This window comes from Grus americana, unplaced genomic scaffold (assembly GCF_028858705.1).
Source record: "Grus americana isolate bGruAme1 unplaced genomic scaffold, bGruAme1.mat scaffold_75, whole genome shotgun sequence".
In the NCBI taxonomy this organism is placed as follows: Eukaryota; Metazoa; Chordata; class Aves; order Gruiformes; family Gruidae; genus Grus; species Grus americana.
Window position 1 is genome coordinate 95,689 of NW_026561960.1, and position 69,769 is coordinate 165,457.

Consider the following 69,769-nt stretch of genomic DNA (forward strand, 5'->3'; position numbering starts at 1 on the left):
GGGACCTGGCAGGGCTGTTGGACGAAATTCAAGAAGCAAGAGCTACACCGTGCACTGGGAAACAGCCCAAAAGAACCAAACCCATAATTTAAAATAAAACTTCAAACACTGCGCTGGCATATGCTGCCCGTCGTACTAATGATGATGCATTAATCACAAAGACTTACTTAAAAAAAAAAAAAAAAACAAACCCAAAGCCAGAGAATAAATAACTTGTTACGATTTAAGATGCAAACACTAACGTGAAATCTGCTTTTTATCCCCCAAATTTCTGCTTCGACTGAACAGCATCACCTGCCACCGCGCGGCAGCGATGCTCGGGAAAGGCACCGGTTAATTTAACGACCAAGAGGAAGAAACGCTCCTGTCTGGAAACGAGTTTGCTGGTCCCCGAGTATTAATTTCAGAGCCGACCTGTTGCTAACTCCCCGCCAGCTCCCGGGACTCGCCCACGTAACCCGGCAGCCGGATTATCACGCGCCCGTGGCTTTCCTGTCCTCTCTCCGATGACGGCCTCCACCACCCTCCGTCCCCTCTTAGCAAAAATGCATCCTGCTCCCCTTTGGTTTTGCCAAAAAAAAAAAAAAAAAATCCCCAAAAAAACCAACCCCAAGAAACTCCAAACCCCAAGCCGGGAAAAGGTATGGGATGAAAGGGCTTAATAAAATCGCTTTAAATTGCAATTTAAAAAAAAAATCGCTGTTTAAAGAAAAAAATCGCGGTTTCAAAAAAAAAATCGCAGTTTTAAAAAAAAAAAATCGCGATTTAAACGAAATCACAAGCTCGAGCGCATTAGGTGGGTGTTGGAGTGGGAATACATGGGGCGGTTTGGGAGTCAAACACCCCGCGGGTGACACAGGAAAGTCTCCGTCTCTCTTAGAAACCGTTTTGCCCCCGTACTCCGACCAACGACGCTGAACCTGCCGCCGGGAGCCCTCCCCGGCACAAAGCATCTCCCCCCTCCGCATCCCTCTGCGCTCCGGGGAAATGCCGACGGGATTTCGGGGAGAGGTTTCCAACCGTTTGGGGCGGGGTGGGGGGGGCATCGGGGACGTTGGGCCCCTCGGCAGAGCCCCTACCTGTAACTCTTCCAGCAGCGTCATTTTGTAACCCTCGTCCTGGCTCATCCTGACGTCGGTCAGCGGTTTTGGGGTTTTGGGGATCAATCAAGGGGGGTTAGACCCCCCCCAGGACACCGCAGTAACCCTCACCGAGAGGAGCTCAGTGTCGCCCGCTGTGTACCAACTCCAGGTACACAAAAAGTGACCGTTTCTTGGAATCGGAATCTTGGGCATGGGCGGTTATTTAAAGCCACGCAACCCCAAAACTCATCCTGCTTGGAAAACTTAGTGGATGGGGAGAAACCAGCTCTGTTTTGAACCAAACCTACCCGGAGGAGAGAAATGGGGTGTAAACGCCGGGGCGAAAGGCATAAGCGGCGTTTTGGTGTGTTTCACAGCACAAGCTGCCAACATACGAGTGAGGCGCAAACCCTTGGGAAAATACCCGTTACGGGGCGGCTCAGATCCCCCGCTGCTTTTATATTATTAAGTTTTAAAGCTTCAGGAGGAAACGTAGGAGGAAACGGGACAAGTGGGGACCTCCGGGTCCATGGCGAGATGCTCCGAGCATCTCATCGCCCTTCCCCGGCCACCACAGCATCCCCAAAATCGCAGCGAGCCTCACACGGAGATGCCACCAAAGAATTTAAACCAGAGCACTGAAAGTGCGTGGTGATAGGCAAACAAAAGCCAAAGTTTCAGCAAATGAGGGGGGGGGTGGGGGGTGGCATTTTACTCCCCCTGAAGTGCTAAGGCATCCAGCAAAGATAAAAAATGTACAACTCTAATTAATCTTTGAGTCTGCCGCTTCTTCCTCCTCACGGGGAGGACTCCTCTCATCGTTCCCCTGCTCCTACATGGAGCCTCTCCCACGGGCTACAGTCCTTCACGAACTGCTCCAGCGTGGTCTCTCCCACGGGGTGCAGACCTTCAGGAGCAAACTGCTCCAGCGTGGGTCCCCCACAGGGTCACAAGTCCTGCCAGCAAACCTGCTCCGGCGTGGGCTCCTCTCTCCATGGGTCCACAGGTCCTGCCAGCAACTTGATCCAGTGTGGGCTTCCCACGGGCCACGGCCTCCTTCAGGTCCCTCCACCTGCTCTGGCGTGGGGTCCTCCACGGGCTGCAGGGGGAATCTCTGCACCCCCTCATCCTTCCTCCACGGGCTGCAGGTGGAATCTCTGCACCCCCTCATCCTTCCTCCATGGGCTGCAGGGGGAATCTCTGCACCCCCTCATCCTTCCTCCATGGGCTGCAGGGGGAATCTCTACACCCCCTCATCCTTCCTCCATGGGCTGCAGGGGGACAGCCTGCTTCACCATGGCCTTCACCACGGGCTGCAGGGGGATCTCTGCTCCGGTGCCTGGAGCACCTCCTGCCCCTCCTTCTGCACTGACCTGGGTGTCTGCAGAGTTTCTTACAGCTTCTCACTCCTCTCTCCCGCTGCAAAAGCTCTCTCTAACTGGTTTTTTTTTCCTTCTTAAATATGTTCTCACAGAGGCGCTGATTGGCTCGGCCTTGGCCAGGGGCGGGTCCATCTTGGAGCCGGCTGCCATTGGCTCTGTCAGACACAGGGGAAGCTTCTGGCAGCTTCTCACAGAAGCCACCCCTGTAGCCCCCCCGCTACCAAAACCTTGCCACACAAACCCAACACATTTGGGCTGGGTGCTGAGCCCCGCTCCATGCCGGCAGCTGTGTGGGAGGAAAATCCTTTGGGGATCTTCTGCCGGGGGGAATTTGTGGAAGGGGGGGACCCCAATGTCAGCTCTCTGTCCTGGAGCTGGAGGAGGTTGATCTAAACCTCGGGGCGGCACCACGCTCCCTCCCTCCCTCCCTCCCTCCCTCCCTCCCAGGCATGAACCCACCACAGCCGAGCAAGGAGTAGGGCAAATAATATGGGATAGGATAGTGCGTATATATGATGTCGGGGACAACCCTGGCCTGGCTTGGCAGACCCTCCCGAGGCTGCAAATTATTTTTCTTTATTATTAGAGCTTTTCTGGAGGATGCTGCACACAGTAAAGTACTTTACAGGACACACCCCCCACTCTGGGCACCTCCCGCAGGGACAATGCAGGATGCCACCATGTGCATTAAACCACATTTTCTTCCCCCATCCTTCTCTCCCGAGCAGATGGCAGTCGTACGAATCCCAAAGCGCCCAAAGCTTCGCCTCCAACATCAAGCGACACTCGGAAGGCACCTTCACCAGCGACTTCACCCGCTACCTGGACAAGATGAAGGCCAAGGACTTTGTGCACTGGCTCATCAACACCAAGCGGTACAGGTAAAAAGAGGAGAGGGGAAGGGGACCACGCTGGGAAATAACCTCCCACCACGCCACGATCCCAGTCGATAACGCAGTTTTAGAAGTTTTCTCTCCACCTGTTTTCTTATATTCGGCAGCTCCGCAAAGAGGTCCCCGAAGGAGGAGCCCCGTGGCGTCCCCTTCCCGGCCGCGTTCCCACCGCTCACGTAAGTCAGCCCAAACAGCAGACGTGGCCCATTAAAAACAAATAAAGGAATCATTTCAAAACGTAGCCACAAATCAGCGGGTGTGGTGCAAAGTCAGAGTCTGGCTTCCTACGCCTGACGCTGCTTCTCATTTTTGCTGGCTCACGGGGCTTCTCTGGTGTTTACTCGTAATAAAATAAAACAAGGAAAATTAAGCTGCTTTGGGGGAGAGTTGATAATTTACGATGGGAAGAGGCTGTTTTGTTCTTGCCGTGCTCCGTGCTGACGTTTTGCATTTCATTTCAGTCTCAACGCGGCGGGATCGTTTGCATTTACAGGGGATATTACCACGTTGCGGTCTCGTCGAAGCAAAGCATTTGCTCCTTTGCGAACGAGAAAATCCGCTGTTCCCAAGCTCCTAAACTGATGTTAGGGGGAGTTTCTAGTCCGTGAAACTGTTTGGTGGTTGTTTGCTTTTTATTTTGAAGGTACAATTAAACGGCAACATCAGCTTTCCAGCAGCATCAGCCTGGGGATAGTTGCACCCGTCCATCACTGCCAGCGATGGGATGCTCCACGGGAAGGATTTATCCATCACACGCAGCCGCATCAATCAATCCCTTCGGTGTTTCCCAGTCACCTCCTCCGAAAATTTGCACCCGCGGATCAGCCTTCCCTTCAAACCTGCATTTCTCCGGCTTCATTTTCTCTCTAACAGCTCCGAGGGCGCTGTAGATCCTGCGGCTTTCCCTAAACCGTAATAAAACCTTTGTTAAATCCGGCAGCCGGTTGGTGACGTCTCCAATGCTTCCGAGCATCCCATCGGGATCCCGCGCGCCGCTGGTCCCGGGGGATTTTGAGGCACCGGGCTCCGATCCCCGGCTTGGCTCAAGTGCCCCATTTTTCTCTCAATTCCTCGAGTTTTAGGTAAAAGGGTGATCGGGATGAACCTGCCTGACCCCACAGACCTGTGCCAGAAGGGATTTGGAAAGAAATTTAAAAAAAAAAAAAAAAAAAAAAGGAAGATAACTAGAACCTTTGGATTGAATGGTAATTAATTGTGTTGCAAATGGTCCAAAAAAAAGCCAAAATAGGCAGGGGGGAGGATCTGCTCACTCTGGATGGGGCGACTTCTCTCCTGTACCAACACCTTCACCCCCCCAAGTCCCATTTCTGAACTCCCCGCACACCCCCGGTCTGGCAGAGGTGACGTGGGTGATGCTGCTGTCGCCTCCCTCCTGCAACACAGAGCTCATTGCCATCACTTGCATAGAGAAATTAAAAGAATTTTTTTTTTTAAATTACATAAATCAATAAAACCCCAAACCCACTGATTTCAACTCTTTCCCCAATCGGTTGGTTCCTGACCCAACATCCCAGGGAGATGGATTTCCCCCAAATCAGCGCTGCCCACTCCAAACCCCCCCTTAAAAAGCTCCAAAGATGCCTCCAACTCCTCTCCTCCCTTTAAAAGACTCGGGAGCGGCACAGCAAGACACACGAGACTTTTATTATATTCTTTTCCCATTACGTTCAATGGGTGACAAGAGAAAAATCAGACAGACACGGCTCAGGCGGGTGGACCCGTCAGCCAACATCAACCCTTCACGGACGGGACCCACGAGACGGCGACACAGATTTATATTATTTGAGTTTTACAGAAGGAACCCAAAATCAATCAAAGAATAATTAAAACAAAACAAAAAAAAACAAAACACACAAAGAATCAAAGTGATAAATAACACAGATTTGCTTGATGGATTCCAACCCCCTCCCCCGCTCAGTTTTATTTACAACACGGAGCATTTCCAAACTAGAGCATCTCTTACCATAAAATAAATATATTTCAGCATCTCCAAAATGAAAAAATAGTGTCTGTATTTCTAAATGTAGCACATGGGGGGAAAAAATGAAATAAAATTTAAAAAAAGAAAAAGTGCCAGCACCTTATTTATTACCTTTTTACATCTTTTTTCCCCCCTTAGGGATTTCCATGCACCTACATTTTAGGAAACTTCTTTCGAAGGGGCTCCCAGGAGATCTGGGGAGCTCTTCGTTCAACCCGGCCCCGTTTTCCTTCCCGGGTGGGTTTCTGTCTTTTCTTTCTTTCCGAGCCGAAGAGACGCCAGGCACGCGCAGGGAACAATCCCAGCCTCCGGCCCCTGCCAGGAGGGAGCCGAGTCCAGCCCTGCGCTCTCCTCTTACGGAAAAGAACAAGGACAAAAGAAAAACTGGCCGCTACGAGAAGCCAAATAATTTCATTTAGGGACAGGGCAGCAAGGGGACTGGTACCACAACCGCCCAGCTCCACGCCCATGCCCGTCACCGGCTTAACGCTTCTACCTCCACGGGAATTCAAGTTTATTTTCCAACTGGTGGAGAGCTCAGGGCTCTCCCCCACTGCGACCTTTTCTCCCTGGGGAGGGAGGGACGGCACGGGGGAGCAGCACAGGAAGGCAGCGTGGACGGGAGGTGCACGGAGGAAGAGCAGCGAGAAAACCCAGGCTTTGCACCTTTCCCTTCCTCCAAGCACCCCACCCCCTTTGCTTTTTTTTTTTTTTTTTTTGGCCTCCCCTCCTTTTTGAAGAGCTAAACCAGTTTCCTCCCCCTCCACCGGTCACCCCGCCGTGCCGGCAACCGTCAAACTACGGTTTGCAAAGCCCCATCCCGTAAAAGCGTCCGATTTTGGCCCTGCTCGGTGATGTGCCGCTCTCACCCTTACAGAGCCATTTCACATTTTCTTTTCCCCACCCGCACGTCACTTTGGGTCGGTTTGATGCACAAAACGGTTCCCGCGGCGGATGGGAGAAGCCGATGGCAGGAGGGTTCGTGCGCCCGTCCCAGCTGGGCGCGGGGCAGCGGCCGCAGCCGCCAAGAGCCTGGAGCAGGTGCTGAGCCCCCAGCAAGGTGCAGGGCTGCAAGGGGACCTTTTCTTCTGGGTTGTCCTCTCCTCCCAGGCTCCAGGGCCACCCGACTCGACCGCATGTGCCTGGGGTGACGCCGCAGCCCAAGGACCCCCCCAAAACGTGAAGGGGGCACGAGAACCGTCTCTGCTGAACAGCTTGTTCCTGCAAAGCGGCAGGGAGAGGGAGGAGGAGAAGGCAGCTTCCCGCTTTCCTCCCAGCTCGTCCCACCCTGCGAGAGAAAAGACTTTGCAAGGACAGGGCTGAAAAAAGAAAAAACAAAACAACCAACCCCTAGAGTCCCAGGGAGGTAAAAGGAAGGAAAGCGGAGGAACAACGGGGGGGCAGCCCAGGGACGCAGAGCCCCAGGTCTCACCTGGCCTTTCCCAAAACCATACGCTGTATTCAAAGTATTCGATTTTAAGTGGTCCCTTATATTCGGTTTACGGCCAGGGGACAAGAAAGGGGCATTTCTGCATTTTGCAGCTTCCAGGCTGATGGCAGAGCCAAAGGAAAAGAAAATAAATACAATAAAAATAAAATTAAAATAAAATAAAAATAAAAAAAAATTAAAATAAAAGAAAAATAAAAGTCAAAAAGAAAATAAAAAGAAAATAAAAATGAAAATTAAAATAAAGTAAAATGCTGTAAAACTGGAGGGCAGGGAGCAAACGCTTTTCCTTCGCCTTAGCCCAACTGCTCGGACGCTCCTTAGGCTGCCCCGCCAGGGAGGACATCCCTCTCCTACCTGTAAGGGACGTGGGAGTGAACGAAAGCCTGGACCCCAAACCAGACCAAAAACCCGGCCGTGATAAAGAAGAAAACGGAGAAGGCGTCAAGTATAACAGAAAACTATTTGGAACATAAACATGAGTTTATATTTGGAAAAAAAAAAGAGAAAGGAGAGGAGGAATTAGATATTAAAAAAATAGCACTGAATGATAAAGCGCTAGCAGTCCCTCTACCACTACGCAACTGCAACAAACACACGCACGTACGCCCGGAGGCTCAACAACACCGAACTCCCATTGACCGTGATGTGCACCTCAGTTTGCTGGTCTAGAGATACTGAATGCCTGAAGCACACCAAGGATAACTGAAGACGTCTGCATGGCTTTCATGGGAATCCTCCAACTGGAAAAAAAAAAAGCAGTTTCTCCCCGTGTCCGCGTTGGCACATCCCTGAGTCACGTTCTCGCTCCTCTCCTTCAAAGTCAAGATTCCTAAACATGAAAACTGGGGAGGGGGAAGAATGAAAAAAAAAAAAAAGGGAGAGCATCATCAGTGGATGATGGGGTTTGAGCCCCGTTCGTGGGACCACCGCGGCAGAGAGGAGCTGGCTGGCGTGCCACCGTCCTCGCCGCTGCTCGTTTGCTCAGCATTGCCGGCCGAAGCACGGGAAAACCGTACGCGCGCGTCTCGTCACGCTCGCATGCGGTCCTTTACCTTTTTCCTCCCCAAATTCAGACTGTTTCTGTGTTCATAGGGAGAGTCTTCCACACGGTCGTTTTCGACATTTCATCCCAGATATTAATCTCGGAAGGATCGGTCCTGCAATAAATATTTTACATCGCAATCCGTGATTACGGGAACTGCTGCCGCCAAGTGCGTTAGCACCAGCAAGAGGACCAGGGGGGCCCGGGGAACCAAAGCTCAGCGTAAGCACCGGAGGTTTTGCTGGATGAGGAGTTTCGGGAGGCAAGCCTGTAGAACAACAGCTCCAGGCAAAGGCTCTTGCTGGCGTTTAGCCCTGGAGCGGGCTCCTAAGCCACTGCTGCTACAGGTCGTGCCTACACCACCTCTTTCTTAAATATGAGGATCTCCTGCTACCCTAAAGTCACTGATGATGCAAGTTTTGGGGGTTAAATGGGAGTTGTGCAGCCGCTCTGCGCAGGGGCAGAGCCCCGCCATCGCCTCCGGCAGCCCTGCCCAGAAATTTGATTTTCCCGCCGAGCGGACCGCTTTACCGAGGGACGCTCGATAAAGACGGTGCCAAACACCTTCAAACGAATCTTGCCGGGGGTCCTGGCGCTTGGTGGCACTTTACCTGTCGCTGCTTTGCTGTGGGATATCCAAGTCGCTGGTCTTCCCCACTTTCAGTTGAACCCAATTTGCAGCAGCAGCTTCCATCACCTTCTGGGACTCCTGACGGAAAAGGGACAAATCAAGTTCTCGGTCTTTAATCAAAGCGGAGATAAACTCAGCACCCAGTAAAGACGTTGCACGCTGTCCTCTCCTCCTGACCTGCGGCAGCTTTAGCTATCAGTGCAGCAGGGTATAATAATAATAATAATAATCTTTATTATAGGACTCATTTTTAAAATTATACCTCTAGTCAAGTGTTAAGCTCACTGCTAATTTAGGACAAAAGGTTACGATGTGTGATCCAGGCTATTAGGATCCGTTTCTGTTTAGTTCTGATCTTGCCCCGACATTTAAAGACGAGCTGTGGCAGAAAGAGGCAATCTCACAGCCCGAGGGAGACGCCCGGCCCCGAGCACCCAGCAAGCTTCACCTCTTCTTCTTTGGCTTCATTTTTGGCATCGTCCAACTTCTTCTGCTTGCTTTCTGGCATAAGGTCATCCAGAAAGCTGAGCTCTCGCTTCGAGAAGCAGAAATCCATCACTTTCCGGACAAAAACGAGAGCCAAAACCTTCACGAATAAGAGGGAAGATGCAGCGAGGTCAGAGATGATGCCACAGCTCGCTCCGACGCTACAAACACCCCGACGCCAAGCAGCACCGGCTCTTACCATCATGGGGAAGATGATGGCGGCACGCGACACCTTGATGGCCCAGAGCAGGACGAGGCAGATCAGCTGGATCATGGTGAAGCAATGCACCTTTCGCAAGGGGACGTGCCGCAGGTAGATGAAATCCGGCTGGTGTTTCGCCGGCATCCCAAACAGCTTCAAGCGATCGAAGAACTGTAAAATAACAGTGAGAAGTTTCTGGCCCCGGGGAGACGCGGAGGGAGTGTTCAGGATCTCACTTGCAATGAGAAATCCTGGATCCCACCGCGTTCCTCTGCGAGCAGCACCCAATTTTCCCTCCGCTCCATCTATAAACCGGCTTGCCCGCGAGAGCTGCCCACCGAACTGCAATTATTCCCCGTTATTCTGTTCTCAGCGTTTCTCAGCACGCTGAATCCCCCAGCAAGGATTTCCACCAGCCACAGAAATCGCCTTCCCTTCGCGCTGAATTCCCCCATTTTCCCGTAACCTGCCCTGAACTTGCCCGGTCCTCCCGGCCCTATACACCTCCTGTGCCTCCTCCAATCTTTTTCTTACACAAAATATTTTGATCGCTTGCTTTCGGAGAGGGGTTTTTCCCCCCATGCCACTGCTTTTTTTACCTGCTTCTATAGAGATGAAATACCAGGGACCCAACACGCTGTAAAAGAGGCCGTACCTGAATTCCTCTGAGCGACGACACACCCATGTAGAGAAAGACGCCATAAAGCACAGGCATTGGTATAAACTCCAAAAATAAATACAGAAATTAGTGCATTCTTGTTTTCAAATTGCATTTTCAGTATTACCGCTCTCTTCTACAGTCCCTGCCTAAAATTGCCTAAAGCCTTCCAGCTTCCACAGGGTTAGAGAGGTGTCGCATTTTAACCATCAGAGATTTTGTGCGTGCGAATGATTTAATGCTCTGCTTTAGGCTGAGCTTTTGAGTTACACTTCATCAGAATAATCCTGTTTTCCAGAAAGGTTGGAGGAAAATAGGTGATTTCGCCCATGCTACCATATGCCGCGTTCTGCGACGGTAGAAAAACATTTGTACGTGTTCTTGTGGCAACACGCAAGGAAGCCCACGGGGACGATTTCAGCGCGTTTAGCTACTGGGAACGGCTGTTCCGAGGCATCTGGGGGAACAAATTGCAACCGGTAACGTGCTGCCTGGTTGAAAGAGCAGAGGTACTGCTCTAAATACGCTTCATCGTAACCCATAAACACGGGTGGGCCTGAAAGACATCTGAAAATCCAAGCAGTTGGCTTGCTCGCTTGGCTCGAGCGTGCCAAACTGGGGTCTGAAGGGCTGGAAAGTGCAACCGAGGGTGGTTCCCACCACGGATCGAGCCCCAAGGTTTGGGATCACCTCCTCCTCTGCTCCACAGCTACTCAGGCCTGGAGAAAGGGGACTAGTTTTGCATAACCTCCAAAAAGCTCGCGGTTGTTGGGTGGTTTCCATTTTCCTCTTACCTTTAACACCGAAGTGAAGAAGACTGAGCAGCCCATGAGCACAAAGATCATCAAGCCAGTGACTCTCTGCTCTCGTATCCCCAGAAACTTGGGCTGTTCTCCTGGAGCTGAGCAGCCAGACTCTACTTTGAGGCTATTCACGTGGGTGATGGACAGGACGGTCGCAGCCACAAACCACGGCAGCCCCATCACGGAGCACACCCCCAGCATCACGGCCACCATGAAGAGGTCCAGGTGGTACCCGCATCCTTTCTGCGCGGAGCGAAACAAGAAACAGAGCATCTCACGGGACAAGAGCAAGGACAACGTCGCAAGTCAGACCCAAACAACCCTGTAGGAGCTCAAGTCGACGTCTTGAAAATTTAAAACACGAACTGGAAACAAATAAGGATGTATCCAGTCTTTGCACAAGCACCTTGCATGACAATCCGGCAGCAGTTCAGACAAAGTGGATTTGGGGAGTTTGTATCTACTTCTCAACCAAAAAACCACCTTACTATTTTTCATTCATAAAGACATTTCTACCACTTGCGAGTAAGATATGACTCTCAGTTATCCCTGGCAGCACATCAAAATGATTCGTTCCCCAGCTGCTGCTGACATTTTAAAACAAAAGCGTGCTTCTACAACGCTCTAAGCTTAATATGCTCCTCCGAAAGATTGCTCATCTGAACTCCCCTGTTGTCGTTTGCTCCCTGTGTCATCATTAAGCCAGGAGACCATCTTGCCACGCTGCCTGACGTTGTTCCAAACCAATGCCTTCACAAGGCATTTGGAATTGGAGCTTCTCCCCGTACCTGCAGCCCAGAGCGGGTTGCGGATGGGGTTGTCTCCTGCAGCCCCTTACCTTCAGCCTGTGCTCCTTCCTGTTCACGATAAGAGCAGTGATCTGCTGGTCCATGAATATCAAGATGGTGCAAAGCAGAGCTGGGATGAGCGCAGCCACCACCGTCCACCAAGGGTTGGGTCCTATGGGGTTGATGAACCACCCGCGGTCGTCTCTGGTAGGCTGCAACAAAGCACACACATCAGCCTCGTCTCCCAGCCCAGCTACTTCACCGGCTTGGATTTTCCCCTCCATCCCCGTGTCACAGCATCTCCCAGCCCTGGTTTCACGTCACCCCGGGGCTCAGCAGTGCCAGCATCCTCTTTGCAAGCACCTGTAGTTATTTCTCCTGCAGGTACCTAGTTTTGGGGCTGTCTTCTCATTTCCAGGAGGAAACGATGCACTTGGAGGTGGAGGAGGAGATGGTCACACCACCAGCATCTCCTCCAGACTCAGCCCTGTCCTGCCCCGGTGAAACCCGCTCCGTGCCACAACACCCCCCCTACCTTGAACATATGGGGGATGTGGAGCTTCGGTGACGGGATCCCAGTCATGAAGTCAATGAGCACCATGATGACGATGGTGAGGAAAACAGCAAAGTCACTTATTGTGGACCGCACCTGGGGCAAGAAACCAGAGCTGAAAGGGGCATCGCAAAGGGGGCCGCAACATGAGATGGAAAAATGAGAGACATCAACAACATTAAGGCTGGTTAACAAAATCCCACCACTCTGAGGACATGCAGCCAAATCCCTTGGTTAGCTACTGTTGCTGTGCTTGTCTCTGTGAGAGATGGTGTCAGACAATAAAAAAAAAAAGAGTTTAATTAGGTGGAAGAGGGTTGTTTGAATTCAAACCTTAAGTAAAAAAAATATTAAAAAATAAGGAAGCAGATGGCTGCCACTGCAGCCACGCTCACAGCTAAAATGGGAATAAGGCGCACTGAGGCATCGTATGTTCCTCAAAAGGAAGAAAAAGTGTCTTTTCCTATGGCAGCTCCTCATTTGAACCAACTTTCCCCTTGAGCATAATGCACAGAAGGTAAAAAAAAAAAAAAAAAAGGCAAATAACCCCGCACAACTTTGGAAGACCTCATTTCCCACTGCCTGAGCAAAATATCGCTCGGGGGCAGGTCGCGAGGCAGGTGGGAAACGCCACGGTCGTTTAGCACTCATGGAAACGAGGGAGGGACATCCAAGCTGCTGGAGAGTTTGGCCTTCAAGGTCAATGTTTCCCAGCTTGACCAAGCGGTGGCAAATACTGCTTAGCGCTCCGGGAAAGCCATTTTGGGAAATGAGTGTGGAGACTGCTGCCGGCCACCATCTTCTACCTACTCTGGTTGGGAAGTAACGGCTGCTTTTAAACTTCTTCAATAAGCTCGACAGGACAAAGGTGGAGAAGAAGAGGATGCAGCACCAGAAGAGGACATTAGGCGCGTAGGGGCCATTGCGTCCACAGGCAGGTCCGTGAAACTCTCCATGCAAATACCGACATTCCTGGAGAAACAGAGCGTCAGGACACAAAGGTAGTGCACGTGCGGCAAGGAAACCTGGGATAACTCGGGGCTTTTGAGGATCTTGGTCCAAGATCCATGACCTTGTAACTGCTGCTGCTGCTGCTGCTGCTGCTGACGGAGATTTATATTGAATGAGCAGCAGCTGAACAAGTGACACATCGAACCGCACAGAGGAGAGCGGAGAGGCGAGATGTGATGGGACACCATATCACAGACCCATGGCACATCCTCCGCTCGAATGGCAGGCAACCGTGGCTGAAGAAGACGCCAAGAGGGGAAGGAAACACTGGAAGTTCTTGGGGATAGAGAAAGAGGGAGCAGGGAAGGAGGGCTAAGACAACCGCGGAAGGAAAGGAGAAGAGACGAATCGTCCCTTCCCAGCGAAGGGCTCCCAGGACACGGCCAAGAGGGGATGAAGATGTCCTGAAGAGCCTCCCATCCTATGCCTGGGCTTTGCTTCCAGCAACAGCAGCCCGAGAGGCTGCTCAGACGTGCAAATTTATGCATGGACCTACAGACAGTGCTGAGTAAGCAAGCAAGGACTGGAGTTCTTAGGAACCAAGTAAGGAAGCTAAGGACTACCTTCAAGCAGGAACTTAAGTCCTCCAACTTCTACAAGAATCAAACCACCCACTTAACCTTGCTCCTGGTCAGAAAAATTGTCCTGCGACAGGGTCAAGGAGGACAGTTATTACCCACGATGTTGGGGGGACAAGGTGGACTCTCCTTCCCAGGACCAAGCGGGTTAAAACCACACGTTAGATTTAAAGAATGACTTTGCAGAGCAGCACTAGCACAGTCTGAAGCCCCTCATCACCCGAAGGGCTCTGACTTTTGCAAAATGTGAACGCCCCTGGACCCCGCGGCCGCGGAAGTAGTGGCTTGGGGCACTTACAGTCACCGTGAGGTTTTCCCAGGCGATGCCAGACACGTCGATCTCGTTGCTCTCCCAGAAACGCAGGGTTGCCTTGCTGGGATGGCTTGGTGCCTCACACTTACAGCTGGGAGGAGAAAAGCCAAGACGAGGGTGAGGGAAAGGCAATGGAGGTGCAGCCCTGAGCTCCTGCCAAGGGGCAGCAGCCTTTTAGGAGGAAAAAAAAAACTCACTAGTAGACGGTGAGGAAGTCGAGCTTGCTGTGCATGTGCACAGGGTAGGTCTCTCGCAGGTGACTCAGCTTCTCCAGAGCCTCGTAGATGAAGATGATGCAGATGAGGGAGGCGAAGGCTTCTTCGGTGAAGCGGGTGATGTAGCACACCAAACAGCTGGCGTCGGTGGCCACCAGCACTATGCAGAAGAAGGCAGTCCACAGCCCGATGCAGGCCCGCAGAGAGAGATAGGAGAGCGCGTACTCCCTGGGAAACCAAAATCAAACAAAGGCTGGAAAGGCCAGGAAGAGGCGCCGAGCCGTGCCTTCCTTCGGGGAAAATCACGAGCAATTTAGGAGCACGTCAAGGCTGCAGATGGTAAATGCACTTTCCATGTCCTACTACAGACAGCCTTGGGGCTGCGGTGCAGGGTGCGGACCTGCAGGAGGAGAGGCCAATTATTTCATGATTGTTATTTAACAATTAGCTTGTGTTAAGGCCTTGGAGGCTAATTGAGGTCAGGGCCCTTTGTGGAAGGTGGTGTCCTCCCACATCACCCCCATGCCCTAACACCAAAACCCCGGCTGATTTTGCACCCAGTCACCTGCTACCAGCAAGCTGGGGCTGAAGAATAAATTGAATTGCAATCAGGGTGTCTCATCTCACATCAAAGTCATCACAACACAAGGATCCCCATCCTTATGGCTTCTCCTCTTCCTGCTTCATTTTAACCCTAAAACCCCCAAACAACCTCATCCATCCTTCAGAGACCAAGGGCTCTTGCACCATCACATACTAAAGCAGCAGCGTGCAACGTCTGCGACACAGAAAACAACTGAAATCTAACAACTCTCACTGAGAAAAAGACGAGAAAAACATCTTTTCTCCACCACTGCCTCCTGAAGGCTCTCGCGGCACTCGGCCGCGGCAGCCGGCCTTACTTGCAGAATTTGTAGAGGATCTTTTCGAACACGAGGACGGGTCCAGTGCTGCCAAGGATGGTGAGAGGTTGGCCAGCAAAGAGGGAATACACCACGCCGGTCATGGATGCGCCCAGCAGTGACTCCATGGCACTCTGTCCAGGGAAGAGGCAGCAGCGAGGAAATAAATCAATGGGAAAAAGAAGAAAAAACCCAAAGCAAATTCACTGCAGCGAAGATTTTGCATGAGTTTTGCGCTCCCCCACGCCACCCAAGAGTGGTGCTCACGATGTGGCCGTCGGTCGCCTCCCCCAGCAGTCCCCCGAAGGTGATGACAGGGGACATGCAGGCACAGAAGAGGAAGAGGAAGGACGCCAGACACTGCAGGCTCAGACCATCCCGAAAGTCGCTCCAGAACCACGGGGCTTTGCGCTTCACGTCCAGGATCAAACCTCCAAAGAGCCTGGAGGAAGGAAAAACAAATAGACTGTTTCCCTGCAAGACCACACAGAGGGGGTTTTGCTGCAGAAGGACAAGCCCAAGCAGACAGTAACCTTCATTGCTAACCAGCAGCAGTCTCCTTCGGCCGTTTTATACCCGGCAGAAACCAAGCAAGCACAAAAAACCCCTCCAACAAAAAGAAAAAGGACCAAACCTGAAAGCCCATCCCCTCTTACTGCAACTGTCCCTTGCTTGGAGAAGCAGCAGAGCTCTCCCTGGAGGTATTTACACAGCTGCTTCCACCCCAAATCAAGAAAATCTGTCTGCAGTGGTGCTGTGGCTGAGCCCAGCTGCCCAGATCTCACCTGCCCAGCCCAGGGGACCGAGCTGGTAATGTGAAGCCCCTTCACTGAACCAACTAACCCCAGAAAACTGCTAAAAGGGAAGGTGCACGCTCCGATTCTAGAGGCAAAGAGAAAAAAAAAAAACAAACAACAAACCCCACAAACTATTAAAGCTCACACCTTCCCGTGCGCTCCAGTTCAGGACCACTGTGTTTCTCTGGCTTGCTGTGAGAAGCACTGTCATCGAGAGCTCCTGGCATCTTCCTTTTTCCCTGTTAAAAAGGAAATAAGCCAAAGCTATGGATTCGTAACCACTGGCTTGTTGGGCTTCTGGTCTGGGTATGTGACTGCGTCAAACTGGGACCTGGTGAATCTGGGTCCCAGAACAGCATCCCCGGCCGGCCGGCCGCCGGCCTGCCCGTCCCCCTCGCGCCTCCCTCCGCCGCAGCACCCACCTGCGAAGGGACGTTTTTCGGGGGCTCGATTCGGATCGATGGATCCCATTCTCCTGGCGGCAAGACCGTGACCTGATCCAGAAACTCGTCGATGCCGGCCACGAGGTCAGCCCGGTTCTCGGCTTTATAGGCAACGTCACGGAAAACCTGCCGACAGGAGACAACCTGCTCAGAGGACAACCCATCTCCGATGTCCTAAGCACTACAGTAAGCTCCTGGCTAAATGCAAGATCATTTTCCCCAAATTTCCTGCTTGTAATGGCAGGAAATATTCCCCCAAATGGAAAAATCTGTCCATCACGGTACTTGTAATCATCTCCTCCACGAGGTCCCCATCCCTCATGGCACACCATACCCTTTTGCTCAAAGCGGGGAAGTTTCACTGGCCCTGGCAACGCCACCACTGGGGACAGGGTGCTGGGGACCCCGGGGAGGTGCAGGATGCACACCGGGTGGGATTTCAACCTCCAAGAGGTGGGGTGATACAAATCCGTGCGTTTGCTTCGGCGTGTGAACGAGGGGTGGGCTATCTGGAGAGCTGTGGGCAGTTGGGAAGCAAATCCTCTTCCTCACTACTGCAGAGAGCTGAAGAAAACCAAAAATGACCCGGAATTCTCTCTTCTCGCACCTCATCCGTCATGATAGTAGCCATGGACCTGCCGATCTCATGGTACTGATGGGCTTTGCCTTCTGGTCCAAGCAAAACAAACAGGAACCTGGGCAAGAAAAACACAATGAGCGAGAAGAACGTGTCCTTGCTCAAAGGACACCCAAGGAAATCCCTGGGAGCCCCCAGCCCCGAGCGCAGCTCCAGAGGGGACACGTAGGCTCACCGACTCCGCCAGGAATTTGAAATTCACCAAAACCGATGGCAAATTTAATTTTTGGGCCAATTTTCATTAAAATTGGCCAAGGGGTTTGAAAGACACAGCAGGGAAGGGATGCGAGTGGGAGAAATGTCCTCGCTCCCCCTGCCCTTGTTCCCTTGGGACGCCAAACTGATGCATGCACCTTGATGTTCTTTCGTTGGGTGGGGGTTTTTTGAAATAAAATCTTTGTGCTTCTCGTTCAGACCTTGTTGGGATGGGAACTTCCGTCATGCCCGAGAGGAGGACAGCCGGGGTCAGGCGGACAAATGCCACGATGGGCTGGCGAAGGAAATCCAGCTCTCCTATGAGCACGTTGGATGCTTCAGCCCCGGTGGGAATTTTCTTCATGAAATGCAGCTGCGCCTAGGCACAACAAGCGATATTCAGGCAAATACCCCAAAAGCAAAGCCCTCAGCACTCTGCAGCCAAATTTGCAAGACCAAATCTGGCCCTAAAGGCATAAGATAGCTACGAGCGTCTCACCTTGCTTAAGTCCATCGCATTGCTCTCGTGGTTCACCCCATTTTTAGCTTCTGCAGTGGTAGGAGAAGGATGAGGGGTGAGTGTTTGGGCTGGTAGGAAAAAGAAAGACACTCAGAAAGACGGACAAGGAGCAATTGGGATGCTTCTCCTCTGCCAGGACAAGTCGAATGGGACCAGAGCCCTGCAGGAACCCTCACCTGGCTTGTCAAGGAGGTGCAGGTCTGACTGCTTCTTGCTCACATCAGCAAACGAGCGGACGATGGGAAGAAGGTTGTTTCTTTTCTTCTCATTCTGATGGTGATGCTTCTTCAGTAGGACTTCTCGAACTTTTGCCCGCACGTGCTCGTCAAACTCCGTGGACTGGTCTTGCGGGCCCAGGATCATATCTGGGGATGGCAAAGGGAAACGAAGCCGTCAGAGCAGAAACCCCCCCAGGTCCCAAGCCCTGAAGCCCCCAGGGGAAGGCTGTGCCACGCAGGATCCCCTGACACAGGCCCAGCCTTGCTTAGCAAGACATTTTAATACAGTTCAGCCTTTGCAGCGAAAGCAAGAAGTTTCTTTTGCTAAAAAACACGAGCAAAGTGCTTATTCATCACTCTGCTAAGATAATTATTTCCCATTCGAAATAATGCAATTTTCTTGCCCCGTCTGGCCTTTCTGTCTGACTCTACACATTTAAAAAAAAAGCTGGAAAAAACACACCAGAAAAAGCTGGTGTGACTGTTGCACGCCCAGCCTGCATCCAAAACCAACTTAAAAACACAGCGGGGTTTCTGGAAAAGGACGCGCCGTTGGGGCAGGGTTTGATTCGGGAGCGGAGGGCACCGCGGCAAACCGAGCTCGGCCGTTCCCGCAGAGACGCGGCGCCCGCGGTACCTGCAATCTCTTCGATGCTGTTGGCACAAATGTCCAGCAGCACCGTCCCGTTGATGATGCAACTCCTCAGCTCAGAGAGGCTGTGCAAGGACAGCGTGGCCACGTAGGGCTTGCTCCAGCGCTCGCCGCCGTCTTCCACGTCCTCCTCAAACTTCAGCCACCTGCGGACATCAGGCGCGATCAGCCCCATTGCAAGGAAACGGCCTCAGCTCCGCAACCCCTTTAACAGAGCTACAGGGCGGCGAGAGAAGGCTCCTCGCATCGGCACCTGCAAAAGCTTTGCCAAAGTCCCGGAGAGCGGAAAGCAGAGCCCGCGGGTGCTGCCGGCGAGGGGACTCCTCTCCCACCGCGGCCGGCAGCGGGGATTTACCTTGCCGTTTCCTTCCACTCGGCATCTTCACCCTCTTTCACGCAGATCTCATCCAGCTCGGTGAACAAGTCATGGGGAACGTGCTGCTCGTCCTCCTCGGTCCTGAGGATGAACTGCACTCGCTGGGACGGAGTGTCTGGGGGCAGAAGGCAAAGCCCCGTCCCGTTACCGTGCCCGAATACGGCCCGTCACGCTCACAGGCAAAGCGGGCATCGATCGGCACCATAAACATCGGGCTGGCCCCTCTGCCCTGGCTCTGTCCAGGCTTGCACAGAGCCCCAGAGAAGGAGAAGCATCTAATCCACCTCTGCATAAGGATGGGCACCTTCCCTTCCCCACAGTTCCATTTTTAAAGCCAGGATCCCTCTGAGGAAGGCGAGCCTAAATCCTTTATGCATTTAACTGTCTTAAAAAAAAATAAAAAAAAAAAAAAAAAGAGAAGAAAGAGGAAAGTTTGGGAAAAGAGAGAGGGTCCTGCTAAATGATGCCGCTTTCCCTCGGAGGAACAGCAAGCCACTCAAACCGGCACGGGGACCTGCTTGCAGAAGACCCCAGCACCCACGTAGCCCCGAGGAGTTCAGTGAACGCTGCGGCGGGACTTACAGTGGTAGCCCTGCTCCGTCGGGGCAGAGTCCTTCTCCCGTTCCTGATGCTTCTGGCTGTGGGGACGGTGATGCCGGTGGCTTTGCCTCACCAGCGGCATCCGCACGCCCACGTACAGGGTCCGGTGGCCTGCGAAAAAGCGGCGTTTGCATCGTTCTCGATACCGCGGAGACACTTGACGCAGATGCTGCAATTAAATCAGTGCAGCCATCCCAGGAGGAAACATCAACTTCTCTTAATTTTCTTTTAACTGGATCCCTGAACGTCACAGACCTGCCCTTTTTTCCCAAGCCTATTTTACTCAAACTTTGCAACGAGAGAGCAACAACAAGTGATGGTTCCCGATCATCTAAAATGCCCTGAAAGTATCCAACCTCTTCTCAAAGTCCAGCTTCAGCTGGACAACGCTCAGAATTGCTCGTTGAGCAGCAACAAAAGGTAATTATTTTGAAAATCTTTGTATGGCGCAAGGCGACAAGAGAAGATCAAATCAGTCCCATGATAATGAACTCCAGAACAAAAAAAAAGAAAACCACAGCCCTGAGTCTGCAGCCGTCAAATTATGCTCCCGGCTTGGAGAGCCCCGTGGCTAAAACTCACACCATGGCCTCCACGGGGGCTTTCTCCCTCTGTTTAAAAGCCGTCACGTTAAAAAAGGTGAAAAGAACTGTGCTTATTTATTTAGAAGCACGCCACGTTTTGCTGCACGTGACGCGTACGCCAAGCAAGGGACGTCGCAGGGACTTTGTGCGACAGGAAAAGGCGCTGGGCTGGCGGCTCCTCTACCGGGATCTCAGCAGAGACTCACCTTCCAACTCCTCCTTCTCATAGTGAATATTGACGACGTTGCTCGTTCTTCCTTGGTCAATCACTGCCTCTTCGTCATCTCCCTGTTTAGAAATGAGAAGGGAAAAGTTGTGCAGAGCTCCCTTACGTCCTCCCGGCCATCGTCCACCCCCGCGTCCACCCAAATCCACGAGCATCACGCCTCCGCGTGCCTCCTCCTCCAGGCACAGCCCTAAAAGCACGGACTTGGAGGAGGTTTCTCTTCCCATAACCCAATAAAACAGCCCGTAGCATCGTTCAAACACAAAAAAAAACCCCAAAAAACCCCTCCGAGATTTGCACCCAGTTGCTCGATTTCTGAAACCGAAGTTTGAAGAAGAGCAAAACACCAAGAAAACTTGGGGAACTGTCAGGGCTGTTGGACGAAATTCAAGAAGCAAGAGCTACACCGTGCACTGGGAAACAGCCCAAAAGAACCAAACCCATAATTTAAAATAAAACTTCAAACGCTGCGCTGGCAGATGCTGCCCGTTGTACTAATAATGATGCATTAATCACAAAGACTTAATTAAAAAAAAAAACAACAAACCCAAAGCCAGAAAATAAATAACTTGTTACGATTTAACCTGCAAACACTAACGTGAAATCTGCTTTTTATCCCCCAAATTCCTGCTTCGACTGAACAGCATCACCTGCCACCGCGCAGCAGCGATGCTCAGGAAAGGCACCAGTTAATTTAACGAACAAGAGGAAGAAACGCTCCTGTCTGGAAACGAGTTTGCTGGTCCCCGAGTATTAATTTCAGAGCCGACCTGTTGCTAACTCCCCGCCAGCTCCCGGGACTCGCCCACGTAACCCGGCAGCCGGATTATCACGCGCCCGTGGCTTTCCTGTCCTCTCTCCGATGATGGCCTCCACCACCCTCCGTCCCCTCTTAGCAAAAATGCATCCTGCTCCCCTTTGGTTTTGCCAAAAAAAAAAAAAAAATCCCCCAAAAAACCAACCCCAAGAAACTCCAAACCCCAAGCCGGGAAAAGGTATGGGATGAAAGGGCTTAATAAAATCGCTTTAAATTGCAATTTAAAAAAAAAAAATTACTGTTTAAAGAAAAAAATCGCGGTTTCAAAAAAAAATCGCAGTTTAAAAAAAAAAAAAATCGCGATTTAAACGAAATCACAAGCTCGAGCACATTAGGTGGGTGTTGGAGTGGGAATACACGGGGCGGTTTGGGAGTCAAACACCCCGCGGGTGACACAGGAAAGTCTCCGTCTCTCTTAGAAACCGTTTTGCCCCCGTACTCCGACCAACGACGCTGAACCTGCCGCCGGGAGCCCTCCCCGGCACAAAGCATCTCCCCCCTCCGCATCCCTCTGCGCTCCGGGGAAATGCCGACGGGATTTCGGGGAGAGGTTTCCAACCGTTTGGGGCGGGGCGGGGGGGCATCGGGGACGTTGGGCCCCTCGGCAGAGCCCCTACCTGTAACTCTTCCAGCAGCGTCATTTTGTAACCCTCGTCCTGGCTCATCCTGACGTCGGTCAGCGGTTTTGGGGTTTTGGGGATCAATCAAGGGGGGTTAGACCCCCCCCAGGACACCGCAGTAACCCTCACCGAGAGGAGCTCAGTGTCGCCCGCTGTGTACCAACTCCAGGTACACAAAAAGTGACCGTTTCTTGGAATCGGAATCTTGGGCATGGGCGGTTATTTAAAGCCACGCAACCCCAAAACTCATCCTGCTTGGAAAACTTAGTGGATGGGGAGAAACCAGCTCTGTTTTGAACCAAACCTACCCGGAGGAGAGAAATGGGGTGTAAACGCCGGGGCGAAAGGCATAAGCGGCGTTTTGGTGTGTTTCACAGCATAAGCTGCCAACATACGACTGAGGCGCAAACCCTTGGGAAAATACCCGTTACGGGGCGGCTCAGATCCCCCGCTGCTTTTATATTATTAAGTTTTAAAGCTTCAGGAGCAAACGTGGGAGGAAACGGGACAAGTGGGGACCTCCAGGTCCGTGGTGAGATGCTCCAAGCATCCCATCGCCCTTCCCCGGCCACCACAGCATCCCCGAAATCGCAGCGAGCCTCACACGGAGATGCCACCAAAGAAATTAAACCAGAGCAATGAAAGTGCGTGGTGATAGGCAAACAAAAGTCGAATTTTCAGCAAATGAGGGGGGGTGGGGGGTGGCATTTTACTCCCCCTGAACTGCTAAGGCATCCAGCAAAGATAAAAAATGTACAACTCTAATTAATCTTTGAGTCTGCCGCTTCTTCCTCCTCACGGGGAGGACTCCTCTCATCGTTCCCCTGCTCCTATATGGAGCCTCTCCCACGGGCTACAGTCCTTCACGAACTGCTCCAGCGTGGTCTCTCCCACGGGGTGCAGACCTTCAGGAGCAAACTGCTCCAGCGTGGGTCCCCCACGGGGTCACAGGTCCTGCCAGCAAACCTGCTCCGGCGTGGGCTCCTCTCTCCACGGGTCCACAGGTCCTGCCAGCAACGTGATCCAGCGTGGGCTTCCCACAGGCCACGGCCTCCTTCAGGTCCCTCCACCTGCTCCGGCGTGGGGTCCTCCACGGGCTGCAGGTGGAATCTCTGCACCCCCTCATCCTTCCTCCATGGACTGCAGGGGGACAGCCTGCTTCACCATGGCCTTCACCATGGGCTGCAGGGGGATCTCTGCTCCGGTGCCTGGAGCACCTCCTGCCCCTCCTTCTGCACTGACCTGGGTGTCTGCAAAGTTTCTTACAGCTTCTCACTCCTCTCTCCCGCTGCAAAAGCTCTCTCTATCTGGTTTTTTTTCCTTCTTAAATATGTTCTCACAGAGGCGCTGATTGGCTCGGCCTTGGCCAGGGGCGGGTCCATCTTGGAGCCGGCTGGCATTGGCTCTGTCAGACACAGGGGAAGCTTCTGGCAGCTTCTCACAGAAGCCACCCCTGTAGCCTCCCTGCTACCAAAACCTTGCCACACAAACCCAACACATTTGGGCTGGGTGCTGAGCCCCGCTCCATGCCGGCAGCTGTGTGGGAGGAAAATCCTTTGGGGATCTTCTGCCGGGGGGAATTTGTGGAAGGGGGGGACCCCAATGTCAGCTCTCTGTCCTGGAGCTGGAGGAGGTTGATCTAAACCTCGGGGCGGCACCACGCTCCCTCCCTCCCTCCCTCCCTCCCTCCCAGGCATGAACCCACCACAGCCGAGCAAGGAGTAGGGCAAATAATATGGGATAGGATAGTGCGTATATATGATGGTGGGGACAACCCTGGCCTGGCTTGGCAGACCCTCCCGAGACTGCAAATTATTTTTCTTTATTATTAGAGCTTTTCTGGAGGATGCTGCACACAGTAAAGTACTTTACAGGACACAACCCCCGCTCTGGGCACCTCCCGCAGGGAGAATGCAGGATGCCACCACGTGCATTAAACCACATTTTCTTCCCCCATCCTCCTCTCCCGAGCAGATGGCAGTCGTACGAATCCCAAAGCGCCCAAAGCTTCGCCTCCAACATCAAGCGACACTCGGAAGGCACCTTCACCAGCGACTTCACCCGCTACCTGGACAAGATGAAGGCCAAGGACTTTGTGCACTGGCTCATCAACACCAAGCGGTACAGGTAAAAAGAGGAGAGGGGAAGGGGACCACGCTGGGAAATAACCTCCCACCACGCCACGATCCCAGTCGATAACGCAGTTTTAGAAGTTTTCTCTCCACCTGTTTTCTTATATTCGGCAGCTCCGCAAAGAGGTCCCCGAAGGAGGAGCCCCGTGGCGTCCCCTTCCCGGCCGCGTTCCCACCGCTCACGTAAGTCAGCCCAAACAGCAGACGTGGCCCATTAAAAACAAATAAAGGAATCATTTCAAAACGTAGCCACAAATCAGCGGGTGTGGTGCAAAGTCAGAGTCTGGCTTCCTACGCCTGACGCTGCTTCTCATTTTTGCTGGCTCACGGGGCTTCTCTGGTGTTTACTCGTAATAAAATAAAACAAGGAAAATTAAGCTGCTTTGGGGGAGAGTTGATAATTTACGATGGGAAGAGGCTGTTTTGTTCTTGCCGTGCTCCGTGCTGACGTTTTGCATTTCATTTCAGTCTCAACGCGGCGGGATCGTTTGCATTTACAGGGGATATTACCACGTTGCGGTCTCGTCGAAGCAAAGCATTTGCTCCTTTGCGAACGAGAAAATCCGCTGTTCCCAAGCTCCTAAACTGATGTTAGGGGGAGTTTCTAGTCCGTGAAACCGTTTGGTGGTTGTTTGCTTTTTATTTTGAAGGTACAATTAAACGGCAACATCAGCTTTCCAGCAGCATCAGCCTGGGGATAGTTGCACCCGTCCATCACTGCCAGCGATGGGATGCTCCACGGGAAGGATTTATCCATCACACGCAGCCGCATCAATCAATCCCTTCGGTGTTTCCCAGTCACCTCCTCCGAAAATTGGCACCCGCGGATCAGCCTTCCCTTCAAACCTGCATTTCTCCGGCTTCATTTTCTCTCTAACAGCTCCGAGGGCGCTGTAGATCCTGCGGCTTTCCCTAAACCGTAATAAAACCTTTGTTAAATCCGGCAGCCGGTTGGTGACGTCTCCAATGCTTCCGAGCATCCCATCGGGATCCCGCGCGCCGCTGGTCCCGGGGGATTTTGAGGCACCGGGCTCCGATCCCCGGCTTGGCTCAAGTGCCCCATTTTTCTCTCAATTCCTCGAGTTTTAGGTAAAAGGGTGATCGGGATGAACCTGCCTGACCCCACAGACCTGTGCCAGAAGGGATTTGGAAAGAAATTAAAAAAAAAAAAAAAAAAAAAAGGAAGATAACTAGAACCTTTGGATTGAATGGTAATTAATTGTGTTGCAAATGGTCCAAAAAAAGCCACAAAAGGCAGGGGGGAGGATCTGCTCACTCTGGATGGGGTGACTTCTCTCCTGTACCAACACCTTCACCCCCCCAAGTCCCATTTCTGAACTCCCCGCACACCCCTGGTCTGGCAGAGGTGACGTGGGTGATGCTGCTGTCCCCTCCCTCCTGCAACACAGAGCTCATTGCCATCACTTGCATAGAGAAATTAAAATAATATTTTTTTTTTTAAAGAAAATAAATAAAAAAATCAATAAAACCCCAAACCCACTGATTTCAACTCTTTCCCCAATCGGTTGGTTCCTGACCCAACATCCCAGGGAGATGGATTTCCCCCAAATCAGCGCTGCCCACTCCAAACCCCCCCTTAAAGAGCTCCAAAGATGCCTCCAAGTCCTCTCCTCCCTTTAAAAGACTCGGGAGTGGCACAGCAAGACACACGAGACTTTTATTACATTCTTTTCCCATTACGTTCAATGGGTGACAAGAGAAAAATCAGACAGACACGGCTCAGGCGGGTGGACCCGTCAGCCAACATCAACCCTTCACGGACGGGACCCACGAGACAGCGACACAGATTTATATTATTTGAGTTTCACAGAAGGAACCCAAAATCAATCAAATAATAATTAAAAGAAAACAAAACAAAACAAAACACACAAAGATTCAAAGTGATAAATAACACAGATATGCTCGATGGATTCCAACCCCCCCCAGTTTTATTTACAACACGGAGCATTTCCAAACTAGAGCATCTCTTACCATAAAATAAATATATTTCAGCATCTCCAAAATGAAAAAATAGTGTCTGTATTTCTAAATGGGGGAAAAAAATGAAATAAAATTTAAAAAAAAAAAATTGTGCCAGTACCTTATTTATTACCTTTTTACATCTTTTTTCCCCCCTTAGGGATTTCCATGCACCTACATTTTAGGAAACTTCTTTCGAAGGGGCTCCCGGGAGATCTGGGGAGCTGTTTTAAGGCACCAAAGATGAGGAAAACACCCAGCACCCATCCTGCATCGATGGCAAAGGGGCTTTGCTACCAACCAAAGCGTCACGGGTCACTTCAAGGATGGGGTTTTTTTTCAGTCAGAAAGTGATTCCAGGAGCACCTTTGAGAGGGTTTTTTTCCCCCCCTCGTATAATTTTCCTCTGCACAGGGCAATATTAAATCCTCCCAAAATAAGGAGCCGTCCCTGGGTTTCTGGTGTCTAACGGGGGCAGGCAGCCGGAGCGCTGGGTCTCCAGCCAGGCTGGGGGGTTCCAAACACCATTGAGATGACCCAGAGTCACGTTAGAAAGTAAGACATCAGCTTTCATTTAAATAAAAAAAAAGTTAAAAATGACAATAAATACAGAAAAAAGAAAAAAGAAAAATCTAGCCCTGTAAGTAGCCAAAGCTCCAAATGGAGAAGCTGGGGCGCGCCGAGGAAGCCTGGTTTGCTTTTTAAATAAGGAACTGCCCAGGCAGCTGCCAAATTTTCGCAGCCCCCCGAGGCCAGGGGAGATGCAGATCCCGGCGGAGCTGGCCCCAGCCCGCTCTTCGTTCAACCCGGCCCCGTTTTCCTTCCCGGGTGGGTTTCTGTCTTTTCTTTCTTTCCGAGCCGAAGAGACGCCAGGCACGCGCAGGGAACAATCCCAGCCTCCGGCCCCTGCCAGGAGGGAGCCGAGTCCAGCCCTGCGCTCTCCTCTTACGGAAAAGAACAAGGACAAAAGAAAAACTGGCCGCTACGAGAAGCCAAATAATTTCATTTAGGGACAGGGCAGCAAGGGGACTGGTACCACAACCGCCCAGCTCCACGCCCATGCCCGTCACCGGCTTAACGCTTCTACCTCCACGGGAATTCAAGTTTATTTTCCAACTGGTGGAGAGCTCAGGGCTCTCCCCCACTGCGACCTTTTCTCCCTGGGGAGGGAGGGACGGCACGGGGGAGCAGCACAGGAAGGCAGCGTGGACGGGAGGTGCACGGAGGAAGAGCAGCGAGAAAACCCAGGCTTTGCACCTTTCCCTTCCTCCAAGCACCCCACCCCCTTTGCTTTTTTTTTTTTTTTTTTTTTGGCCTCCCCTCCTTTTTGAAGAGCTAAACCAGTTTCCTCCCCCTCCACCGGTCACCCCGCCGTGCCGGCAACCGTCAAACTACGGTTTGCAAAGCCCCATCCCGTAAAAGCGTCCGATTTTGGCCCTGCTCGGTGATGTGCCGCTCTCACCCTTACAGAGCCATTTCACATTTTCTTTTCCCCACCCGCACGTCACTTTGGGTCGGTTTGATGCACAAAACGGTTCCCGCGGCGGATGGGAGAAGCCGATGGCAGGAGGGTTCGTGCGCCCGTCCCAGCTGGGCGCGGGGCAGCGGCCGCAGCCGCCAAGAGCCTGGAGCAGGTGCTGAGCCCCCAGCAAGGTGCAGGGCTGCAAGGGGACCTTTTCTTCTGGGTTGTCCTCTCCTCCCAGGCTCCAGGGCCACCCGACTCGACCGCATGTGCCTGGGGTGACGCCGCAGCCCAAGGACCCCCCCAAAACGTGAAGGGGGCACGAGAACCGTCTCTGCTGAACAGCTTGTTCCTGCAAAGCGGCAGGGAGAGGGAGGAGGAGAAGGCAGCTTCCCGCTTTCCTCCCAGCTCGTCCCACCCTGCGAGAGAAAAGACTTTGCAAGGACAGGGCTGAAAAAAGAAAAACCAAAACAACCAACCCCTAGAGTCCCAGGGAGGTAAAAGGAAGGAAAGCGGAGGAACAACGGGGGGGCAGCCCAGGGACGCAGAGCCCCAGGTCTCACCTGGCCGTTCCCAAAACCATACGCTGTATTCAAAGTATTCGATTTTAAGTGGTCCCTTATATTCGGTTTACGGCCAGGGGACAAGAAAGGGGCATTTCTGCATTTTGCAGCTTCCAGGCTGATGGCAGAGCCAAAGGAAAAGAAAATAAATACAATAAAAATAAAATTAAGATAAAATAAAAATAAAATAAAATAAAAATAAAATAAAATAAAAATAAAATAAAATAAAAATTAAAATAAAATAAAAATAAAATTAAAAAAGAAAATAAAAAGAAAATAAAAATGAAAATTAAAATAAAGTAAAATGCTGTAAAACTGGAGGGCAGGGAGCAAACGCTTTTCCTTCGCCTTAGCCCAACTGCTCGGACGCTCCTTAGGCTGCCCCGCCAGGGAGGACATCCCTCTCCTACCTGTAAGGGACGTGGGAGTGAACGAAAGCATGGACCCCAAACCAGACCAAAAACCCGGCCGTGATAAAGAAGAAAACGGAGAAGGCGTCAAGTATAACAGAAAACTATTTGGAACATAAACATGAGTTTATATTTGGAAAAAAAAAGAGAAAGGAGAGGAGGAATTGGGTATTAAAAAAATAGCACTGAATGATAAAGCGCTAGCAGTCCCTCTACCACTACGCAACCGCAACAAACACACGCATGTACGCACGGAGGCTCAACAACACCGAACTCCCATTGACCGTGATGTGCACCTCAGTTTGCTGGTCTAGAGATACTGAATGCCTGAAGCACACCAAGGATAACTGAAGACGTCTGCATGGCTTTCATGGGAATCCTCCAACTGGAAAAAAAAAAAGCAGTTTCTCCCCGTGTCCGCGTTGGCACATCCCTGAGTCACGTTCTCGCTCCTCTCCTTCAAAGTCAAGATTCCTAAACATGAAAACTGGGGAGGGGGAAGAATGAAAAAAAAAAAAAAAGGGAGAGCATCATCAGTGGAAGATGGGGTTTGAGCCCCGTTCGTGGGACCACCGCGGCAGAGAGGAGCTGGCTGGCGTGCCACCGTCCTCGCCGCTGCTCGTTTGCTCAGCATTGCCGGCCGAAGCACGGGAAAACCGTACGCGCGCGTCTCGTCACGCTCGCATGCGGTCCTTTACCTTTTTCCTCCCCAAATTCAGACTGTTTCTGTGTTCATAGGGAGAGTCTTCCACACGGTCGTTTTCGACATTTCATCCCAGATATTAATCTCGGAAGGATCGGTCCTGCAATAAATATTTTACATAGCAATCCGTGATTACGGGAACTGCTGCCGCCAAGTGCGTTAGCACCAGCAAGAGGACCAGGGGGGCCCGGGGAACCAAAGCTCAGCGTAAGCACCGGAGGTTTTGCTGGATGAGGAGTTTCGGGAGGCAAGCCTGTAGAACAACAGCTCCAGGCAAAGGCTCTTGCTGGCGTTTAGCCCTGGAGCGGGCTCCTAAGCCACTGCTGCTACAGGTCGTGCCTACACCACCTCTTTCTTAAATATGAGGATCTCCTGCTACCCTAAAGTCACTGATGATGCAAGTTTTGGGGGTTAAATGGGAGTTGTGCAGCCGCTCTGCGCAGGGGCAGAGCCCCGCCATCGCCTCCGGCAGCCCTGCCCAGAAATTTGATTTTCCCGCCGAGCGGACCGCTTTACCGAGGGACGCTCGATAAAGACGGTGCCAAACACCTTCAAACGAATCTTGCCGGGGGTCCTGGCGCTTGGTGGCACTTTACCTGTCGCTGCTTTGCTGTGGGATATCCAAGTCGCTGGTCTTCCCCACTTTCAGTTGAACCCAATTTGCAGCAGCAGCTTCCATCACCTTCTGGGACTCCTGACGGAAAAGGGACAAATCAAGTTCTCGGTCTTTAATCAAAGCGGAGATAAACTCAGCACCCAGTAAAGACGTTGCACGCTGTCCTCTCCTCCTGACCTGCGGCAGCTTTAGCTATTAGTGCAGCAGGGTGAAGACCTTTCACTCCAAATACTTTGGGGGGATTAAAAAACGCTATTATGAGTAAACCTTTCCGTAGTATTAATAATAATAATAATAATAATCTTTATTATAGGACTCATTTTTAAAATTATACCTCTAGTCAAGTGTTAAGCTCACTGCTAATTTAGGATAAAAGGTTACGATGTGTGATCCAGGCTATTAGGATCTGTTTCTGTTTAGTTCTGATCTTGCCCCGACATTTAAAGACGAGCTGTGGCAGAAAGAGGCAATCTCACAGCCCGAGGGAGACGCCCGGCCCCGAGCACCCAGCAAGCTTCACCTCTTCTTCTTTGGCTTCATTTTTGGCATCGTCCAACTTCTTCTGCTTGCTTTCTGGCATAAGGTCATCCAGAAAGCTGAGCTCTCGCTTCGAGAAGCAGAAATCCATCACTTTCCGGACAAAAACGAGAGCCAAAACCTTCACGAATAAGAGGGAAGGTGCAGCGAGGTCAGAGATGATGCCACAGCTCGCTCCGACGCTACAAACACCCCGACGCCGAGCAGCACCGGCTCTTACCATCATGGGGAAGATGATGGCGGCACGCGACACCTTGATGGCCCAGAGCAGGACGAGGCAGATCAGCTGGATCATGGTGAAGCAATGCACCTTTCGCAAGGGGACGTGCCGCAGGTAGATGAAATCCGGCTGGTGTTTCGCCGGCATCCCAAACAGCTTCAAGCGATCGAAGAACTGTAAAATAACAGTGAGAAGTTTCTGGCCCCGGGGAGACGCGGAGGGAGTGTTCAGGATCTCACTTGCAATGAGAAATCCTGGATCCCACCGCGTTCCTCTGCGAGCAGCACCCAATTTTCCCTCCGCTCCACCTATAAACCGGCTTGCCCGCGAGAGCTGCCCACCGAACTGCAATTATTCCCCGTTATTCTGTTCTCAGCGTTTCTCAGCACGCTGAATCCCCCAGCAAGGATTTCCACCAGCCACAGAAATCGCCTTCCCTTCGCGCTGAATTCCCCCATTTTCCCGTAACCTGCCCTGAACTTGCCCGGTCCTCCCGGCCCTATACACCTCCTGTGCCTCCTCCAATCTTTTTCTTACACAAAATATTTTGATCGCTTGCTTTCGGAGAGGGGTTTTTCCCCCCATGCCACTGCTTTTTTTACCTGCTTCTATAGAGATGAAATACCAGGGACCCAACACGCTGTAAAAGAGGCCGTACCTGAATTCCTCTGAGCGACGACACACCCATGTAGAGAAAGACGCCATAAAGCACAGGCATTGGTATAAACTCCAAAAATAAATACAGAAGTTAGTGCATTCTTGTTTTCAAATTGCATTTTCAGTATTACCGCTCTCTTCTACAGTCCCTGCCTAAAATTGCCTAAAGCCTTCCAGCTTCCAGAGGGTTAGAGAAGTGTCGCATTTTAACCATCAGAGATTTTGTGCGTGCGAACGATTTAATGCTCTGCTTTAGGCTGAGCTTTTGAGTTACACTTCATCAGAATAATCCTGTTTTCCAGAAAGGTTGGAGGAAAATAGGTGATTTCGCCCATGCTACCATATGCCGCGTTCTGCGACGGTAGAAAAACATTTGTACGTGTTCTTGTGGCAACACGCAAGGAAGCCCACGGGGACGATTTCAGCGCGTTTAGCTACTGGGAACGGCTGTTCCGAGGCATCTGGGGGAACAAATTGCAAGCGATAACGTGCTGCCTGGTTGAAAGAGCAGAGGTACTGCTCTAAATACGCTTCATCGTAACCCATAAACACGGGTGGGCCTGAAAGACATCTGAAAATCCAAGCAGTTGGCTTGCTCGCTTGGCTCGAGCGTGCCAAACTGGGGTCTGAAGGGCTGGAAAGTGCAACCGAGGGTGGTTCCCACCACGGATCGAGCCCCAAGGTTTGGGATCACCTCCTCCTCTGCTCCACAGCTACTCAGGCCTGGAGAAAGGGGACTAGTTTTGCATAACCTCCAAAAAGCTCGCGGTTGTTGGGTGGTTTCCATTTTCCTCTTACCTTTAACACCGAAGTGAAGAAGACTGAGCAGCCCATGAGCACAAAGATCATCAAGCCAGTGACTCTCTGCTCTCGTATCCCCAGAAACTTGGGCTGTTCTCCTGGAGCTGAGCAGCCAGACTCTACTTTGAGGCTATTCACGTGGGTGATGGACAGGACGGTCGCAGCCACAAACCACGGCAGCCCCATCACGGAGCACACCCCCAGCATCACGGCCACCATGAAGAGGTCCAGGTGGTACCCGCATCCTTTCTGCGCGGAGCGAAACAAGAAACAGAGCATCTCACGGGACAAGAGCAAGGACAACGTCGCAAGTCAGACCCAAACAACCCTGTTTGAGCTCAAGTCGACGTCTTGAAAATTTAAAACACGAACTGGAAACAAATAAGGATGTATCCAGTCTTTGCGCAAGCACCTTGCATGACAATCCGGCAGCACTTCAGACAAAGTGGATTTGGGGAGTTTGTATCTACTTCTCAACAAAAAAAACCCACCTTACTATTTTTCATTCATAAAGACATTTCTACCACTTGCGAGTAAGATATGACTCTCAGTTATGCCTGGCAGCACATCAAAATGATTCGTTCCCCAGCTGCTGCTGACATTTTAAAACAAAAGCGTGCTTCTACAACGCTCTAAGCTTAATATGCTCCTCCGAAAGATTGCTCATCTGAACTCCCCTGTTGTCGTTTGCTCCCTGTGTCATCATTAAGCCAGGAGACCATCTTGCCACGCTGCCTGACGTTGTTCCAAACCAATGCCTTCACAAGGCATTTGGAATTGGAGCTTCTCCCCGTACCTGCAGCCCAGAGCGGGTTGCGGATGGGGTTGTCTCCTGCAGCCCCTTACCTTCAGCCTGTGCTCCTTCCTGTTCACGATAAGAGCCGTGATCTGCTGGTCCATGAATATCAAGATGGTGCAAAGCAGAGCTGGGATGAGCGCAGCCACCACCGTCCACCAAGGGTTGGGTCCTATGGGGTTGATGAACCACCCGCGGTCGTCTCTGGTAGGCTGCAACAAAGCACACACATCAGCCTCGTCTCCCAGCCCAGCTACTTCACCGGCTTGGATTTTCCCCTCCATCCCCGTGTCACAGCATCTCCCAGCCCTGGTTTCACGTCACCCCGGGGCTCAGCAGTGCCAGCATCCTCTTTGCAAGCACCTGTAGCTATTTCTCCTGCAGGTACCTAGTTTTGGGGCTGTCTTCTCATTTCCAGGAGGAAACGATGCACTTGGAGGTGGAGGAGGAGATGGTCACACCACCAGCATCTCCTCCAGACTCAGCCCTGTCCTGCCCCGGTGAAACCCGCTCCGTGCCACAACACCCCCCCTACCTTGAACGTATGGGGGATGTGGAGCTTCGGTGACGGGATCCCAGTCATGAAGTCAATGAGCACCATGATGACGATGGTGAGGAAAACAGCAAAGTCACTTATTGTGGACCGCACCTGGGGCAAGAAACCAGAGCTGAAAGGGGCATCGCAAAGGGGGCCACAACATGAGATGGAAAAATGAGAGACATCAACAACATTAAGGCTGGTTAACAAAATCCCACCACTCTGAGGACATGCAGCCAAATCCCTTGGTTAGCTACTGTTGCTGTGCTTGTCTCTGTGAGAGCTGGTGTCAGACAATAAAAAAAAAAAAGAGTTTAATTAGGTGGAAGAGGGTTGTTTGAATTCAAACCTTAAGTAAAAAAAATATTAAAAAATAAGGAAGCAGATGGCTGCCACTGCAGCCATGCTCACAGCTAAAATGGGAATAAGGCGCACTGAGGCATCGTATGTTCCTCAAAAGGAAGAAAAAGTGTCTTTTCCTATGGCAGCTCCTCATTTGAACCAACTTTCCCCTTGAGCATAATGCACAGAAGGTTAAAAAAAAAAAAAAAAAAAAAGGCAAATAAACCCCCACAACTTTGGAAGACCTCATTTCCCACTGCCTGAGCAAAATATCGCTCGGGGGCAGGTCGCGAGGCAGGTGGGAAACGCCACGGTCGTTTAGCACTCATGGAAACGAGGGAGGGACATCCAAGCTGCTGGAGAGTTTGGCCTTCAAGGTCAATGTTTCCCAGCTTGACCAAGCGGTGGCAAATACTGCTTAGCGCTCCGGGAAAGCCATTTTGGGAAATGAGTGTGGAGACTGCTGCCGGCCACCATCTTCTACCTACTCTGGTTGGGAAGTAACGGCTGCTTTTAAACTTCTTCAAGAAGCTCGACAGGACAAAGGTGGAGAAGAAGAGGATGCAGCACCAGAAGAGGACATTAGGCGCGTAGGGGCCATTGCGTCCACAGGCAGGTCCGTGAAACTCTCCATGCAAATACCGACATTCCTGGAGAAACAGAGCGTCAGGACACAAAGGTAGTGCACGTGCGGCAAGGAAACCTGGGATAACTCGGGGCTTTTGAGGATCTTGGTCCAAGATCCATGACCTTGTAACTGCTGCTGCTGCTGCTGCTGCTGCTGACGGAGATTTATATTGAATGAGCAGCAGCTGAACAAGTGACACATCGAACCGCACAGAGGAGAGCGGAGAGGCGAGATGTGATGGGACACCATATCACAGACCCATGGCACATCCTCCGCTCGAATGGCAGGCAACCGTGGCTGAAGAAGACGCCAAGAGGGGAAGGAAACACTGGAAGTTCTTGGGGATAGAGAAAGAGGGAGCAGGGAAGGAGGGCTAAGACAGCCGCGGAAGGAAAGGAGAAGAGACGAATCGTCCCTTCCCAGCGAAGGGCTCCCAGGACACGGCCAAGAGGGGATGAAGATGTCCTGAAGAGCCTCCCATCCTATGCCTGGGCTTTGCTTCCAGCAACAGCAGCCCGAGAGGCTGCTCAGACGTGCAAATTTATGCATGGACCTACAGACAGTGCTGAGTAAGCAAGCAAGGACTGGAGTTCTTAGGAACCAAGTAAGGAAGCTAAGGACTACCTTCAAGCAGGAACTTAAGTCCTCCAACTTCTACAAGAATCAAACCACCCACTTAACCTTGCTCCTGGTCAGAAAAATTGTCCTGCGACAGGGTCAAGGAGGACAGTTATTACCCACGATGTTGGGGGGACAAGGTGGACTCTCCTTCCCAGGACCAAGCGGGTTAAAACCACACGTTAGATTTAAAGAATGCCTTTGCAGAGCAGCACTAGCACAGTCTGAAGCCCCTCATCACCCGAAGGGCTCTGACTTTTGCAAAATGTGAACGCCCCTGGACCCCGCGGCCGCGGAAGTAGTGGCTTGGGGCACTTACAGTCACCGTGAGGTTTTCCCAGGCGATGCCAGACACGTCGATCTCGTTGCTCTCCCAGAAACGCAGGGTTGCGTTGCTGGGATGGCTTGGTGCCTCACACTTACAGCTGGGAGGAGAAAAGCCAAGACGAGGGTGAGGGAAAGGCAATGGAGGTGCAGCCCTGAGCTCCTGCCAAGGGGCAGCAGCCTTTTAGGAGGAAAAAAAAAACTCACTAGTAGACGGTGAGGAAGTCGAGCTTGCTGTGCATGTGCACAGGGTAGGTCTCTCGCAGGTGACTCAGCTTCTCCAGAGCCTCGTAGATGAAGATGATGCAGATGAGGGAGGCGAAGGCTTCTTCGGTGAAGCGGGTGATGTAGCACACCAAACAGCTGGCGTCGGTGGCCACCAGCACTATGCAGAAGAAGGCAGTCCACAGCCCGATGCAGGCCCGCAGAGAGAGATAGGAGAGCGCGTACTCCCTGGGAAACCAAAATCAAACAAAGGCTGGAAAGGCCAGGAAGAGGCGCCGAGCCGTGCCTTCCTTCGGGGAAAATCACGAGCAATTTAGGAGCACGTCAAGGCTGCAGATGGTAAATGCACTTTCCATGTCCTACTACAGACAGCCTTGGGGCTGCGGTGCAGGGTGCGGACCTGCAGGAGGAGAGGCCAATTATTTCATGATTGTTATTTAACAATTAGCTTGTGTTAAGGCCTTGGAGGCTAATTGAGGTCAGGGCCCTTTGTGGAAGGTGGTGTCCTCCCACATCACCCCCATGCCCTAACACCAAAACCCCGGCTGATTTTGCACCCAGTCACCTGCTACCAGCAAGCTGGGGCTGAAGAATAAATTGAATTGCAATCAGGGTGTCTCATCTCACATCAAACTCATCACAACACAAGGATCCCCATCCTTATGGCTTCTCCTCTTCCTGCTTCATTTTAACCCTAAAAACCCCAAACAACCTCATCCATCCTTCAGAGACCAAGGGCTCTTGCACCATCACATACTAAAGCAGCAGCGTGCAACGTCTGCGACACAGAAAACAACTGAAATCTAACAACTCTCACTGAGAAAAAGACGAGAAAAACATCTTTTCTCCACCACTGCCTCCTGAAGGCTCTCGCGGCACTCGGCCGCGGCAGCCGGCCTTACTTGCAGAATTTGTAGAGGATCTTTTCGAACACGAGGACGGGTCCAGTGCTGCCGAGGATGGTGAGAGGTTGGCCAGCAAAGAGGGAATACACCACGCCGGTCATGGATGCGCCCAGCAGTGACTCCATGGCACTCTGTCCAGGGAAGAGGCAGCAGCGAGGAAATAAATCAATGGGAAAAAGAAGAAAAAACCCAAAGCAAATTCACTGCAGCGAAGATTTTGCATGAGTTTTGCGCTCCCCCACGCCACCCAAGAGTGGTGCTCACGATGTGGCCGTCGGTCGCCTCCCCCAGCAGTCCCCCGAAGGTGATGACAGGGGACATGCAGGCACAGAAGAGGAAGAGGAAGGACGCCAGACACTGCAGGCTCAGACCATCCCGAAAGTCGCTCCAGAACCACGGGGCTTTGCGCTTCACGTCCAGGATCAAACCTCCAAAGAGCCTGGAGGAAGGAAAAACAAATAGACTGTTTCCCTGCAAGACCACACAGAGGGGGTTTTGCTGCAGAAGGACAAGCCCAAGCAGACAGTAACCTTCATTGCTAACCAGCAGCAGTCTCCTTCGGCCGTTTTATACCCGGCAGAAACCAAGCAAGCACAAAAAACCCCTCCAACAAAAAGAAAAAGGACCAAACCTGAAAGCCCATCCCCTCTTACTGCAACTGTCCCTTGCTTGGAGAAGCAGCAGAGCTCTCCCTGGAGGTATTTACACAGCTGCTTCCACCCCAAATCAAGAAAATCTGTCTGCAGTGGTGCTGTGGCTGAGCCCAGCTGCCCAGATCTCACCTGCCCAGCCCAGGGGACCAAGCTGGTAATGTGAAGCCCCTTCACTGAACCAACTAACCCCAGAAAACTGCTACAAGGGAAGGTGCACGCTCCGATTCTAGAGGCAAAGAGAAAAAAAAAAAACAAACAACAAACCCCACAAACTATTAAAGCTCACACCTTCCCGTGCGCTCCAGTTCAGGACCACTGTGTTTCTCTGGCTTGCTGTGAGAAGCACTGTCATCGAGAGCTCCTGGCATCTTCCTTTTTCCCTGTTAAAAAGGAAATAAGCCAAAGCTATGGATTCGTAACCACTGGCTTGTTGGGCTTCTGGTCTGGGTATGTGACTGCGTCAAACTGGGACCTGGTGAATCTGGGTCCCAGAACAGCATCCCCGGCCGGCCGGCCGCCGGCCTGCCCGTCCCCCTCGCGCCTCCCTCCGCCGCAGCACCCACCTGCGAAGGGACGTTTTTCGGGGGCTCGATTCGGATCGATGGATCCCATTCTCCTGGCGGTAAGACCGTGACCTGATCCAGAAACTCGTCGATGCCGGCCACGAGGTCAGCCCGGTTCTTGGCTTTATAGGCAACGTCACGGAAAACCTGCCGACAGGAGGCAACCTGCTCAGAGGACAACCCATCTCCGATGTCCTAAGCACTACGGTAAGCTCCTGGCTAAATGCAAGATCATTTTCCCCAAATTTCCTGCTTGTAATGGCAGGAAATATTCCCCCAAATGGAAAAATCTGTCCATCACGGTACTTGTAATCATGTCCTCCACGAGGTCCCCATCCCTCATGGCACACCATACCCTTTTGCTCAAAGCGGGGAAGTTTCACTGGCCCTGGCAACGCCACCACTGGGGACAGGGTGCTGGGGACCCCGGGGAGGTGCAGGATGCACACCGGGTGGGATTTCAACCTCCAAGAGGTGGGGTGATACAAATCCGTGCGTTTGCTTCGGCGTGTGAACGAGGGGTGGGCTATCTGGAGAGGTGTGGGCAGTTGGGAAGCAAATCCTCTTCCTCACTACTGCAGAGAGCTGAAGAAAACCAAAAATGACCCGGAATTCTCTCTTCTCGCACCTCATCCGTCATGATAGTAGCCATGGACCTGCCGATCTCATGGTACTGATGGGCTTTGCCTTCTGGTCCAAGCAAAACAAACAGGAACCTGGGCAAGAAAAACACAATGAGTGAGAAGAACGTGTCCTTGCTCAAAGGACACCCAAGGAAATCCCTGGGAGCCCCCAGCCCCGAGCGCAGCTCCAGAGGGGACACGTAGGCTCACCGACTCCGCCAGGAATTTGAAATTCACCAAAACCGATGGCAAATTTAATTTTTGGGCCAATTTTCATTAAAATTGGCCAAGGGGTTTGAAAGACACAGCAGGGAAGGGATGCGAGTGGGAGAAATGTCCTCGCTCCCCCTGCCCTTGTTCCCTTGGGACGCCAAACTGATGCATGCACCTTGATGTTCTTTCGTTGGGTGGGGGTTTTTTGAAATAAAATCTTTGTGCTTCTCCTTCAGACCTTGTTGGGATGGGAACTTCCGTCATGCCCGAGAGGAGGACAGCCGGGGTCAGGCGGACAAATGCCACGATGGGCTGGCGAAGGAAATCCAGCTCTCCTACGAGCACGTTGGATGCTTCAGCCCCGGTGGGAATTTTCTTCATGAAATGCAGCTGCGCCTAGGCACAACAAGCGATTTTCAGGCAAATACCCCAAAAGCAAAGCCCTCAGCACTCTGCAGCCAAATTTGCAAGACCAAATCTGGCCCTAAAGGCATAAGATAGCTACGAGCGTCTCACCTTGCTTAAGTCCATCGCATTGCTCTCATGGTTCACCCCATTTTTAGCTTCTGCAGTGGTAGGAGAAGGATGCGGGGTGAGTGTTTGGGCTGGTAGGAAAAAGAAAGACACTCAGAAAGACGGACAAGGAGCAATTGGGATGCTTCTCCTCTGCCAGGACAAGTCGAATGGGACCAGAGCCCTGCAGGAACCCTCACCTGGCTTGTCAAGGAGGTGCAGGTCTGACTGCTTCTTGCTCACATCAGCAAACGAGCGGACGATGGGAAGAAGGTTGTTTCTTTTCTTCTCATTCTGATGGTGATGCTTCTTCAGTAGGACTTCTCGAACTTTTGCCCGCACGTGCTCGTCAAACTCCGTGGACTGGTCTTGCGGGCCCAGGATCATATCTGGGGATGGCAAAGGGAAACGAAGCCGTCAGAGCAGAAACCCCCCCAGGTCCCAAGCCCTGAAGCCCCCAGGGGAAGGCTGTGCCATGCAGGATCCCCTGACACAGGCCCAGCCTTGCTTAGCAAGACATTTTAATACAGTTCAGCCTTTGCAGCGAAAGCAAGAAGTTTCTTTTGCTAAAAAACACGAGCAAAGTGCTTATTCATCACTCTGCTAAGATAATTATTTCCCATTCGAAATAATGCAATTTTCTTGCCCCGTCTGGCCTTTCTGTCTGACTCTACACATTTAAAAAAAAAGCTGGAAAAAACACACCAGAAAAAGCTGGTGTGACTGTTGCACGCCCAGCCTGCATCCAAAACCAACTTAAAAACACAGCGGGGTTTCTGGAAAAGGACGCGCCATTGGGGCAGGGTTTGATTCGGGAGCGGAGGGCACCGCGGCAAACCGAGCTCGGCCGTTCCCGCAGAGACGCGGCGCCCGCGGTACCTGCAATCTCTTCGATGCTGTTGGCACAAATGTCCAGCAGCACCGTCCCGTTGATGATGCAACTCCTCAGCTCAGAGAGGCTGTGCAAGGACAGCGTGGCCACGTAGGGCTTGCTCCAGCACTCGCCGCCGTCTTCCACGTCCTCCTCAAACTTCAGCCACCTGCGGACATCAGGCGCGATCAGCCCCATTGCAAGGAAACGGCCTCAGCTCCGCAACCCCTTTAACAGAGCTACAGGGCGGCGAGAGAAGGCTCCTCGCATCGGCACCTGCAAAAGCTTTGCCAAAGTCCCGGAGAGCGGAAAGCAGAGCCCGCGGGCGCTGCCGGCAAGGGGACTCCTCTCCCACCGCGGCCGGCAGCGGGGATTTACCTTGCCGTTTCCTTCCACTCGGCATCTTCACCCTCTTTCACGCAGATCTCATCCAGCTCGGTGAACAAGTCATGGGGAACGTGCTGCTCGTCCTCCTCGGTCCCGAGGATGAACTGCACTCGCTGGGACGGAGTGTCTGGGGGCAGAAGGCAAAGCCCCGTCCCGTTACCGTGCCCGAATACGGCCCGTCACGCTCACAGGCAAAGCGGGCATCGATCGGCACCATAAACATCGGGCTGGCCCCTCTGCCCTGGCTCTGTCCAGGCTTGCACAGAGCCCCAGAGAAGGAGAAGCATCTAATCCACCTCTGCATAAGCATGGGCACCTTCCCTTCCCCACAGTTCCATTTTTAAAGCCAGGATCCCTCTGAGGAAGGCGAGCCTAAATCCTTTATGCATTTAACTGTCTTAAAAAAAAATAAAAAAAAAAAAAAAAGAGAAGAAAGAGGAAAGTTTGGGAAAAGAGAGAGGGTCCTGCTAAATGATGCCGCTTTCCCTCAGAGGAACAGCAAGCCACTCAAACCGGCACGGGGACCTGCTTGCAGAAGACCCCAGCACCCACGTAGCCCCGAGGAGTTCAGTGAACGCTGCGGCGGGACTTACAGTGGTAGCCCTGCTCCGTCGGGGCAGAGTCCTTCTCCCGTTCCCGATGCTTCTGGCTGTGGGGACGGTGATGCCGGTGGCTTTGCCTCACCAGCGGCATCCGCACGCCCACGTACAGGGTCCGGTGGCCTGCGAAAAAGCGGCGTTTGCATCGTTCTCGATACCGCGGAGACACTTGACGCAGATGCTGCAATTAAATCAGTGCAGCCATCCCAGGAGGAAACATCAACTTCTCTTAATTTTCTTTTAACTGGATCCCTGAACGTCACAGACCTGCCCTTTTTTCCCAAGCCTATTTTACTCAAACTTTGCAACGAGAGAGCAACAACAAGTGATGGCTCCCGATCATCTAAAATGCCAAGCAAGGGACGTCGCAGGGACTTTGTGCGACGGGAAAAGGCGCTGGGCTGGCGGCTCCTCTACCGGGATCTCAGCAGAGACTCACCTTCCAACTCCTCCTTCTCATAGTGAATATTGACGACGTTGCTCGTTCTTCCTTGGTCAATCACTGCCTCTTCGTCATCTCCCTGTTTAGAAATGAGAAGGGAAAAGTTGTGCAGAGCTCCCTTACGTCCTCCCGGCCATCGTCCACCCCCGCGTCCACCCAAATCCACGAGCATCACGCCTCCGCGTGCCTCCTCCTCCAGGCACAGCCCTAAAAGCACGGACTTGGAGGAGGTTTCTCTTCCCATAACCCAATAAAACAGCCCGTAGCATCGTTCAAACACAAAAAAAAACCCCAAAAAACCCCTCCGAGATTTGCACCCAGTTGCTCGATTTCTGAAACCGAAGTTTGAAGAAGAGCAAAACACCAAGAAAACTTGGGGAACTGTCAGGGCTGTTGGACGAAATTCAAGAAGCAAGAGCTACACCGGGCACTGGGAAACAGCCCAAAAGAACCAAACCCATAATTTAAAATAAAACTTCAAACGCTGCGCTGGCAGATGCTGCCCGTTGTACTAATAATGATGCATTAATCAAAAAGACTTAATTAAAAAAAAAAACAACAAACCCAAAGCCAGAAAATAAATAACTTGTTACGATTTAAGCTGCAAACACTAACGTGAAATCTGCTTTTTATCCCCCAAATTCCTGCTTCGACTGAACAGCATCACCTGCCACCGCGCAGCAGCGATGCTCAGGAAAGGCACCAGTTAATTTAACGAACAAGAGGAAGAAACGCTCCTGTCTGGAAACGAGTTTGCTGGTCCCCGAGTATTAATTTCAGAGCCGACCTGTTGCTAACTCCCCGCCAGCTCCTGGGACTCGCCCACGTAACCCGGCAGCTGGATTATCACGCGCCCGTGGCTTTCCTGTCCTCTCTCCGATGATGGCCTCCACCACCCTCCGTCCCCTCTTAGCAAAAATGCATCCTGCTCCCCTTTGGTTTTGCCAAAAAAAAAAAAAAATCCCCCAAAAAACCAACCCCAAGAAACTCCAAACCCCAAGCCGGGAAAAGGTATGGGATGAAAGGGCTTAATAAAATCGCTTTAAATTGCAATTTAAAAAAAAAAAATTACTGCTTAAAGAAAAAATCGCGGTTTCAAAAAAAAATCGCAGTTTAAAAAAAAAAAAATCGCGATTTAAACGAAATCACAAGCTCGAGCACATTAGGTGGGTGTTGGAGTGGGAATACACGGGGCAGTTTGGGAGTCAAACACCCCGCGGTTGACACAGGAAAGTCTCCGTCTCTCTTAGAAACCGTTTTGCCCCCGTACTCCGACCAACGACGCTGAACCTGCCGCCGGGAGCCCTCCCCGGCACAAAGCATCTCCCCCCTCCGCATCCCTCTGCGCTCCGGGGAAATGCCGACGGGATTTCGGGGAGAGGTTTCCAACCGTTTGGGGGGGGGGGGGGGGGCATCGGGGACGTTGGGCCCCTCGGCAGAGCCCCTACCTGTAACTCTTCCAGCAGCGTCATTTTGTAACCCTCGTCCTGGCTCATCCTGACGTCGGTCAGCGGTTTTGGGGTTTTGGGGATCAATCAAGGGGGGTTAGACCCCCCCCAGGACACCGCAGTAACCCTCACCGAGAGGAGCTCAGTGTCGCCCGCTGTGTACCAACTCCAGGTACACAAAAAGTGACCGTTTCTTGGAATCGGAATCTTGGGCATGGGCGGTTATTTAAAGCCACGCAACCCCAAAACTCATCCTGCTTGGAAAACTTAGTGGATGGGGAGAAACCAGCTCTGTTTTGAACCAAACCTACCCGGAGGAGAGAAATGGGGTGTAAACGCCGGGGCGAAAGGCATAAGCGGCGTTTTGGTGTGTTTCACAGCACAAGCTGCCAACATACGACTGAGGCGCAAACCCTTGGGAAAATACCCATTACGGGGCGGCTCAGATCCCCCGCTGCTTTTATATTATTAAGTTTTAAAGCTTCAGGAGCAAACGTGGGAGGAAACGGGACAAGTGGGGACCTCCAGGTCCGTGGTGAGATGCTCCAAGCATCCCATCGCCCTTCCCCGGCCACCACAGCATCCCCGAAATCGCAGCGAGCCTCACACGGAGATGCCACCAAAGAAATTAAACCAGAGCAATGAAAGTGCGTGGTGATAGGCAAACAAGTGTCGAATTTTCAGCAAATGAGGGGGGGTGGGGGGTGGCATTTTACTCCCCCTGAACTGCTAAGGCATCCAGCAAAGATAAAAAATGTACAACTCTAATTAATCTTTGAGTCTGCCGCTTCTTCCTCCTCACGGGGAGGACTCCTCTCATCGTTCCCCTGCTCCTACATGGAGCCTCTCCCACGGGCTACAGTCCTTCACGAACTGCTCCAGCGTGGTCTCTCCCACGGGGTGCAGACCTTCAGGAGCAAACTGCTCCAGCGTGGGTCCCCCACGGGGTCACAGGTCCTGCCAGCAAACCTGCTCCGGCGTGGGCTCCTCTCTCCACGGGTCCACAGGTCCTGCCAGAAACGTGATCCAGCGTGGGCTTCACACAGGCCACGGCCTCCTTCAGGTCCCTCCACCTGCTCCGGCGTGGGGTCCTCCACGGGCTGCAGGTGGAATCTCTGCACCCCCTCATCCTTCCTCCATGGGCTGCAGGGGGAATCTCTACACCCCCTCATCCTTCCTCCATGGGCTGCAGGGGGAATCTCTGCACCCCCTCATCCTTCCTCCATGGGCTGCAGGGGGAATCTCTACACCCCCTCATCCTTCCTCCATGGGCTGCAGGGGGAATCTCTGCACCCCCTCATCCTTCCTCCATGGGCTGCAGGGGGAATCTCTACACCCCCTCATCCTTCCTCCATGGGCTGCAGGTGGAATCTCTACACCCCCTCATCCTTCCTCCATGGGCTGCAGGGGGACAGCCTGCTTCACCATGGCCTTCACCATGGGCTGCAGGGGGATCTCTGCTCCGGTGCCTGGAGCACCTCCTGCCCCTCCTTCTGCACTGACCTGGGTGTCTGCAGAGTTTCTTACAGCTTCTCACTCCTCTCTCCCGCTGCAAAAGCTCTCTCTAACTGGTTTTTTTTTCCTTCTTAAATATGTTCTCACAGAGGCGCTGATTGGCTCGGCCTTGGCCAGGGGCGGGTCCATCTTGGAGCCGGCTGGCATTGGCTCTGTCAGACACAGGGGAAGCTTCTGGCAGCTTCTCACAGAAGCCACCCCTGTAGCCCCCCCCGCTACCAAAACCTTGCCACACAAACCCAACACATTTGGGCTGGGTGCTGAGCCCCGCTCCATGCCGGCAGCTGTGTGGGAGGAAAATCCTTTGGGGATCTTCTGCCGGGGGGAATTTGTGGAAGGGGGGGACCCCAATGTCAGCTCTCTGTCCTGGAGCTGGAGGAGGTTGATCTAAACCTCGGGGCGGCACCACGCTCCCTCCCTCCCTCCCTCCCTCCCTCCCTCCCAGGCATGAACCCACCACAGCCGAGCAAGGAGTAGGGCAAATAATATGGGATAGGATAGTGCGTATATATGATGGTGGGGACAACCCTGGCCTGGCTTGGCAGACCCTCCCGAGACTGCAAATTATTTTTCTTTATTATTAGAGCTTTTCTGGAGGATGCTGCACACAGTAAAGTACTTTACAGGACACAACCCCCGCTCTGGGCACCTCCCGCAGGGAGAATGCAGGATGCCACCACGTGCATTAAACCACATTTTCTTCCCCCATCCTCCTCTCCTGAGCAGATGGCAGTCGTACGAATCCCAAAGCGCCCAAAGCTTCGCCTCCAACATCAAGCGACACTCGGAAGGCACCTTCACCAGCGACTTCACCCGCTACCTGGACAAGATGAAGGCCAAGGACTTTGTGCACTGGCTCATCAACACCAAGCGGTACAGGTAAAAAGAGGAGAGGGGAAGGGGACCACGCTGGGAAATAACCTCCCACCACGCCACGATCCCAGTCGATAACGCAGTTTTAGAAGTTTTCTCTCCACCTGTTTTCTTATATTCGGCAGCTCCGCAAAGAGGTCCCCGAAGGAGGAGCCCCGTGGCGTCCCCTTCCCGGCCGCGTTCCCACCGCTCACGTAAGTCAGCCCAAACAGCAGACGTGGCCCATTAAAAACAAATAAAGGAATCATTTCAAAACGTAGCCACAAATCAGCGGGTGTGGTGCAAAGTCAGAGTCTGGCTTCCTACGCCTGACGCTGCTTCTCATTTTTGCTGGCTCACGGGGCTTCTCTGGTGTTTACTCGTAATAAAATAAAACAAGGAAAATTAAGCTGCTTTGGGGGAGAGTTGATAATTTACGATGGGAAGAGGCTGTTTTGTTCTTGCCGTGCTCCGTGCTGACGTTTTGCATTTCATTTCAGTCTCAACGCGGCGGGATCGTTTGCATTTACAGGGGATATTACCACGTTGCGGTCTCGTCGAAGCAAAGCATTTGCTCCTTTGCGAACGAGAAAATCCGCTGTTCCCAAGCTCCTAAACTGATGTTAGGGGGAGTTTCTAGTCCGTGAAACCGTTTGGTGGTTGTTTGCTTTTTATTTTGAAGGTACAATTAAACGGCAACATCAGCTTTCCAGCAGCATCAGCCTGGGGATAGTTGCACCCGTCCATCACTGCCAGCGATGGGATGCTCCACGGGAAGGATTTATCCATCACACGCAGCCGCATCAATCAATCCCTTCGGTGTTTCCCAGTCACCTCCTCCGAAAATTGGCACCCGCGGATCAGCCTTCCCTTCAAACCTGCATTTCTCCGGCTTCATTTTCTCTCTAACAGCTCCGAGGGCGCTGTAGATCCTGCGGCTTTCCCTAAACCGTAATAAAACCTTTGTTAAATCCGGCAGCCGGTTGGTGACGTCTCCAATGCTTCCGAGCATCCCATCGGGATCCCGCGCGCCGCTGGTCCCGGGGGATTTTGAGGCACCGGGCTCCGATCCCCGGCTTGGCTCAAGTGCCCCATTTTTCTCTCAATTCCTCAAGTTTTAGGTAAAAGGGTGATCGGGATGAACCTGCCTGACCCCACAGACCTGTGCCAGAAGGGATTTGGAAAGAAATTTAAAAAAAAAAAAAAAAAAAAGGAAGATAACTAGAACCTTTGGATTGAATGGTAATTAATTGTGTTGCAAATGGTCCAAAAAAAAGCCAAAATAGGCAGGGGGGAGGATCTGCTCACTCTGGATGGGGCGACTTCTCTCCTGTACCAACACCTTCACCCCCCCAAGTCCCATTTCTGAACTCCCCGCACACCCCTGGTCTGGCAGAGGTGACGTGGGTGATGCTGCTGTCCCCTCCCTCCTGCAACACAGAGCTCATTGCCATCACTTGCATAGAGAAATTAAAAGAATTTTTTTTTTTAAATTACATAAATCAATAAAACCCCAAACCCACTGATTTCAACTCTTTCCCCAATCGGTTGGTTCCTGACCCAACATCCCAGGGAGATGGATTTCCCCCAAATCAGCGCTGCCCACTCCAAACCCCCCCTTAAAAAGCTCCAAAGATGCCTCCAACTCCTCTCCTCCCTTTAAAAGACTCGGGAGCGGCACAGCAAGACACACGAGACTTTTATTACATTCTTTTCCCATTACGTTCAATGGGTGACAAGAGAAAAATCAGACAGACACGGCTCAGGCGGGTGGACCCGTCAGCCAACATCAACCCTTCACGGACGGGACCCACGAGACGGCGACACAGATTTATATTATTTGAGTTTTACAGAAGGAACCCAAAATCAATCAAAGAATAATTAAAACAAAACAAAAAAAAACAAAACACACAAAGAATCAAAGTGATAAATAACACAGATTTGCTTGATGGATTCCAACCCCCTCCCCCGCTCAGTTTTATTTACAACACGGAGCATTTCCAAACTAGAGCATCTCTTACCATAAAATAAATATATTTCAGCATCTCCAAAATGAAAAAATAGTGTCTGTATTTCTAAATGTAGCACATGGGGGGAAAAAATGAAATAAAATTTAAAAAAAGAAAAAGTGCCAGCACCTTATTTATTACCTTTTTACATCTTTTTTCCCCCCTTAGGGATTTCCATGCACCTACATTTTAGGAAACTTCTTTCGAAGGGGCTCCCGGGAGATCTGGGGAGCTCTTCGTTCAACCCGGCCCCGTTTTCCTTCCCGGGTGGGTTTCTGTCTTTTCTTTCTTTCCGAGCCGAAGAGACGCCAGGCACGCGCAGGGAACAATCCCAGCCTCCGGCCCCTGCCAGGAGGGAGCCGAGTCCAGCCCTGCGCTCTCCTCTTACGGAAAAGAACAAGGACAAAAGAAAAACTGGCCGCTACGAGAAGCCAAATAATTTCATTTAGGGACAGGGCAGCAAGGGGACTGGTACCACAACCGCCCAGCTCCACGCCCATGCCCGTCACCGGCTTAACGCTTCTACCTCCACGGGAATTCAAGTTTATTTTCCAACTGGTGGAGAGCTCAGGGCTCTCCCCCACTGCAACCTTTTCTCCCTGGGGAGGGAGGGACGGCACGGGGGAGCAGCACAGGAAGGCAGCGTGGACGGGAGGTGCACGGAGGAAGAGCAGCGAGAAAACCCAGGCTTTGCACCTTTCCCTTCCTCCAAGCACCCCACCCCCTTTGCTTTTTTTTTTTTTTTTTTTTTTGGCCTCCCCTCCTTTTTGAAGAGCTAAACCAGTTTCCTCCCCCTCCACCGGTCACCCCGCCATGCCGGCAACCGTCAAACTACGGTTTGCAAAGCCCCATCCCGTAAAAGCGTCCGATTTTGGCCCTGCTCGGTGATGTGCCGCTCTCACCCTTACAGAGCCATTTCACATTTTCTTTTCCCCACCCGCACGTCACTTTGGGTCGGTTTGATGCACAAAACGGTTCCCGCGGCGGATGGGAGAAGCCGATGGCAGGAGGGTTCGTGCGCCCGTCCCAGCTGGGCGCGGGGCAGCGGCCGCAGCCGCCAAGAGCCTGGAGCAGGTGCTGAGCCCCCAGCAAGGTGCAGGGCTGCAAGGGGACCTTTTCTTCTGGGTTGTCCTCTCCTCCCAGGCTCCAGGGCCACCCGACTCGACCGCATGTGCCTGGGGTGACGCCGCAGCCCAAGGACCCCCCCAAAACGTGAAGGGGGCACGAGAACCGTCTCTGCTGAACAGCTTGTTCCTGCAAAGCGGCAGGGAGAGGGAGGAGGAGAAGGCAGCTTCCCGCTTTCCTCCCAGCTCGTCCCACCCTGCGAGAGAAAAGACTTTGCAAGGACAGGGCTGAAAAAAGAAAAAACAAAACAACCAACCCCTAGAGTCCCAGGGAGGTAAAAGGAAGGAAAGCGGAGGAACAACGGGGGGGGCAGCCCAGGGACGCAGAGCCCCAGGTCTCACCTGGCCGCTCCCAAAACCATACGCTGTATTCAAAGTATTCGATTTTAAGTGGTCCCTTATATTCGGTTTACGGCCAGGGGACAAGAAAGGGGCATTTCTGCATTTTGCAGCTTCCAGGCTGATGGCAGAGCCAAAGGAAAAGAAAATAAATACAATTAAAATAAAATTAAGATAAAATAAAAATAAAATAAAATAAAAATAAAATAAAATAAAAATTAAAATAAAATAAAAATAAAATTAAAAAAGAAAATAAAAAGAAAATAAAAATGAAAATTAAAATAAAGTAAAATGCTGTAAAACTGGAGGGCAGGGAGCAAACGCTTTTCCTTCGCCTTAGCCCAACTGCTCGGACGCTCCTTAGGCTGCCCCGCCAGGGAGGACATCCCTCTCCTACCTGTAAGGGACGTAGGAGTGAACGAAAGCCTGGACCCCAAACCAGACCAAAAACCCGGCCGTGATAAAGAAGAAAACGGAGAAGGCGTCAAGTATAACAGAAAACTATTTGGAACATAAACATGAGTTTATATTTGGAAAAAAAAAGAGAAAGGAGAGGAGGAATTGGGTATTAAAAAAATAGCACTGAATGATAAAGCGCTAGCAGTCCCTCTACCACTACGCAACTGCAACAAACACACGCACGTACGCACGGAGGCTCAACAACACCGAACTCCCATTGACCGTGATGTGCACCTCAGTTTGCTGGTCTAGAGATACTGAATGCCTGAAGCACACCAAGGATAACTGAAGACGTCTGCATGGCTTTCATGGGAATCCTCCAACTGGAAAAAAAAAAAGCAGTTTCTCCCTGTGTCCGCGTTGGCACATCCCTGAGTCACGTTCTCGCTCCTCTCCTTCAAAGTCAAGATTCCTAAACATGAAAACTGGGGAGGGGGAAGAATGAAAAAAAAAAAAAGGGAGAGCATCATCAGTGGAAGATGGGGTTTGAGCCCCGTTCGTGGGACCACCGCGGCAGAGAGGAGCTGGCTGGCGTGCCACCGTCCTCGCCGCTGCTCGTTTGCTCAGCATTGCCGGCCGAAGCACGGGAAAACCGTACGCGCGCGTCTCGTCACGCTCGCATGCGGTCCTTTACCTTTTTCCTCCCCAAATTCAGACTGTTTCTGTGTTCATAGGGAGAGTCTTCCACACGGTCGTTTTCGACATTTCATCCCAGATATTAATCTCGGAAGGATCGGTCCTGCAATAAATATTTTACATCGCAATCCGTGATTACGGGAACTGCTGCCGCCAAGTGCGTTAGCACCAGCAAGAGGACCAGGGGGGCCCGGGGAACCAAAGCTCAGCGTAAGCACCGGAGGTTTTGCTGGATGAGGAGTTGCGGGAGGCAAGCCTGTAGAACAACAGCTCCAGGCAAAGGCTCTTGCTGGCGTTTAGCCCTGGAGCGGGCTCCTAAGCCACTGCTGCTACAGGTCGTGCCTACACCACCTCTTTCTTAAATATGAGGATCTCCTGCTACCCTAAAGTCACTGATGATGCAAGTTTTGGGGGTTAAATGGGAGTTGTGCAGCCGCTCTGCGCAGGGGCAGAGCCCCGCCATCGCCTCCGGCAGCCCTGCCCAGAAATTTGATTTTCCCGCCGAGCGGACCGCTTTACCGAGGGACGCTCGATAAAGACGGTGCCAAACACCTTCAAACGAATCTTGCCGGGGGTCCTGGCGCTTGGTGGCACTTTACCTGTCGCTGCTTTGCTGTGGGATATCCCACTGCCTGAGCAAAATATCGCTCGGGGGCAGGTCGCGAGGCAGGTGGGAAACGCCACGGTCGTTTAGCACTCATGGAAACGAGGGAGGGACATCCAAGCTGCTGGAGAGTTTGGCCTTCAAGGTCAATGTTTCCCAGCTTGACCAAGCGGTGGCAAATACTGCTTAGCGCTCCGGGAAAGCCATTTTGGGAAATGAGTGTGGAGACTGCTGCCGGCCACCATCTTCTACCTACTCTGGTTGGGAAGTAACGGCTGCTTTTAAACTTCTTCAAGAAGCTCGACAGGACAAAGGTGGAGAAGAAGAGGATGCAGCACCAGAAGAGGACATTAGGCGCGTAGGGGCCATTGCGTCCACAGGCAGGTCCGTGAAACTCTCCATGCAAATACCGACATTCCTGGAGAAACAGAGCGTCAGGACACAAAGGTAGTGCACGTGCGGCAAGGAAACCTGGGATAACTCGGGGCTTTTGAGGATCTTGGTCCAAGATCCATGACCTTGTAACTGCTGCTGCTGCTGCTGCTGCTGCTGACGGAGATTTATATTGAATGAGCAGCAGCTGAACAAGTGACACATCGAACCGCACAGAGGAGAGCGGAGAGGCGAGATGTGATGGGACACCATATCACAGACCCATGGCACATCCTCCGCTCGAATGGCAGGCAACCGTGGCTGAAGAAGACGCCAAGAGGGGAAGGAAACACTGGAAGTTCTTGGGGATAGAGAAAGAGGGAGCAGGGAAGGAGGGCTAAGACAACCGCGGAAGGAAAGGAGAAGAGACGAATCGTCCCTTCCCAGCGAAGAGCTCCCAGGACACGGCCAAGAGGGGATGAAGATGTCCTGAAGAGCCTCCCATCCTATGCCTGGGCTTTGCTTCCAGCAACAGCAGCCCGAGAGGCTGCTCAGACGTGCAAATTTATGCATGGACCTACAGACAGTGCTGAGTAAGCAAGCAAGGACTGGAGTTCTTAGGAACCAAGTAAGGAAGCTAAGGACTACCTTCAAGCAGGAACTTAAGTCCTCCAACTTCTACAAGAATCAAACCACCCACTTAACCTTGCTCCTGGTCAGAAAAATTGTCCTGCGACAGGGTCAAGGAGGACAGTTATTACCCACGATGTTGGGGGGACAAGGTGGACTCTCCTTCCCAGGACCAAGCGGGTTAAAACCACACGTTAGATTTAAAGAATGACTTTGCAGAGCAGCACTAGCACAGTCTGAAGCCCCTCATCACCCGAAGGGCTCTGACTTTTGCAAAATGTGAACGCCCCTGGACCCCGCGGCCGCGGAAGTAGTGGCTTGGGGCACTTACAGTCACCGTGAGGTTTTCCCAGGCGATGCCAGACACGTCGATCTCGTTGCTCTCCCAGAAACGCAGGGTTGCCTTGCTGGGATGGCTTGGTGCCTCACACTTACAGCTGGGAGGAGAAAAGCCAAGACGAGGGTGAGGGAAAGGCAATAGAGGTGCAGCCCTGAGCTCCTGCCAAGGGGCAGCAGCCTTTTAGGAGGAAAAAAAAAACTCACTAGTAGACGGTGAGGAAGTCGAGCTTGCTGTGCATGTGCACAGGGTAGGTCTCTCGCAGGTGACTCAGCTTCTCCAGAGCCTCGTAGATGAAGATGATGCAGATGAGGGAGGCGAAGGCTTCTTCGGTGAAGCGGGTGATGTAGCACACCAAACAGCTGGCGTCGGTGGCCACCAGCACTATGCAGAAGAAGGCAGTCCACAGCCCGATGCAGGCCCGCAGAGAGAGATAGGAGAGCGCGTACTCCCTGGGAAACCAAAATAAAACAAAGGGTGGAAAGGCCAGGAAGAGGCGCCGAGCCGTGCCTTCCTTCGGGGAAAATCACGAGCAATTTAGGAGCACGTCAAGGCTGCAGATGGTAAATGCACTTTCCATGTCCTACTACAGACAGCCTTGGGGCTGCGGTGCAGGGTGCGGACCTGCAGGAGGAGAGGCCAATTATTTCATGATTGTTATTTAACAATTAGCTTGTGTTAAGGCCTTGGAGGCTAATTGAGGTCAGGGCCCTTTGTGGAAGGTGGTGTCCTCCCACATCACCCCCATGCCCTAACACCAAAACCCCGGCTGATTTTGCACCCAGTCACCTGCTACCAGCAAGCTGGGGCTGAAGAATAAATTGAATTGCAATCAGGGTGTCTCATCTCACATCAAACTCATCACAACACAAGGATCCCCATCCTTATGGCTTCTCCTCTTCCTGCTTCATTTTAACCCTAAAACCCCCAAACAACCTCATCCATCCTTCAGAGACCAAGGGCTCTTTCACCATCACATACTAAAGCAGCAGCGTGCAACGTCTGCGACACAGAAAACAACTGAAATCTAACAACTCTCACTGAGAAAAAGACAAGAAAAACCTCATTTCTCCACCAGTGCCTCCTGAAGGCTCTCGCGGCACTCGGCCGCGGCAGCCGGCCTTACTTGCAGAATTTGTAGAGGATCTTTTCGAACACGAGGATGGGTCCAGTGCTGCCGAGGATGGTGAGAGGTTGGCCAGCAAAGAGGGAATACACCACGCCGGTCATGGATGCGCCCAGCAGTGACTCCATGGCACTCTGTCCAGGGAAGAGGCAGCGGTGAGGAAATAAATCAATGGGAAAAAGAAGAAAAAACCCAAAGCAAATTCACTGCAGCGAAGATTTTGCATGAGTTTTGCGCTCCCCCACGCCACCCAAGAGAGGTGCTCACGATGTGGCCGTCGGTCGCCTCCCCCAGCAGTCCCCCGAAGGTGATGACAGGGGACATGCAGGCACAGAAGAGGAAGGACGCCAGACACTGCAGGCTCAGACCATCCCGAAAGTCGCTCCAGAACCACGGGGCTTTGCGCTTCACGTCCAGGATCAAACCTCCAAAGAGCCTGGAGGAAGGAAAAACAAATAGACTGTTTCCCTGCAAGACCACACAGAGGGGGTTTTGCTGCAGAAGGACAAGCCCAAGCAGACAGTAACCTTCATTGCTAACCAGCAGCAGTCTCCTTCGGCCGTTTTATACCCGGCAGAAACCAAGCAAGCACAAAAACCCCCTCCAACAAAAAGAAAAAGGACCAAACCTGAAAGCCCATCCCCTCTTACTGCAACTGTCCCTTGCTTGGAGAAGCAGCAGAGCTCTCCCTGGAGGTATTTACACAGCTGCTTCCACCCCAAATCAAGAAAATCTGTCTGCAGTGGTGCTGTGGCTGAGCCCAGCTGCCCAGATCTCACCTGCCCAGCCCAGGGGACCGAGCTGGTAATGTGAAGCCCCTTCACTGAACCAACTAACCCCAGAAAACTGCTACAAGGGAAGGTGCACGCTCCGATACTAGAGGCAAAGAGAAAAAAAAAAAAAAACCAACAAACCCCACAAACTATTAAAGCTCACACCTTCCCGTGCGCTCCAGTTCAGGACCACTGTGTTTCTCTGGCTTGCTGTGAGAAGCACTGTCATCGAGAGCTCCTGGCATCTTCCTTTTTCCCTGTTAAAAAGGAAATAAGCCAAAGCTATGGATTCGTAACCACTGGCTTGTTGGGCTTCTGGTCTGGGTATGTGACTGCGTCAAACTGGGACCTGGTGAATCTGGGTCCCAGAACAGCATCCCCGGCCGGCCGGCCGCCGGCCTGCCCGTCCCCCTCGCGCCTCCCTCCGCCGCAGCACCCACCTGCGAAGGGACATTTTTCGGGGGCTCGATTCGGATCGATGGATCCCATTCTCCTGGCGGCAAGACCGTGACCTGATCCAGAAACTCGTCGATGCCGGCCACGAGGTCAGCCCGGTTCTCGGCTTTATAGGCAACGTCACGGAAAACCTGCCGACAGGAGACAACCTGCTCAGAGGCCAACCCATCTCCGATGTCCTAAGCACTACGGTAAGCTCCTGGCTAAATGCAAGATCATTTTCCCCAAATTTCCTGCTTGTAATGGCAGGAAATATTCCCCCAAATGGAAAAATCTGTCCATCACGGTACTTGTAATCATGTCCTCCACGAGGTCCCCATCCCTCATGGCACACCATACCCTTTTGCTTAAAGCGGGGAAGTTTCACTGGCCCTGGCAATGCCACCACTGGGGACAGGGTGCTGGGGACCCCGGGGAGGTGCAGGATGCACACCGGGTGGGATTTCAACCTCCAAGAGGTGGGGTGATACAAATCCGTGCGTTTGCTTCGGCGTGTGAACGAGGGGTGGGCTATCTGGAGAGGTGTGGGCAGTTGGGAAGCAAATCCTCTTCCTCACTACTGCAGAGAGCTGAAGAAAACCAAAAATGACCCGGAATTCTCTCTTCTCGCACCTCATCCGTCATGATAGTAGCCATGGACCTGCCGATCTCATGGTACTGATGGGCTTTGCCTTCTGGTCCAAGCAAAACAAACAGGAACCTGGGCAAGAAAAACACAATGAGCGAGAAGAACGTGTCCTTGCTCAAAGGACACCCAAGGAAATCCCTGGGAGCCCCCAGCCCCGAGCGCAGCTCCAGAGGGGACACGTAGGCTCACCGACTCCGCCAGGAATTTGAAATTCACCAAAACCGATGGCAAATTTAATTTTTGGGCCAATTTTCATTAAAATTGGCCAAGGGGTTTGAAAGACACAGCAGGGAAGGGATGCGAGTGGGAGAAATGTCCTCGCTCCCCCTGCCCTTGTTCCCTTGGGACGCCAAACTGATGCATGCACCTTGATGTTCTTTTGTTGGGTGGGGGTTTTTTGAAATAAAATCTTTGTGCTTCTCCTTCAGACCTTGTTGGGATGGGAACTTCCGTCATGCCCGAGAGGAGGACAGCCGGGGTCAGGCGGACAAATGCCACGATGGGCTGGCGAAGGAAATCCAGCTCTCCTACGAGCACGTTGGATGCTTCAGCCCCGGTGGGAATTTTCTTCATGAAATGCAGCTGCGCCTAGGCACAACAAGCGATTTTCAGGCAAATACCCCAAAAGCAAAGCCCTCAGCACTCTGCAGCCAAATTTGCAAGACCAAATCTGGCCCTAAAGGCATAAGATAGCTACGAGCGTCTCACCTTGCTTAAGTCCATCGCGTTGCTCTCGTGGTTCACCCCATTTTTAGCTTCTGCAGTGGTAGGAGAAGGATGCGGGGTGAGTGTTTGGGCTGGTAGGAAAAAGAAAGACACTCAGAAAGACGGACAAGGAGCAATTGGGATGCTTCTCCTCTGCCAGGACAAGTCGAATGGGACCAGAGCCCTGCAGGAACCCTCACCTGGTGCCAAACCCTGCAGGAACCCTCACCTGGCTTGTCAAGGAGGTGCAGGTCTGACTGCTTCTTGCTCACATCAGCAAACGAGCGGACGATGGGAAGAAGGTTGTTTCTTTTCTTCTCATTCTGATGGTGATGCTTCTTCAGTAGGACTTCTCGAACTTTTGCCCGCACGTGCTCGTCAAACTCCGTGGACTGGTCTTGCGGGCCCAGGATCATATCTGGGGATGGCAAAGGGAAACGAAGCCGTCAGAGCAGAAACCCCCCCAGGTCCCAATCCCCGAAGCCCCCGGGGGAAGGCTGTGCCACGCAGGATCCCCTGACACAGGCCCAGCCTTGCTTAGCAAGACATTTTAATACAGTTCAGCCTTTGCAGCGAAAGCAAGAAGTTTCTTTTGCTAAAAAACACGAGCAAAGTGCTTATTCATCACTCTGCTAAGATAATTATTTCCCATTCGAAATAATGCAATTTTCTTGCCCCGTCTGGCCTTTCTGTCTGACTCTACACATTTAAAAAAAAAAAATGGAAAAAACACACCAGAAAAAGCTGGTGTGACTGTTGCACGCCCAGCCTGCATCCAAAACCAACTTAAAAACACAGCGGGGTTTCTGGAAAAGGACGCGCCGTTGGGGCAGGGTTTGATTCGGGAGCGGAGGGCACCGCGGCAAACCGAGCTCGGCCGTTCCCGCAGAGACGCGGCGCCCGCGGTACCTGCAATCTCTTCGATGCTGTTGGCACAAATGTCCAGCAGCACCGTCCCGTTGATGATGCAACTCCTCAGCTCAGAGAGGCTGTGCAAGGACAGCGTGGCCACGTAGGGCTTGCTCCAGCGCTCGCCGCCGTCTTCCACGTCCTCCTCAAACTTCAGCCACCTGCGGACATCAGGCGCGATCAGCCCCATTGCGAGGAAACGGCCTCAGCTCCGCAACCCCTTTAACAGAGCTACAGGGCGGCGAGAGAAGGCTCCTCGCATCGGCACCTGCAAAAGCTTTGCCAAAGTCCCGGAGAGCGGAAAGCAGAGCCCGCGGGCGCTGCCGGCGAGGGGACTCCTCTCCCACCGCGGCCGGCAGCAGGGATTTACCTTGCCGTTTCCTTCCACTCGGCATCTTCACCCTCTTTCACGCAGATCTCATCCAGCTCAGTGAACAAGTCATGGGGAACGTGCTGCTCGTCCTCCTCGGTCCCGAGGATGAACTGCACTCGCTGGGACGGAGTGTCTGGGGGCAGAAGGCTAAGCCCCGTCCCGTTACCGTGCCCGAATACGGCCCGTCACGCTCATAGGCAAAGCGGGCATCGATCGGCACCATAAACATCAGGCTGGCCCCTCTGCCCTGGCTCTGTCCAGGCTTGCACAGAGCCCCAGAGAAGGAGAAGCATCTAATCCACCTCTGCATAAGCATGGGCACCTTCCCTTCCCCACAGTTCCATTTTTAAAGCCAGGATCCCTCTGAGGAAGGCAAGCCTAAATCCTTTATGCATTTAACTGTCTTAAAAAAATAAAAAAATAAAAATAAAAAAAAAAGAGAAGAAAGAGGAAAGTTTGGGAAAAGAGAGAGGGTCCTGCTAAATGATGCCGCTTTCCCTCGGAAGAACAGCAAGCCACTCAAACCGGCACGGGGACCTGCTTGCAGAAGACCCCAGCACCCACGTAGCCCCGAGGAGTTCAGTGAACGCTGCGGCGGGACTTACAGTGGTAGCCCTGCTCCGTCGGGGCAGAGTCCTTCTCCCGTTCCTGTTCCCGATGCTTCTGGCTGTGGGGACGGTGATGCCGGTGGCTTTGCCTCACCAGCGGCATCCGCACGCCCACGTACAGGGTCCGGTGGCCTGCGAAAAAGCGGCGTTTGCATCGTTCTCGATACCGCGGAGACGCTTGACGCAGATGCCGCAATTAAATCAGTGCAGCCACCCCAGGAGGAAACACCAACTTCTCTTAATTTTCTTTTAACTGGATCCCTGAACGTCACAGACCTGCCCTTTTTTCCCAAGCCTATTTTACTCAAACTTTGCAACGAGAGAGCAACAACAAGTGATGGCTCCCGATCATCTAAAATGCCAAGCAAGGGACGTCGCAGGGACTTTGTGCGACAGGAAAAGGCGCTGGGCTGGCGGCTCCTCTACCGGGATCTCAGCAGAGACTCACCTTCCAACTCCTCCTTCTCATAGTGAATATTGACGACGTTGCTCGTTCTTCCTTGGTCAATCGCTGCCTCTTCGTCATCTCCCTGTTTAGAAAGGAGAAGGGAAAAGTTGCGCAGAGCTCCCTTACGTCCTCCCGGCCATCGTCCACCCCCGCGTCCACCCAAATCCACGAGCATCACGCCTCCGCGTGCCTCCTCCTCCAGGCACAGCCCTAAAAGCACGGACTTGGAGGAGGTTTCTCTTCCCATAACCCAATAAAACAGCCCGTAGCATCGTTCAAACACAAAAAAAAAAAACCAAAAAAACCCTCCAAGATTCGCACCCAGTTGCTCGATTTCTGAAACCGAAGTTTGAAGAAGAGCAAAATACCAAGAAAACTTGGGGACCTGGCAGGGCTGTTGGACGAAATTCAAGAAGCAAGAGCTACACCGTGCACTGGGAAACAGCCCAAAAGAACCAAACCCATAATTTAAAATAAAACTTCAAACACTGCGCTGGCATATGCTGCCCGTCGTACTAATGATGATGCATTAATCACAAAGACTTACTTAAAAAAAAAAAAAAAACAAACCCAAAGCCAGAGAATAAATAACTTGTTACGATTTAAGATGCAAACACTAACGTGAAATCTGCTTTTTATCCCCCAAATTTCTGCTTCGACTGAACAGCATCACCTGCCACCGCACGGCAGCGATGCTCGGGAAAGGCACCGGTTAATTTAACGAACAAGAGGAAGAAACGCTCCTGTCTGGAAACGAGTTTGCTGGTCCCCGAGTATTAATTTCAGAGCCGACCTGTTGCTAACTCCCCGCCAGCTCCTGGGACTCGCCCACGTAACCCGGCAGCCGGATTATCACGCACCCGTGGCTTTCCTGTCCTCTCTCCGATGACGGCCTCCGCCACCCTCCGTCCCCTCTTAGCAAAAATGCATCCTGCTCCCCTTTGGTTTTGCCAAAAAAAAAAAAAAAAATCCCCCAAAAAACCAACCCCAAGAAACTCCAAACCCCAAGCCGGGAAAAGGTATGGGATGAAAGGGCTTAATAAAATCGCTTTAAATTGCAATTTAAAAAAAAAAAATTACTGCTTAAAGAAAAAATCGCGGTTTCAAAAAAAAATCGCAGTTTAAAAAAAAAAAAATCGCGATTTAAACGAAATCACAAGCTCGAGCACATTAGGTGGATGGGGAGAAACCAGCTCTGTTTTGAACCAAACCTACCCGGAGGAGAGAAATGGGGTGTAAACGCCGGGGCGAAAGGCATAAGCGGCGTTTTGGTGTGTTTCACAGCACAAGCTGCCAACATACGAGTGAGGCGCAAACCCTTGGGAAAATACCCGTTACGGGGCGGCTCAGATCCCCCGCTGCTTTTATATTATTAAGTTTTAAAGCTTCAGGAGGAAACGTAGGAGGAAACGGGACAAGTGGGGACCTCCGGGTCCATGGCGAGATGCTCCGAGCATCTCATCGCCCTTCCCCGGCCACCACAGCATCCCCAAAATCGCAGCGAGCCTCACACGGAGATGCCACCAAAGAATTTAAACCAGAGCACTGAAAGTGCGTGGTGATAGGCAAACAAAAGCCAAAGTTTCAGCAAATGAGGGGGGGGTGGGGGGTGGCATTTTACTCCCCCTGAAGTGCTAAGGCATCCAGCAAAGATAAAAAATGTACAACTCTAATTAATCTTTGAGTCTGCCGCTTCTTCCTCCTCACGGGGAGGACTCCTCTCATCGTTCCCCTGCTCCTACATGGAGCCTCTCCCACGGGCTACAGTCCTTCATGAACTGCTCCAGCGTGGTCTCTCCCACGGGGTGCAGACCTTCAGGAGCAAACTGCTCCAGCGTGGGTCCCCCACGGGGTCACAAGTCCTGCCAGCAAACCTGCTCTGGCGTGGGCTCCTCTCTCCATGGGTCCACAGGTCCTGCCAGCAACTTGATCCAGTGTGGGCTTCCCACGGGCCACGGCCTCCTTCAGGTCCCTCCACCTGCTCTGGCGTGGGGTCCTCCACGGGCTGCAGGGGGAATCTCTACACCCCCTCATCCTTCCTCCATGGGCTGCAGGGGGAATCTCTACACCCCCTCATCCTTCCTCCATGGGCTGCAGGGGGAATCTCTACACCCCCTCATCCTTCCTCCATGGGCTGCAGGGGGAATCTCTACACCCCCTCATCCTTCCTCCATGGGCTGCAGGGGGAATCTCTACACCCCCTCATCCTTCCTCCATGGGCTGCAGGGGGAATCTCTGCACCCCCTCATCCTTCCTCCATGGGCTGCAGGGGGAATCTCTACACCCCCTCATCCTTCCTCCATGGGCTGCAGGGGGACAGCCTGCTTCACCATGGCCTTCACCATGGGCTGCAGGGGGATCTCTGCTCCGGTGCCTGGAGCACCTCCTGCCCCTCCTTCTGCACTGACCTGGGTGTCTGCAGAGTTTCTTACAGCTTCTCACTCCTCTCTCCGGCTGCAAAAGCTCTCTCTGTTTTTTTTTACTTCTTAAATATGTTCTCACAGAGGCGCTGATTGGCTTGGCCTTGGCCAGGGGCGGGTCCATCTTGGAGCCGGCTGGCATTGGCTCTGTCAGACACAGGGGAAGCTTCTGGCAGCTTCTCACAGAAGCCACCCCTGTAGCCCCCCCTGCTACCAAAACCTTGCCACACAAACCCAACACAAGAGTTTATAATTTGGATATGAAAAATGTATAGTACATGCATTGTAAAATTTAAATATCTTAGAATTACATACTATCTGCACATATAACATTCAAAGGTTTATCTCAAGGAATCGTTAGGACTGCCTTTTTAACAATCATGCACAGATCTTAGTGGATTTCTTTCATGTTACTACAAAAAACACATGGCAACATCATAATCATTGCTCACAATTTACACAAAGCTCTCATTTCCCCAAGGTGTTAAATTCAAACATGTTCATTCTGAGCGCCCTTTCCATATACTTTCTAAAACAGGGAATCAAGAAAGTAGGCCAAAACTGCTTTGCCCTGCAAAGAATTAACCTTAACCTAAAAACAGGCCCTGAACCTCACAGTACTATATCGTCTTCAAACCTCCTCCTTGCCCCTCTCCAATTTGTAGGCTTCATATTTTTCAGTAGTGGCACAAACACCCGCACAGTTAATTCAAGCCAAATGACAATATATTTGGTTTTCTTCATTATCTTTTGAGACAGGTCAAGAGTATTCTGTAGAGCCCTCCATTAGAACAACTCTTCTGAAATACCTGATTACCATCTTTACACTACATGCACTTTCAGCCACACTGACTCACAAACTCCAAATGACACCCAGTGCTTTTGGGTAGGAGCTGGAGCTCCCAGTGTTCCATCCCATTGCTCTGGTTATGTGATGGGCCACCCTGTGTCATCTCCAGTCAGTATAATTAACCACTAAACTATTCAACACTCTTACTAAGAGGACAATGGCTATCATTTCAGTATGACTAACCTTGTAAAGAGAAGCCCCATTCTCTGTATATCTGACAAAGAGAGAATTCCCGTCCTTCAAATCTGTTTCTGCTCTTTACAAGCAGAGTCAATGCTCTGAAGAGCAGAAACAAAAGCCAGAAGAGGAAACAGAAGTAAACTTGCAGACATGCTTGAGAGTGGCCTAAAAACATCTACTCTGGTATCCAGTAGCTGAAGATTAGACCTTTTGGTTACTAAATCCTCTCTCTGTGTTGCATTTACTTCTCTCCTGCTCTGTTGCAATCAATGACTGCATTTTTAATACAAAAGCAGATAACAATACGGGACGTGATGAGCATGAATGAAAACATAGAGGATGTTTTTCGTGTTTGACCAGATTAAAAAAACCTTCAAGACCTCAAGAGGACCTTCTGCCTCATGTCACCCTAAAACGAGCAGGTCTGCTATCCATATATGTGCCTAACAAGGACAATATTTCTGATATCTCTGGAGAGAAAGAAATTAGCTGTGCAACCTCAGACAGTAACTTCTTTCACAAAAATAGCTGCTTAGCCACATCAGACAAAGAATCTGCCACCTCAAATGCAAATCCCTCAGATTAGAGAAACAAACAAACCACAAAACCAAACCAACAATAAAACAGAAGATCCTCAGACTACAAAGCATCCCCATCCAAACATTTAACATCTTTTACAATATTTTACATTTTTAGCAACAGGGCAAAGGGCCTGGTCACGTCTGGAATTTTTCTTAGCAAAGTGCAAGTAAGCAGTGTACTTGTCAGGATAGTGAGTACAGGCAGTCAACCTCCTCTGAGGCCTCTGTAGTAGACCCTTAACGTAGTCGTATATCCTAGAAGAGATTCCACAGTTTTCTGCTTTCCCTCACTGATGCTTCAGGGAAGGTTTCATGAAACAGGTGAGCTAATTAAGAACAGCTCAATGATTCCAAAAAGCAAGCGCCATTTCTTATACGAACCTGTACCTAATATAACCCCTGACTGAAAAGATTCCATTTATTAGTCTAATTACAGATTATTTACTAATCTGTGGTCAACTTTAGACAGACTCTGCAGGGTCATGAAAGTTGTCCTCAGGAAGTGTGCAACAAGGTCTCTAATTTGCAGTCACCAAAGATCAGCTTCCTCCCATCAGGAGACCTTGCTGTGCCTGGAGCTCTGCATCCCCTGGGAATGATGCAAGCCTGATGACAACTTGTCATTTGGTGCTCCAGACATTCCAGCTGCATTATTCTCTTGACAATGACTCCTCTAAGCCAGAAGAGAGTAATCACTGCAAGGGGTTGCCAGAGATGGAAAAAGAAACTGGATACAGTGTTGACATGAGAGTATCTACAAACAGAAATAACCAGGGGTACCTAAGAAGTGAGCTCCTTGGAACAGAACTAGAGACTCTTAAAATCAAGTATTACTTCAAAGAATGAACGAGGCAAGTAAGATTGCACTGCTCTTTCAAAAAGAAGAGGAAAAAACCCCACCAGACGGCTAGTATGAAGAAAGAGCACTTGTGGGCTAATAACAGCTCCTATTACACCCAAAGCTCAGCACTGCATTACTTCCCTAAGCAGAGGCGCACAGAGAAGCCATTCTAAAGCTACAATTAGACAATCACATTGGGTTGAAGCGGGTACCGCAATGTAAATGTTACAATTACACTAACATGAAAATTAATCACCAGCACATTACTGGCAAATTATTAGCATGCACAAATCCTTCTGAATTTCCCAGCTTTGAATTTTAGACTGGGCACACAGCTTAGTTAAAAGAATCTGCTTGACTGAACAGATTTTAAAGTCTCCGAAGGATATGTCTTACACCAAATTACAATATCAATGCTGCTGCTTCTCATTATGTTTTCAAATGAAATATGGCTTCGCAATTTAATGTAAACACGAGAAATGTTTTCACTGTGAAAAAACCCCTCAGTATTTCACCAAGATACGCAAGTGCTACGCTACATGAATGTGTAAGCATTAAAAAATAATACAGCAGACGTTATTTCAGTGGACAGACTTTTTTAAAGTTACTTTTTTTAAACAACACAAATTTCTAACAGTCTCCTGTTTAACTGCTCTACTCATTTTTCTACCCTTCACTGCTCAGTAACAGCTTCTTCCATAGGCTTTAAAAACAATAATTCAACGAGCTTCAAGGTCTTCATCTTTCCCCCATTGTCAACTTGCTGCACAGCTATTATTCACATAGCTGAAGATACTAACCAAGATTGCAATCTGAATCACAGTCTGTTAACAGCGCAACTTATCTCAACATTGACTCACGTTTACATTAGTGACAAGAAGCATAATATGCAATTGTTTTTACATCATTCCTATTCTTCTACTATTCAAAGAACATCCAACAAACCTCCGGAGCCTTGAGAGAAGATGGAAACAGAGGCTGTTCCCTGTGAATCCTACTAAAAATCCACAAGGATATCTAAGCAGATTAAAACCCTCAAAACTAAGCAGTAAAACTCATTTCTAACCAGATGATGGGTAAGACAATCATGCGAGAGCACCACTCTGCCTCTTGGAAAAGCAGAAAGGTTGATCTTCTGAAAACAAGACCTTGTTTCTCAGCTTGATTGTAAACACCATGAAGTTTCCTGTTTATACCACCTCCCATAAGGTGGGAGATCTAAACATAGCATCTAAAAGGAACACCGCTGGCTTCCTCTTAGTTTCTATTTCACCCTCTTCTACCCCTAACAAAGCATGAGGAAGAAGCCACATTAGCGATCAAGGCAGCAACCTTCAACTGAAACCATGCCAGTAACAGCCATAGCATCATAAATACATAGTACCTTCACATGCCAAACAGCACAACTTAGAATACCATTTGAAGAGGGTTTTCTTCTCCTATGGCTTTTGTTTGTATGGGGTTTTTTTTTTAATGGAACCTAAGCGACAAATAGCTTCAAAAAAAGGCAAGAAAAAGAGACTTTTCCTGCCTTTACAGACCTGCACAGAGCTTGAGTCATACTTGCATCTTTCACATTTGGATCTGTAGTCAGGCTCCTGATGAGAACTGTAATCATCTGTAATGGTCTGTGCTGCACAAGACTTGCCAGTGCAACAGAAGGTTCGAATGAAGGATCTGTAATAGTTGAATATGACAAAGTGTAAGAAACTAAAAAGAAAACCCCATAGAAAAAATAGGCTTTATCTTCTCTCCTACGACTTCACTATAATTGCAAAGTTTTGAGACAAGTCTGTCCTCCATCTAACGTTCTATCATTACAAAGCAAAACAAAATTGAAAAGCGTCAACGGATGAAGGCGCTGAATTACAAACTCCTTTCATTCACCTAATATCCATGCAAGAAAGTGACAATCTGCCAACTTCCTCCTCCGTCATCAACAGAACTGAGAAGTGGGGGTTTTTTTATCTAAAAAGCACCACCATACAATTGTTTATCATACTTGATGTTAAGGATCCAACACAGCTGATAATTTCCACATCCTATCTCAACAACTGCCTGCTAACCATGCCAGTTATAGCAATATATAATGTTATAACGTTAAGTTGCCCAGCTGCCTCAACAGCAAAGGCGCTTTCCAATCTGAGCTAATACAGTCCTTCACAGATTTTTTTGAGGTCAGAAAGGACCTGTTTACAATCGCATCGACATTACTCAGACAGCAAATCCTTCTTATGATACCCACGTTTTGTATCTTCTTTACATATATCCCAGTTTCGTAGACTAAACAGTTCCAAGACCTAAGCTACCCCTCTGGAGGGAGCAAGAGGAAGAGCAGCTTTTGGTATTGAATTTTACTTTTTCCTAACAGGACACTCCAGCTCTGCTCCAGTATATCATTTAAAGCGTTGCAACAGGAGTTTTTCCAAAAACCATGCTGCTCTGCAGGTAAATAAATCACCATTTCCCCTGTAGCTCTTCTTGGGCGGGGGTTGGGGAGAAGAGAAGAAAAGGCTTTGCTTTCTCCATGGCCAAAAAGTTGCTTTTCAGTATCTGGGCAGGAAGCAACAGTTCCAAGGCAATGTCTGCAAAGCGACCGATGCTAGCAGTATAACTTTTCCTTTCTGTTGGCAAACCTGTCGCTCTCCTCAAGCCCCCACGTTACTCTACACCCCTCCCACCACCACCAGCCCTCGGCCGCGTTTCCCGGCGGGCGGTACTCACCGGCGGTGGAGATGACAGCGAAGAGTTCCTGCAGGGAGGGCAGCAGCGTGTCGGGCTCGGCCTTCCAGACGCTCCGCAGCAGCCCGCTGACCTGTGTCACCTGCGAGACGGAGAGGTGCAGCTCGGCCTCCCGGCTGCCCTGGCTCGGGAATGGTTTTACTCCTCCTTGGCAACAACTACAATATGGCCTGAATTAGTGGCCTCAGCCTCCTCCACGAGCTTCTTCAGCAAGATGTGAGGGGACCAGGTTGGGCAGTGGGTGCTCACATAACAGGAGCCCTCTTCATCTGCAGCCACTTGAGCCTGAAGCTCCTCAGCAGCCTTCTGTCAGAAGTCATCCTGCTCGGCCCATGCCAGCAAAGCTCCAGCAGGCTCTCCCATTTCTCCAGCTCTCTGCTGAGGGAACGACGTCCTACACAGTTCCTCAGGGGAGCTTTAGATGTGCAGTGGCACTCGAGCATTGATCAGCTGATGGATGCTCTGCAGTTTCCTGGCTCTCTCTTGCAGCTGCTTGCTTAAGGAGATGCAGCTTAGCGCTCTTCTGCTTGAGCTTCTCCACCTCCTCCCGCACTTCAGGAGAGCTTCCCTTCCTCAGAAGACAGTTCTCCTCTTGAAGGGCACGGCACCGCCTCTCCAGGTCTTTCAGGGTGCTCTGGAGGCAGGCGTTCTGCTCCAGCAGCCTGCTATGACTGCTCCCAAGCAGCCAGTCCTCCTGATTCTCTGATTCGGTCTGAACGCCCACCTCTGCCACAGACCGCCCGCTGCCGGCACTTCCTTGTGGCGGGGAGTGCAAGCTGTGCGGCGCCAAGTCTTGCCCCGCAGCCTCGAGCAAAACCTCCACGCCGCTTCCTTCCTCCTGGAGGCCAGCGTGGCAGGAGGGAGATGCCGTGAGGCTCTCCAAAGAGCAGGGCCCGATGGTCCCAGTGTCCAGGAGGGTCTGCAGGTGCTGGCAGGCCGTAGCCTTGGCCCTGGCCTCCTTGCAGGAAGCAGGCTGCTGGCCCTTGAACTGCTCCAAGATGTAATTATGGAAGAGTCTCCTCTGTTGCAGCAGTTCGTCTTGCAGGCGGAGGATGCGGGCAGCCTGCTCGCCATTGGTGTCCCAGCGCAGCTTGCCGAGGACGTCCTGGAGCTTCCCGCGGGCCCGGCTGCTGCTCCAGGCTCTTCTCACCACCTCCTTGGCCAGCTGCTGCTGCAGGTCCCGTGCATGACAGATGGTGTCGCCACGCTGCTGCTGCAGCATCCCCTGCACCTCGCGCAGCTCAGCCTCCTTTGAGCGCAGCAGCTGGCGGATCTGCGCCGCCCGCTGCTGCTGGTTCAGCTCCCGCAGCCGCTGGAGCTCCCCTGCCTGCTGCTGCTCCCATTTGGAGTGCAGCCGTTCGGCCAGGAGCCGCTGCTCCCGCTCCCTCTCAGCAGCTGCTGCCTCCCTTGACTGCGCAGGTGCGCAGACCGCGTCTGCAATGAGCCAAGGGTGGGCGAGTATGGCCTTAGATACGTGTCTTGGTGCTGAGCTCACCAAGGAGGGCTGGGGACACGGTGGCCTTGTAAGGTGTGTCCTGGTGCTGAGCTCACCAAGGAGGGCTGTGCTGATCACCAAGGATCCGCGTGTTCCTTGAGACAGTGTTTGATATGCACACAGTACTAAAAGGTTGTGAAGGTGAATGGGCATGAAAGAAACAGGAAAACTGCCCGTCCAGTGGAGCTCTGCAGGAGGATGGAGCTGTACATGGCAGGAGGTGATACAAGTGGGATTAGCACGGAGAAAAGGTTTTGTAAGGAAGGCTGTTGTGCCAGGGAGTTCCCTGACTTCACCCAGCTACAGAAACCGGGACGAGGCAGTGTGCTGAAGTGATGGGGGGAAGGGTCCTGGGGTAAAAGAGTGTAGATGACAGAAGGTTGGAGAGATTTGGGTGGCAGAGATTTGAGGTAGTCCTTTCAAGGGCTGAGCAGGCTGAGATTTGGTGCCAAGGAAGAATAAAGCTGCTCTCAAGGATGTTTTGGAATTAGTGTTACTATCACTGGTAACAGCAACAGGACAGTGCTGTAAGGGTGAGGCGTGGTGGACGCCTTGCTTATGAGGATGTGATGAGAGATGTGTCAGAAGCCTTGCTGAAGTCAAGGTAGACAACATCCATTGCTCTCCCTTCATCCACCTACCCAATCGTGCCATCATAAAAGGCTGTCAGATTGGTCAGGCAGGATTTCCCCTTGGTGAATCCATGTTGACCACTCCAGATAAGACAGGTAGACTCCCTTCCAAAAGTATACAGCAGTACAGCTGCATTTTTCAGCCATTTTGTGACATTAGGATTGCATTTGCACAGTCCCCATGCAAAATGCTTGGGGTAGAATTTGCTGAAGCGTTACAGCTTGTTGAATTCTGCTCCCACTGAAGAAAGACCCCCACTAATTTCAGCGGCAGCAGAATTTGGACAATTTGGAAAGCTTTGCGAAAAACATTGCCTCTCATTTGAGAACGTTCAAATTCTCCCTTATTATACCGGAGGATTTGAAACAGCTTTCATGTTACAGGGTTCTTCAGGTGTTTTTATAGGAGAAGAACTGGCTGAAGTGAGGACTTGACAAGAGAAGGACAATGGAAGGAGTCAGTGGGCACTGACCCACTGATTTTCCACTGAGGAGAAGGAAAACATTGGATTTTGGTTGTTCGGATGAGCTGCATCCAACCTTTCTCTTTTTCCTTGGAAGAGCTGAATGTTTCCTGTCAAAGGTAATAGGACTGCCTCCTACTATGTCCATCCAGAACATGTGGGTGGGCAGGGGGGGAGAGGGAGACGGGGGCAGAGGGGTGGAAGGGGGAAGAGGGGCCCCAAGCCTGGGCCAGGGGCTGCTCAGCCTCAGGACCTCCCTGGGCCTGTCTGCCAGGGAGCCCGCCTTCCTCTCACACTGGGCTTCGCCGGCATAGGTCGGGAGGGCTGTCAGTCTCCTCCACTGCGGTGATGCTGCCCTGGATTGATCCCCTGGGCTGTCACTCTGCCCTGGTTCGGGGCCTGTCCCTCCCTGTGGTGCTGCTCTCACTGATTGGCTGTCTGAGGGGTCACTCCCCCACAGTGCCCGCCCTTCCCTCTGGTGATCTTTCCTCTGATTGGTTGCCTGGCACTTCCCCCTTGCTCCTCCCATCAAACAATGGGTCAGACAGTTCATCAATCAAGGGACTTGGGCGGGCGTTGCCAGGCGACTCGCTCTGCCTTGAGGGTTTAGGCCCTAAGAATGAAACTGTGGGCGCTCACAAAAGGCTGTGGGTAATAAAAGACAGGTTTGGGCCCTAAAAATGAGCATTTTGGCCCTGGAAAGGAGGCGTTGGGCACTGAGAAGGGTGGGCTACATGCTACGAACGATGCTGTGGACCCTGGAAACCAGGGGAACCTCTTGGTTACGACGTGAGCTGGCTTTGGTGCCCAGTAACTGCCCGCAACAGAGCACCTCTGCTGTCCTGAGTGAGCACCGTAACAGATGGAGCCCAAAGTCACGGGCTAAATGAACTCGGTGGGCGTTTTTGGGTGTTTTACGGACATTTTACAGGGGTGGTCCATAGACAAAGGGAATGCTATCTGTGAGTTTTATCAAAGCCTGGGAAGGGGAGTGGTGGTTAATGAGGATGGATGGGATGGTGTGGGACCTGAGCCGGACGTAAATGGTATGGAATAAGGGGTGGAGAAGGGACGGTCGTGGTTTAACCCCAGCCAGGAACTAAGCACCACACAGCCGGGAGAATCAGAAGGGAAAAAGGGAGAAAACTCGTGGGTTGAGATCAAGACAGTTTAATGATTGAAATAAAAATTAAAAAATAAAAATAGTGATAAGAAGGAAAATAACAAAGCAAGAGAAAGAAAACCCAAGAAAGGCAAGTGATGCAAACGAAAACAATTGCTCACCACCAACCGACCGATGCCCAGCCAGACCCCGAGCAGTGCCCCCCGCCAACCTCCCCCCCAGTTTTATTGCTGAGCATGATGTCATGCGGTGTGAAATATCCCTTTGGCCATGGGGGTCAGCTGTCCCAGCCGTGTCCCCTCCCAACTCCTTGTCCACCGCCACCTACTCGCTGGTGGGGTGGTGGAGAAGCAGAAGATGCCGTGACACTGCACAAGCACTGCTCAGCAGTGACTCAATCATCCCTGGGTGATCAGCGCTGTTTCCAGCACAAATCCAACACACAGCCCCATACTCGCTACTGTGCCAAAAGTCAACTCTGCCCCAGCCAAAGCCAGCACAGCTCCCCAGCACAAGAGAGGATTTTGATGCCAGGACAAATGAGGGCTTGCCAGCTTGGCAGAGCGCAGCTGCCTTTTCGCGTCCTCAGGTGTCCCGGCAGGGGCAGGCTGGGCTAAAGCTTCTCCCCTCCTCCCCTCCGCATGTTGTGGTCTGGCAGGGCAGCTGGGGCTTTGTTGCAAGCACACCCTGGGTCGAGGCGTGCTGTCCTGCAGGCAGCAGCAGAGACCAGGCATGGCACTGTCTGCTCGGCACACTCAGGGGGGTCCCCATGGGAAGGACAGCATGGGACTGGGCTTTTTGTTCCAGCTTTACTAATAAAAAAGAAAAAAATATTCAAATGCAGCCGTGTTTGAGAGGACAACTTCATCTCTCCAAGGCTCAGCAGCAGCACAGCGACCGCAGGCTCCATCGTGCTGTTGGCACCTCATTTGACAGGATGAAGATGGTCTGAGTTGCCAGACAGCTGACCGAGGGATCGGTGTCTTTCGCCAAGGGCAGGAGGGCTGCAACAAAAGGAAACAGAGCAGGCATGAACCCCCACTGCCTGCCTCTGGAGACCCCCAGGAGTCCCCTCCAGAGCATGCCAGCCCCA

At 51.7% G+C, this 69,769-nt stretch overlaps 2 protein-coding genes across 2 annotated transcripts; both read right to left on the bottom strand.

Annotated features, from left to right (window-relative positions):
* Positions 1-7,878: 7,878 nt before the first annotated feature.
* LOC129201001 (electroneutral sodium bicarbonate exchanger 1-like) lies at positions 7,879-20,394 on the bottom strand. The gene is made up of 23 exons (XM_054812229.1): positions 20,220-20,394; positions 19,412-19,540; positions 18,809-18,944; positions 18,439-18,599; positions 17,760-17,948; positions 17,563-17,651; positions 17,285-17,442; positions 16,839-16,926; positions 16,211-16,357; positions 15,936-16,027; positions 15,259-15,433; positions 14,992-15,125; positions 14,072-14,317; positions 13,860-13,965; positions 12,783-12,944; positions 11,955-12,068; positions 11,470-11,631; positions 10,623-10,874; positions 9,826-9,894; positions 9,168-9,341; positions 8,931-9,068; positions 8,463-8,560; positions 7,879-7,966 (listed from the first exon to the last, which is right to left on the bottom strand). Exons 1-23 carry the CDS (start codon positions 20,392-20,394, stop codon positions 7,879-7,881), a joined length of 3,282 nt encoding a protein of 1,093 aa, XP_054668204.1.
* An 8,544-nt stretch (positions 20,395-28,938) lies between these two features.
* LOC129200995 (electroneutral sodium bicarbonate exchanger 1-like) lies at positions 28,939-50,282 on the bottom strand. The gene is made up of 24 exons (XM_054812223.1): positions 50,240-50,282; positions 40,995-41,072; positions 40,550-40,678; positions 39,948-40,083; positions 39,578-39,738; positions 38,899-39,087; positions 38,702-38,790; positions 38,424-38,581; positions 37,978-38,065; positions 37,350-37,496; positions 37,075-37,166; positions 36,398-36,572; positions 36,131-36,264; positions 35,211-35,456; positions 34,999-35,104; positions 33,922-34,083; positions 33,089-33,202; positions 32,604-32,765; positions 31,755-32,006; positions 30,958-31,026; positions 30,300-30,473; positions 30,063-30,200; positions 29,523-29,620; positions 28,939-29,026 (listed from the first exon to the last, which is right to left on the bottom strand). The coding sequence occupies exons 3-24, from the start codon at positions 40,647-40,649 to the stop codon at positions 28,939-28,941; spliced, it is 3,078 nt and encodes a 1,025-aa protein (XP_054668198.1). The 5' UTR covers positions 40,650-40,678; positions 40,995-41,072; positions 50,240-50,282.
* Positions 50,283-69,769: the final 19,487 nt, after the last annotated feature.

Bases quoted from the DNA above. Each gene is read 5' to 3' on its own strand.
- LOC129201001 (XM_054812229.1), bottom strand. From the start codon at position 20,394: ATGCTCGTGGATTTGGGTGGACGCGGGGGTGGACGATGGCCGGGAGGA. The intron at 14,318-14,991 runs GTAAGGCCGGCT...TTGGTTTCCCAG, and splicing joins ATCCTCTACAAATTCTGCAA to GGAGTACGCGCTCTCCTATC. The intron at 10,875-11,469 runs GTAAGGGGCTGC...CGCTCCGCGCAG, and splicing joins GGAAGGAGCACAGGCTGAAG to AAAGGATGCGGGTACCACCT.
- LOC129200995 (XM_054812223.1), bottom strand. From the start codon at position 40,649: ATGCCGCTGGTGAGGCAAAGCCACCGGCATCACCGTCCCCACAGCCAG. The intron at 35,105-35,210 runs GTGAGTTTTTTT...TTCTCCTCCCAG, and splicing joins GACTTCCTCACCGTCTACTA to CTGTAAGTGTGAGGCACCAA. The intron at 31,027-31,754 runs GTAAGAGGAAAA...TTATTTTTGGAG, and splicing joins TCTTCACTTCGGTGTTAAAG to TTTATACCAATGCCTGTGCT.